Genomic DNA, 61,482 nt, shown 5'->3' with positions numbered 1-61,482 from the left:
GTGATGGGACTGAGGTTGGCTGCTTTGCTGGGCAGTTTAGGCAGATGGAACAGTGCTGGGAGCTTATTTCTCTTTGCTCTAATCCTATTTGATAAGCTCTCAGGGAGGATTGTCAGAGCCGTGCTCTCAGACTGGAGCCCGCAGAAGAGCAATGGTGCACCGTTACTTAACGGAAAACAACGTGATGTGAAACACACCAGGGAAGATGGACTCTTCAATGGACTACCAAGTCTACCATGTCTAATGGATGTTGGCGTTCATTGATGTACTTACTTGGGCACTGCAAGTTGGTTCCACGGTCACAGGCATCCCATGATTCAATGGTGCAAATGACTATTGGCTTGGCTCAGTCACAGAACAAGCAGATCTCAGGTCGGGCAGGTCATGTCTTACTAACCACAGCTACTCCACAGCGTGCTGTATTGTACGAGCAGAGCGCATCGTCAACCACTAAACGACTTATAGAAGGAGCAAAAATAACACAAATCAAAGGAGACATTTCTTACATTTAGATTCAAGGTTCAAGAGGTTTATTCGTCACATACATATACATCACATACATATACTTAGAATACCTATATTCGTCACATACATATATTTAGAATTTACATTTACAGAGTGTGAATGATGACACTGCTACATATACAGTATTTTTCACTATAAGAAATCAGACTTGAGCAATTCAACAGACAGACAGGTTTCGCCTGCTTGTGTCCGCCACACAAATTAAAAAAAAATCCAACTTGGGAGGAGTTTGGGAAAGGGAGGGCGGGATGTTGGCATGGGTGTGGCCCTGAGCGCCTGGCAAGCTATCAGCTATTGTGGCGTACCATGCCTCCTGACTGGCTCTATAGTGCATCAGCTGCCCCGTACTATCAGCCTGCGCCAGCCAGCCAACTTTTCATCACTAATTCTGCATGTGAGTGCCAATGATCAAATCAGTGCCCAGTGTCCACCAGTATCAGACTGTGGTTGTACTGGGCAGCTCCCAGTGTCCACCAGTATCAGACTGTGGTTGTACTGGGCAGCTCCCAGTGTCCACCAGTATCAGACTGTGGTTGTACTGGGCAGCTTCCAGTGTCCACCAGTATCCGACTGTGGTTGTACTGGGCAACTCCCAGTGTCCACCAGTATCAGACTGTGGTTGTACTGGGATGCTCCCTGTAAACCTAAAAGTCTCCCAACCCCGTTAAGGTGCGTGTCGTCGGCCAGCGATCTTCTCAGGAGTCCCCGCCTGGTCCAATCGCACAAGCCGTCATCCCAGGATGGAGCCAGGTGGTCTTCAGACCGATCAGCCGGGATTATCTGAACACACCGCAAGGGTAAGTTGGAATGGAAAGGTCATGTGCGGGAGCGGGGGGTGTAGGGTGGGTGAGGTGAGGGGGTGAGGTGAAGCCCCATCATTCATCCAGTAACGGGAGAGCTTTCACTCGATGACCACGATGAGATGTGACAGCTTGAGCTGTTTTCACTGATTTAGGGAAGAGTTTACAGAGCGCAAAAGAGTCACTTCTGTATCATCGCTCCAGAAAAAAATCAAAGAGGAAACAAACAAAACTAGAATTAAAGACACCTACGTCTTTTAAAGCTTGGAAATATGGAAGAAAATAGTTTCCTATTTTTGTCCCATTTTTTAATTAACCTTATTATATGTAATCCGGGCTACGTCATAATCAAAAAAATTATTAATCACAAATATTAATTTCATAATCATTTATATTTGATTATTGTTTGTTTTAGGGTTAGGGTTAGGGTTAGGGTTTTTTCTTTTAATCATTTTTTATTATTAATAACTTGTATTTTAATTATTCTAAGATATTTTATTATGTCGATGAGACACAATCTGAATGTTAGAAAATTATTTTATTTTATTATATAGAACCCTTATGTTTCCTGCATTTTTGGAGGATTTCTGAAAGAAAAGCTTCTGCACTAGAACACTTAAAATAACATTTCTGACAGTTTTGTTTCACTTATTTTGTCTAGAATTTTGTGTAAAACTATTCCAAAAGAAATCAACCTGTATTTTGACGAGATTACTACCTTCTGGTAATGCAGCGGATTATGTAACTATTACAAAAGTAATCTGAGCCAATCCTTACGACTCGAACAACAGACTCAATGCCAAGGAATTAAGACAATGTGGTTGAAACAAAGCCAGTTCAAATAGCCAATCACTCTCAACGATAAACAGGCACCGGTTGTAGCTTACTATACTTACCTCCTGTTTCCAGTCAATCCTCTATAATGAAACCCTCACCTGGGGCTTGCTGTCCGCTTGGCAACGGGACGGGACCTGTTCAGTGACGTTGCGGCATCACAGAATCAACAATGGAGGACATCTTTTATTGGATAATGTGATTAGCGAGACATTGCCTCTCAGCCTCTGTTGGGACTTCGGCCCGACCTACCGGGCCCACAACCAAGGAGACTCCGTCAAATGGGACGCTACACTTCACCGTGTGATATAAGAAAGCTGGTCCCTTCCCTCCATCAAGATGTACAGTAAGGGCCAAATAACCCCTGACATGGGGATTATTTAGCGATAATGACCAACTGGCTGCACGTTATCCCACTTATCACAAGCTTACTAAATTAAAGAACACATTGAGACGGAATACTGATTGATTCTTTTATAACTAGTATGTCTAGTTTGAGAGCCTCCTCTAGGGAGGGAAGTGGTTGCCCATGAATAACTGCCCGCCGGTGGCCACTATCAACCGATCAGAATCAAGTGTTCCACAACGCCGTGAAAATAATATTGAATAATGAGTCGCTAAGAGGAGAAACATTATAGGCTTTCTGATTTCCAGCAAGCGGCATGGCTCCCCTGCACACCCTCCACCCCCGGGCCGTCTGGACGGGTCAACAGGAATAGTTTACCAACTACAGGAATTAGAGATTCATTCGGGTGAGGGGGGTCGCGCCTGACCTCCCCGGATGCCTCAAATCCGTCTAATCCCAGTCGGATTAGCCCTTTCTGCAGCTCCTGGAGGGCAAACTTCACCTCATCCCTGTCTGATCCGACAGAACCGCCCGGAGAAGTTTGCCCGGAACAACCCGGGACTGATGGGTCCGGGGTTCTATTCCCTGTGCAGCATTATCTGGAAGGATCTGCCTGGGGAAATGAGGCCGGCTGAATCAGTGCCATCTTTAAATCTCTTTCGAAAACCCACTTCATTGTTACCGGAATGCATATCCTGACGTTATTCAAGTTGACTTCTCTCAGGTTAACCCTAACATCTATATTTGGCATTTCCCCACTACACCGTTATATACAGCTATCCACTGTAAGAGTTTTACCTTCCTCCTTGTACGTCCTTTCTCTTTATGATTCTCATGTTGGCTTTTATCTGACGCTGTGTTTGTCCTGTCCAAAGGAGAGTCTGTCCCCTAAACCCTCCTCTCTGTCCTCTGGACGGTGGCCAATCCACCCAGCACGACCTGACGGAACCACTCCCGATCGCAAAATGGATTTAACCGCAATTGGTGGTGATGCATCGACAGCGCGGAGGTACACGCAACCGCTTCCATCGCATTGTGGGCTTGATTCCGGGGACGTCTGGTTTGTTGTGTCGATTTCTTGTCTCTCTGTACATCAGAGGGCGGGGTGGGGAAAGGGGCCATAAAATATCGAAAAAACACTAACGTCTGTCTGGATGTGAGCGTGTGTGTGTGTCTGTTGATCAGGACCACCTATTCTTATCCTCATAATGACTTTAAGCCTCTTGAGGCACCACAGGGGGGGTCCTGCACTAATTACCCCAAGATTACACCGCTAGCCCACACATTCCGACCGGCAGACGTTAATTCACTCGCACAGATAAGGGGCGGGAGAACGACCCATATGTCGAGTCAAAACTCAGCTCTGAGCGACGATTTGAGGTAAAGGTCAGCCTCAGCTTTTTCCTCCCCCACCCCTGATTCTGCGGGTATCGTCTCCTGCTGATCGCAACTCCGACACTCAGACACTTTACCACAAGCCCACCCCATGTCACGCGACCAGCCCAAACGTCTCTTATGGTTACCATGGTTACGTTAATCCAGACTGCACGCCGAAGTCCTTCTATACAGACTCCAACATTGAACTTTTTAGAGCTCTACTATTTAATGAGGTTTGGTCAAATTTTTTTAGTTGGTTAATTAAAACGCACGCACACACCCACAGACACACACACACTCTTGTAGACACTGTATTCATAATAAGTTATACCTACTCATTCATTGTTATCCATCTCTGTATCATTCATCCTATACCCAAAACCACACTAGCAACAATACAACAAGTCATTTGGGCATAGGCATCCTGTACATCGAATTGCTTTTTGGTATATTCTATATATTTTTATATTATATTTGACAATTTTTATTAATTTTTTGTATATTTGCATTTTTCTTTTGTTGCTTTTTTATATATTTCGTTTTCATTTCCTATTTTCTATATTGGGCTATTCTTCCTCTGAAAAGTGAGCGAATCGAACGAGCAAGACCATTTGGAGAAAAATGGCGAAAGGTTGAAAATAATTGCGATAGGTTCCTGTTCTACCAAACAAGCCCCGCTGCTTCCCTGCAGGACGTCCCTCGAAGTTGACCCCCCGGATTAAATGGCCCGTGCAGCCAAAGCCTGTGGTTAGCCTCAAAACATACATCCCAGGGGCTCAGGACCAATTAATTGAATTATGTCTGATCAAAACACTCGGCAGCACACCAATCAACTCTACCCGCGGGGCTTAGCGACGGCTGGCCAGAAGGTTTGATGGAAAACACATCATGTCAAAATTAACTGTATTCATTCCTGAAAATAAAAGCCTTGTTTGCTTTCCATTCGGTTACCCAGGGTTGGTTCAAATTCCTGGATTCCTGGCTTGGATGGATGAAGTGCAGCGATGTCATCATCCCTCTCATGTTGGGACGGAAGATTAAAACCTATCGAGGCTTGATGACTTGCCGTCACTGGTCTTGAAATACAGACCTACCTACTCCTCTTGTTGTGGAAACATCAACAACCCATAATCTGTGTGATTCTACATGACGCTGGTTGACATTATGTCCCGTTTGTACGTAGAAAGTTCTCCCAAACAATAAATAGAAAACACTTTTTAAAACACTGTTAGAAAGAAACTACTTTATTCAAGCCAAACTTTTGTTACACAGCACAACTGTGCCCAAAGCAATATTAAAAAATAGAATAAATAATTTATTGCACTGGTCGGGGTTCCTGTGTGTTCATAGTGTCTAAGGGTTTGGTCCGTTCTGGTTCTGGTTCTGGTCCTGGTGCATCTGGAGAACCAGACGCCTGATCTCCTCACGCTTCCCCCTCACCCGTTGCCGCGGAAACCAGTGCTCCAGTCGCAGAGGCAGGTCAAAGTGCACCACGGGGTTCTGGTGGAAGCAATCGGGAGGGTTGGGTGAGGGCAACGACCAAATCAGATGAGTTCATTGGAAGGCGAAAGGATGCGCCCCGTCAGCACATGGAACTTATTAACTGATATAGGACATTCCTTCCCAAATGGATCAGTCTACAAACGTCAAATCCCATTTGTCCAACGTTTAATAATCTCAGGCTTTTACCACTGGACGCTCCTTTAGTGAGGTCATATCTGACTGTACCTGGTAGAAGATGATTCTGATTCTCAAATTGCCAAGTACCCTTCAGGTCACTTTTTTTTTTCCCCCCAAAAAAACTTTTTTCAGGATACCTTTGGGGGACAAAATCAGGACAAAATATAATATACTGTAAGTGATGATTTGCCTCTACAAATTCTAATTGTCTTTACTTTAAGTTACATTTTACTTGTGTAAATGAAATATGCTTAATTTAGGTTGCTGTGAGCAATGTGTCTGCTAAGTGGCGTAATGTAACATAATGAAGTAAATACTGCCAGGACTAAATAACGTATTAAATGTTGTGAATTATGTTTTCTGTTGTACCCCCTGTAGTACACCTATGAACCCCTAGGGGCCCTTGTGCCCCCATCTGAGAAACAGTCAGCTGTTTACTGTCGATTCCTCTCAGTCGGATTTCATCCCTGTTGAAAGCATACTACGGTTTTGGAAATACCAAAACCGTTCACATAGTAATTTGGCACACCGAATAGTATGTATTCTATTTCAGATACAGCGTGTGGACAGGGTGTGGAAAATCCTGGTTCAGAAAGCAGAATTCCACTCGGGGATTGAAAGTCAACAATGTGGATTCGCTTATTAGCGTCAACCCAGAGGTCCAAGTAAAGAGTGGAATCACCTGGATCAGTGCATGGGTGGAGCCAAAAAGTTGTTTGTTTTTTTTTAACTTGCTGAACCTGGCATTTTCCACCTCTGCTATAACGGGTAAGCCGAAGATGAGCTCCGGGGTCAGAGGTCGTACCTGCAGGAAGCTCTCTACGTACTGCAGCAGGTAGAGGCCGCAGTCGCTGCTGTTGTCCTGCAGGGGCACTCTGCAGTTGGTGTTGCGCATGGTGTCCACGGTGAAGAGGCGAGGCGTCCCGATCCTCACCTGCCACTCCACGTGGAGGTAACTGGGGGGCGTTTGGATCGGATTTAAGTTTCATACCAGTCCAAATCCATATTCATGTTAAACAATTGCACATTTCCCCCCAGAGATGACGAAAGAATAGATATCTATCGTGGCTTACTCTCTAAGCAGCCTGCAGACATTCTCGTGGTAGGAGAGTTTCAGAGAGTCCATCACCAGAATGCATGGCCTGAAAGAGAGGAGGCAGAGTAGAGGGAAAGAATTCTGACCTTTTAACAAATCACAAATCATATCGGTAGTTCCATTACAACACACATCTTTATCTTTCCCTTGATAGAGAAATTGTGTCACACCGACAAGTCTATATAAAGTACTTGACAAGTACAGTATAAGAACCTAATATCATGAACGAACTACAGTCAGTCAGTCATGGCGGACAACTGTACCTCTTCAACACTCTGTCTTTCTGGCAGCCCTTCTCGGTACAATCCTGCAAAGCGAGACGGATTACAAAGAAGAAAAACAGTATATTATGGGAGCTTCTCTGAGATGTGTGTGTGTTTGGCATATGAAATGCCATTATATTTACCGGTGCACTGTGTGATCGCAGAGTAAAGGCACTTTGTGGAGTTCCTGCTGGGAGGGAGGGAGGGAGGGACACACACACACACACACACACACACACACACACACACACACACACACACACACACACACACACACACACACACACACACACACACACACACACACACACACACACACACACACAATCATCTTAGTTAGCAAATGTGTTTGTGTTCAACTGGATTTTTTATTATTATTACTTATTATTATACTACATTCCTGTGGATAATTGGGAGTTTTAACTGGACGCATGATGGGAATTGTATTAATTACTTTGCTATGTTATGTAACCATGACCATATGAACTTGTTTGTGTAACAATATATCTACATCTATGTAATCACATATCAGTATACAGTGTTAATTCCCACAGACATTGTGCACTGTGAACTATCTCAAGAGATAAACTGTACATTCATTCACTCCTTCGACCGTCACAGAGTTTGCCTTATCTTGAACACTTACGAATCTGTGACGCCAAACTGACCATATATTCTCTGACTCCCCAAAAGCAACTGTTGATCCCAGAGAGCTGCTCTTAAGCACATCTCTGGTCCAACCCTTGCACAACCGGCTCTTGTACAAGATAATAAATTCACTTTGGGAGCAAAACATTTTTTCCTCTTCATTGTTCATTAGAAAACAGGGCGTTCGGGGAAAAAAAAAAATTTAACAATGCGTTTGTTGTTTGGACTACAACTGTGATAAAGGTTTCTCGGGTTGTGATAAAGGATGTAAAATCCCACTGGATACCACCACTTGCGTCTTTGATGAGACAGCAGATACAGTGGCGCCAAGTGGAGCGCAACTGTTATCCTCCTCAGGATCTTGTGTGAGTTCTCCCACTAGAGTTTTAATGAGAGGAGTCAATACTGTGCCAAGACACACAGAGCCAAATCCCCCTTTTTGTTGTTTTGTTTGTTTGGTTGGTGAAGTGGAGGTGTGAGCGATCACGGAGGTGATTAAACGCAGTCCAGTGAAACACAACGTGAGAGGAGCACAATACCTGGCAGCGCGTTTGCCGCTGTCCAGTGCCAACTATTGTTCTTGTTTCATAGATTGTAACAAATTTAACGCACACTCATTACCCATTGTTTTACGGTCACTATGGACCGCACGATCATATTTTTACTTTGAATCTCGTCTCCGAGACGAGACGCTGGGCCTCAGCGAAGCCTTGGACTGGAGGTTTCCTCTTACCCCCGCTCTGGTGAGCTCCGACTGGGCCGGGCCAATCCTGGCTCTGAGCCTCCTCCAGGCCTGGAAAGCAGATGACCACCAGGTACCAGTGAGCTCTGCAGGAGAGGAGAGGAGGCAGTTCGGTCAATATGTGTGACGACCTTTGTTTGTATGTTCATTCTGTGATCACTGTTTTTTCCTCCTCCTTCAAATCGTCTGGAGGAAGGCAAAGAGGAAGTGTTTCCTGTCATTTGCTGCTTTGAAGTTTTTTTCCGCTCGGCTATTGTCTCACAAAATCTGATGACTCGTCAATATTATGATCCAAGAAAGGGCTCACTCTTGATTGACAGGGACAAACAGGAAGTCCTTGGTGAAAATGTCCACGTTTCGCGTCCACGTCTTCACCCGCTGGTGCCGGACATCTCGACTCCTGGAGCAGAAAGACGCAGGAGCAGGAGGAGGTAAAGAGAAGAGCTCTCATAGGAGGTGTGAAAGGTGTCGTTAGGTTACATATAACGCCATTTTCGCCTTTTTATAAAACTCCCCTCCTCTCTTTCATGTTTGTTCGCTGCAAAGTGGCAGAAAACCTTAAAAAGTCGGCTCATGCTACGGCTTTCGTGTGCATTTGGACACCTCAATTCTGCAATTGAATAAGAAAAAAAACATGAAATAATCATATTCTGGAGTCATATCCTGGATTACAGGGGCATTTATCCTCCGTCGTTTTATTTCGTGGATTAACCAGCTCAAAGCTTATTTTCCCTTGTCCGCTGCGGGAGGGAAGTGGATGCCAGTCAAACAGGAAGGAGATCTCACAGGATGGCGGGAGCGTTGTCCTCTCCCGCGGCGCGACGTCTCGACAGCTGTTTGTAGAAGAAACTGCTGAAGACGTGACAGCGCTCCGAGACGCCGGGATCCGCCTTCTCCAGGAGGAGGTACCTGACATTTTACAAGTTAAAAACATTTAAGTCGTAACTTCGTTACGTTAAAAAATAAATAAATAAATAAGGGCTCGTTTTATTCAAGCACGTCGCTCGTAATATCGCTCTCACTTGAGGTAGAAGTCTATGATGACGTCGTTGAGGAACTCCCCCTGCTCCAGACACAACAGATCCTCCGTCGTCACGGTGATTCGGCCTTTACAGGGAGCTGCCGGATACTGGATCAGTCTGATGGGAAAGACAAAAACTCACAATGTGGGCAGCGTGTCTTTCGATTTGAAGTCAATTTGCCTATTTTGAACCTAATAACCTGCTTTTGAACATACAGTATATGACCAACGGCTTTTTTGTTTTTACACCTTAGCTTCATTTTGCCGAACAGTGTACAGTATTTAAGTGATTTACAGCTGAATTCCTAATTGAGACGCATTGAAATTCAAAGAGGTTCCTTTATGCTCTCGGAAGAGAACGTTGCGTCAGAAATTGAACGTCTGGTGATGTTGATGGGCCAGAGACATCAGAACCTACCTTCATACCAAAAACGAAATCCAACCAAATCATAAAAATAGTGCTCAATTTAAACAAAACAGTCATCTGTCCATCCAAGTACTAGGGGTAGGGGTCTGTCAATGCATGAAAGGAGTTATTTCAAAGTTATGAAACCAACATTCATGTCAATACTCTCAAACTGAGGCAGACAATCTGAACTTGAAGTTATTGTTAATTTGATGGTTAATCAAAACTTTTCAAGTCAAGAGCCAAAAAACAACAGAGAATGTCCCGGTTGAACTTCCAGGTTGAAGGGTCCTAAACATGTCTGGTGAACTAAATAATTCTTTCAATTTCTCATGTGATTTTGGACACTTTTTTCCATTTTGACATGATTCAATATCCTCTCAAAGTCATGAATTTCAGTAACAAAATTATTTTAAGTAGTATGTGTGTGTGTGTGTGTGTGGGTGTGTGTGTGTGTACCTGTTGGGCAGTCCCTGGACTCTGTCAGAATGAAGATCAGACTTCCTGGTTCTGATGCTGCTTTGCCTCTGATTGGTCCTCTCCTAAAAGTCACATTGTAATAATTTTCTTTCCGGTTGTTGCAAATGCATGGGGAAAACATCAAGTCACCGTTACTTTGTTTGGAACTGCTGTATAAAAGCATTTTGATGCAGGGGTTTACTGTATGTTTTTTAGCTTAATTTGTTAAGGTTTGTAGGCTGTGGCGACCCCTCACGGGAGCAGCTGAAAGAAAAAGAAGATAGGTGGTTTTTAGGTTTATTGTATATTGCCATTTTTTTAATATTTTTGGTTAATTTTAGGTTTATTGTAGCCTGGCATCGCCAGACCAATTTGCAAACGCGTATTAGTCTAGAATCTCTCTGTTAATTTTCGATTTCCAAGGGGCGTTACTAACAGGCGCAGACCAAAATGTCTCTGGACGCAATTGAATAGACCGAGAAACAATCATGTCAACAAAGCGTGCGATGGAGCGCTGAGCGAGTGCGTTGGTAAATTCAACTTTTATTAAATCTTGTCGGAAGTACGGCAAACACATCTTTCTTATCAACAAAAGCTTTTTAGAGTAAATATACCGTCCAGTTCGTTTAAAACTGTCACGATAACAGATTCAACAAACCGGTCCATTTCACTGGCAGCCATCTTGGTAAGGTGCCTCAACGGCAATAGCGGACTCAACGGACAGTTCCACGTCAGCCATCTTGGTAAGGTGCCTTAACGGCGCTCCTCTGCATTGTCAGCGTGTCAAACCCGCCCCATATTAGCTAAACGGTTGTGATTGACCCAACCCTGGCGAGGTCGGGTGGAAATCTGTTTGAATGGGAGGGTGGCCAGACGTACTCTGCAGGGCAAATGAAACATGAGCTGCAGATTGGTCTGGTTCCCAGGATAGGTTTATTGTATATAACCAATATATCTATTTTTATTCTATAACTTTATTATTGTTTTTTTATGAGACCTTGACGTCAGGCGCCGTAACGCTGCAATTTCCCACCGGGGACGAACAAAGTATCTATCATTCACGCGGGCGGTCTTACGGTTGTACTGTATATCAACATCATCTCCCTGTTTTACTTGAGTTTTTCCAGTTCATTTCTCCACTTCTGTGTCTGTTACTTCAACACTGTTCCCTCCTTCTTCACTCTCAAACCATCGTTTATTCTTTCGCTTTGTGAGGAAATAGGATTAAGAAGGAGATCTGGTCGATGTCTGCGGTGACACAGGGGAGAGGAAAACTCTCACTCTGGTTTGGATCTCTTCTCTCTTCTTTCCCTCTCTCCTCTCCTTTGTCACTTCATCACAACTGAGTGGGGACTCTCAGGCGGCTAAATGTCTGTGTGCATGTGTGTGTGTGTGTGTGTGTGTCTGTGTGTGTGTGTGTGTTCGCCGAGTGACTAACGGTGTCATAAAGGGCCCGAGAGAGGATTGGATATCGCTGACAGAGAGGAACGACAGAAGACTGGGAGGTTGAAAAATACAAAGAGAGGGGTGGAATGGCAGACAGAGTGAGAGAAGGAAAGCTGGGTAAAGTCGAAGCCGACGAAATCGATCCCCACTTCGAGTGACTATGAATTCATAATCAACAAAACAAAATTGTCCTTCATGGATAGGTTTGTCTTTTTTTTTTTTTTTCCAGGGTGCAGTCTAATGGGGCAAACCATTAAATCGCCTTTTCTAAAACCAGAAACAAGCATTAGTGTATTTTATTTTATTCAAATAACAGTAAAATTGCTGCAACGGGTTCCCAGCGGTGTAACTTCCTGTTTATAGTCTCTTGATGTTAGTGTGGATAAAGCCAATTTGTGAAAGTGCAAGAGTCCAGAAAACCTGATAAAATGCCGTTTGCAACCATTTATTTATTGATATTAACATATAAAGACTGTCACTACACTATGAGTTTCCGTTTTTCAAAAAAGGAGATTTACGGTTTTTTTGGGCATAAAATATTTGCCCAAACTGCATTTGAGGTTCTGCTATGAACAGTTAAAAAAGGATGAAAAATGACAAACCTATCCTATGAGTACAATTTTGCGGATCCATCCCTGCATGCGCAGCGCGATTGTATTTTATCATTCTGAGAATAACAAATAACACATTTGCAGTGACCTTCCATTCCTTTATTTTACTGAGCTTTTAAACGAACGAAAAGCGCTGATCTGGATTCTGCGTTCCTACCTGGGCGTCTCCCAGAAGGCTGAGGAGGTGTTTGTCCAGCGGAGAGGCGAGCTTCTCCAGGAGGAGCAGAGCGTGACTCCTCTCCAGAGAGGAGGAGGAGGAGGAGGAGGAGGAGGAGGAGGCGGCGGATGAAGAGGAGGAGGAGGAGGAGCGGGCCAGGCGGTATTCCTCCATATCCAAGATGGAGGAGAGGAGAGCGGCCTGCAGCTCAGACAGCCGGCAGCTCAGAGAAATCAAGAGGAAGGGACAGGAAAAATCTAAGAGACGGAAAGAGAGAGAGAGCGATACGGAGATGGAGAGACAGAGGGAAAGAGAGGGAAACATGGAGAGCAAATCTATTCATTTGTGGTGGCAATTCGCAAGTGCCCGTGTTGGGCGGATTACTCTGCAAGTCCTTAGAATTCCATTTGAAAATGCTACTTGTTTCCTCCCCCCAACATCCGGATTCAGTTCATTTTGTCCAAAGTTTGCCTTCTTCTGATGGATTGATTTGTTTTTTTTTGTTTTTTTCTTGGTTAATTGAAGTGATGCGGATATTTTTTCCATTCCGGGGCGCTGTCCTATTCTGTGAATGTTCATCCAAATCGACATTTGCCCCCCCCCACCACCAACAATGGATACAGGATACAGCACATGCGCAACACATATACATTGAACGGCTGTTTTCCAGATCTTACAAAATAATTGTTGTAATCTTCGGGTTAAAGGCTTGAATTCAGCTACTGTACCGGGTCCAAATACTGCTGTTCTGGTTGAGGGGTGGCTGCTTACCAGGCTGCGCGACCGGGTGGACGATGGACAGCTGTCTCTCCAGCAGCTTGGCCTGGCTGTCGGTCAACCACAGGAAGAGCAGGGAGGGAGGAGAGCCCCCCCACACGCCGTGACCTCTGACCTCAGACGCCATGACGACCAGCACAAACTCCTCATCCCCTTCTGCTGGGGGAGGGGGGCGGCGGAGGGCAGAATGGAGTACGTCAAATGATACTTCACATGGGGCAGGAACACATCCGAGTATTTTTTGGCTTTCCTTGGCTTTAAGTGAATTTGAGTTTGGAACAGAACGATGATGCCACAGTCTCAGCGCAAAAGACTTTGAAGAGCGTGATCAACTTTTAAACAAACTAGTTGAGTAAAGTGGAACACACAGTTGGTCATGAGCTAGATTCCTGGAGCTTTTTGATAAGGGAAATCCTGGCAGTACTAAACGACTCGGCCGTTGTTGTTTTGGGACCTTTTAGTTGAATCACAGACTGGATGAACATTTGTTTATCAAACCACACACAGTGAGCCTCTGCTGGCACGGGAACATTTTAATAACTCCCCGGCTTACGTCTCGGCCAAGTTTCCACCACGCACCGTCCTTATGTCTGTAATTAGGTGTTTTAGTCGAATTAAACAGTCTTAGCGGGGGGGTAGTTTTACCGCGAGATGCTGCACTCCACACCACAAAATAACACTGAGCCCTGCGGTGTGACGTCCCCGACACTTCCTGGAAGCTCTGATCTTAGAAACTGGGAAGTTGTTCACCCAGTTCGGCTACTGGGAGTTTCCGTGCAGGCCTTGTAAACTCAACAAACCTCAGTGCAATAAAACCTGTGGCGCTAATTTGTTGATTCTCTGTTTGTTTAGGTTCCTCTACTCGCCCCCTCAAAAAGAAAAAGAAAAATGGGTCGGCAGAGAAACCGCTTAATAGGATCAAGATGCATTTAAGGTTTACGGAAAATACTGAAGATTAAGGATCATTAGAAAAGGTCAGGAAATGTTACACCCAGCAACATTCAACACTGTTGTAATGAAGGAGGGGGTTACCTTTGAGAGGCAGAGTGATGGATCTTTCTGTGATCTGGAGAGAGAGAGAGAGAGAGAGAGAGCAAGAGAGCAGAAATAAAGTGAGAGAAAGAAAAGTTTATTGTTTTAACTTTCAGTACATTATGACTCAATGGATTGAAGATTTTTATCTCGACACACACACCCACACCCACACCCACACCCACACACACACGCACACACAGCAATGCCCTCCAGTGTTTCCATAATTTCAGCTCATATGATGACTTCAGGACCTTAAGAGTCACAAAACTCAGCAGTAACACGCCAAAGGAAAAGATTCAGAATAACTGGCCACAATTTCCCTGAACACCCTTGTCAGTATGCTAAACACAAAGTGAAATCCCCTTGATAGGGTGAAGAAATGAATCTGGAGAGAAACTTCGACTCTGCGGATCAACCTTAATGAAGCCAACAAGGTTATATTTGTAGAAATCGCAGAAAGAGCGGGGTCTGCGAACTCTATGAACTCCGTGACCTCAAAAGGCCTTCTTGTCTTGAACGTGCCGCATCGCTCGAAAAGCCCTGTTTTGTGGTGAGTTCCGTGAGCGCTTTGACATACTAACCCAAAGACTGGGGCTAATGGAGAATTTAACTTAAACAAAGAGCTTGGCTCTGGCGTCTTTCCCGGTACCGTTACTGCATAACCCGGTAAGCCTGGTGCCACAAGCACCATGTTTGTTTACCGTCACGTTTTGGTGAATGCATGACGTCCTTTGTTGGGTGAATGCATAAGGCATTTCAGAGAGACTCAGGAGATATAGATAAGCTGCCCTTAAGCAAAGCACTTCAAATCTAAAAGGGAGGAGAAATCAGGAAAAGTCATGGACTTTCCAAAAAAAAGAATACTTGAAAATGTTCCAATCTAGTCTCAAGATTCCATGTTCTTGTTGAAATATCGCCATCTGCTGGTGACCGCCGGGAATTTCACCAACGTCAGTTAATCTAGTCTCCTCTTAAAGCCAGTTATTCGGCCTTTATTGGATGAATACTTGAGATCCTTTATTAGGTGAATGCATGAGGTCCTCTGTTAGATGACTGAGGTGGATTCCATATAAGATTTACAATTTGAGAGTTTTAAGTATAAAAATAAACACACGCAATAATGTGTGCCAAACAGACGCAGACACACTGACTTAATATGGAAACTTAATGAAACAGGCGTGCATTAGTATGACACAGTACAATAACATTATGAATGAATGAAATGACCTCATTGAATTGATTTCCTCCCCTACTCACAGCAGATACAGTCTAGTTGCCCTTGAGCAAGGCACTTAAACCCCAAAAGACATTGCATCCAGGGGAAATCAGAACAAGATTTTCCAAAAAAGGAATACTTGAAAAGTTCTACAGTATATTCTTGTTGTAATATCGCCGTCTGCTGGAGACCGACCGGAATTGCACCAAGATCAATCTATCTAGTCTCATGCTGTGTGCGTCTTTACTTTTCAAAAAACGTTTGATATTTCAGAGCCACATATCTCAGAAGCAACTTAGGTAAAGGTTCAGTGTCTGCTATCTATCAACAGATACTTCAAGTCCCCTCTAGCAGGGAACATCTACAAAAACGGTCTTACGGTCATTGCTCCGTTGGACTCTGTTCTGGCCATGCCCACATGGACCGCAGTGAAGTTCAGATCCATGATGGTGGACAACGTCTGGTCCGATACGCTGGACCCTGAAGCTCCTCCCGGTTCAGAGCGAGACTGAACCAAACTGGACCGGTCGGTCTGGGAGACAACACACAAGATTACGATCAGACACAGACAGAGACAGGGGGGGGAGACAGATAGAACTCAAAGTTTTCTTAAAGATATGTGAAGGGCAATTCCAATGGGTCTCTCCTCTATCAGTAGTAAAGTTCCTTCCCTACAGAAGAAAATGAGCTCTCAACCAACTCTCTACATTTTGTAAGACTATAGATATAGCTCGGAGAGAGTGGAGGATCTAGGAGTCATTGTAGGAGGTAGGAAACAGTGTAGGAACCAGGAGACAATTTAGACCGGGTACTACGAGTATTACAGTATAGGACCATTTACTACAGCACATGACAGTTTACCACAGTACAGTGGTTTAACGACTTTGAAAGACAATTCAAAGCGTTAGCAAACAGGAACTGGTATTCCGCGTCGCCGCTTTAAACGCGCCAGGTGCTTCTCTTTCCGTCTGGTGAAATCCACAAAAAGAAGAAATGAATTACCATAGACCCCGTTTCCAGGTCATTCTGAAACGGGCTCTCTGTTTCTTTCTTATTTTGGTTAGTTTCAGTTCGGTTCAGACATTAGAGGAACAGCGTGACGGTGCATAGCGCACTCCGACACACCTGGGATGGGGGAGGGGGGTGGGGGACCAGCCCCGGGGAACAGCCGCCGCCGAAACTGAAACTGAACTGAACTAACTGAACTAACCGGTGCGTCCCAGGCTGCGTTTGCAGAGGCAGCAAATGACTTGTTTTACGTCCTTCGGTTTGCCAGTCGTGTCCGGTTTAAATTAATTCCATACAGGACTGCAGAGGGAGATGGAGACAGGGGGATCAGGGCGCCCGCGATCTGCTCCGCCTCCAAACCCCTCCCCCTACGCCCACGGCCAATATATCCACAATCTCCGATTTTTGGGCTGACGTTTGCCGGTAGGAAGATCTTGACACATCGGCCAACCCTACTCCAGTCGACAGGCGTTGGTTCCTACCTGGGTCTGGTCTCCAGGTGTGTGGTGGACTCCACCAGATTCTGACATCTTCTTCAAGCCTTCTCCTGCCTCCTCCTCACCCTCCTCTTCCTCACTGGACAACACAACTGGGAGGGAGCAGATTTACTTGTGTGATTAACCTTAACTTGCTCCCATATCTTTGATCCCACTTGTAACAGCCAGAGTAGAAATCTGAGCCATCACTTTTACCGAACAGCGCAGACTTATACCTTGAGTTAGAGCTAATTGCAACATGTTGATTTGTCCTCTATTTGAGACATCTAACTTGTCACTAATATCAGACCTAGAGATTACAGATTTCATCGGTAAGGTTAGGTTTATCGTTTCTCCCAACCAGGCAATAATCAAACGTTGGTTCCTCATCATTTCCAGTTTTTCATTGCGTAACCTACTATTGAGAAACTTACCACTCTGCTGCAGCTTCTCATTGTGCGCAAACACAGTCAAACACGGGCTGCAGTCCAAAACAGCCACGGTGGGCTGTGTGATAGTCTGGTGCCAGCTGCGGTTGGGCAGATGGGTTCGATTGCAAACGTCCCAGAGCACGGGCTGCGGTCCGGGAAGCGCTTAAAATGCCGAACAAACCGGTTCGAAGGTACAGCATGTACGGCCACGGTCATACATATATGCAGTGAAATGTCATGACACGCCTCTTAAAAAAAGTCTACTTTTTGAAAAACGGGAAACCCACATTATAGTCACGCGTTTCTTAATTTCTGCACATGTTTTGAATAACAGTAGCGGCACAACTTTATTTTTCTAGTCTTTTACATTAGCATGGATCTAGCCTAAAGAGATGATTTATGGAAAAGACTCACTTAATCCTGAAATAACCATTTTCTTTTTAGGTATAACATGTAAAGATTGTGAGGACTATGGAACATCCCATTTTTGAAACATATTTTTTTTTGCGTTTGCCCCATTGGACTGCATTTAATCACAGTGAGAAGCTGCAGCAGAGTAGTACATTTCTCAATAGCCAAGCGTTCACCGGGGTTGTGCTAGGAACAGCTAGATGATGACGGAAACCAACATTTGAATTTTAATAAGGCCTGAGTTGAAAAATGGCGAAACCCTATCCTTTAACATCTTACCAGAGAAATCAGCGCAAGCTTGAATCCCAACGCAACCTAGTTGGACTTACTGGGCTCGGAAACCGATGGCTTGTCCCTCCTGGGCCTTGGATGTAAGGAGAGAGGCCTGCAAGACGCCCTCCTCTCCCTCTTCCTCTCAATCTCTCTCTCCTCCGTCTCCCTCGCCCGTCTGGCGTTCAGCCACGACTTCCTGCACAGCGAAGGCACACTCTTGCGGGGCCCGATCAAGCTCATGAGCACGGAAGTAGGGGAGGACGAAGAGGATGAAGACGATGGCGGCGGCGAAAACGAGTGTTTCCGGGCGTCCACGGGAGGCGGTGCGCCATTGGCGGCAGTGGCGGTGGTTCTCCTCGGAGGCGGGGAAGCCGAGTCCTGGTCGGAGGTCTGTCCAGCCACATCTGGAGAAGAGGAAGAGCTTGAAGAAGAGGAACCGCCGTTGTGCTTTGCGGATGCTTCACCAGACTGACTGTTGTCTTCCTGAAATAAACAAGACAAAACAAAGCAGGACGACCAAAGTTAGTGGAGATGGGACATCTTCGAAGGGATGAAGGGAGAGGGGGAGGAGAGGAGAAAAGAGGAAAGGAGGAGAGGTGAGACAAGGAGATGAGAGAGGAAGAGAGAAGAGTTTTCAGAAAGTCCAAGGCAAATTGGTGATCTCATCACTTGCAATGTAAATAAAATGAATCTAATTTACGTTTTAGTCTTTATGACTACTTTTTATATTTCAAACTAGTGTAAAACCTTTTATTGTGGAGTTGTGAAAATGGGATGCAGGCCTCGATCAAGCCGCTGAGGGGACATTCCCTCCGTTTGAGTGCCAGATAAAAGCAGCGTTGCTATGGAGACACAATGTCAGCTCGGTTCCCGGGTGGAATGTTAATTGCTAACGCTAGGTCGTACAACGCATTAGATACAGATACCAGTTTTTTGTTTTTATTGTGTCCATCAAGTCCAGATATCTGGCTCTTACACGGTGAACTGTCAACCCCATTACCCCTTCCAATGCCCGAAAGGAAGTCAAATAATCTCAAAGCGCCCGTCCGTACCAAAATCAACACCTGTTGGAATATGCCAATATAGGTGGCGCTATCAATGCAGAAAGATCAAATAAACTCAAATTTAAATATCTGAATCTTTCTTACCAGGCCGCGGTCCGGTCCGGCGGAGGCCTTCTTGGAGCAGGTCGACATCCACATGACGCCTCCGTCAGAAGGGGGGGGGGGAGAGGGTCTCCCCCGTCCAGGGTGGTCCCCAGAGTCCAGACACTCCACTGAACTGGTTCTGATCAACAGAACTGAATCTGCCGGTACAACAATCCAGTCATGAACTGAGAAGATACATCTATCTATCTATCTATCTATCTATCTATGAAGGAGCTACACTTAAGTTTATTATTTAATTCAGTTTATTAGAAACAGTCATTTGATATATTTCTTTGCTTTATTAAGGATTTTTGTTATTTAGTATTATAAGTATTATAATCATCGAGTTTATTTGTTATACTCTCTAGTTTCTTAATTTTCTAATCATTGTTTCTTGAGGTCCAACTTCTGGCTGTGACGGTGCTCTCATGACCAAGGGCACATGAACGCCTCAGTCTCCCGGGTGTTTCCGGTTGAGACTCCACCAAGTGGAGGCGGAGGAAAGGGGGAGCAGAGGGTTGTTCTTCATTGTTCTTTTAATTTATTTTCTCCACCAGCCAAAAGTCAGATTAGCTCTAGCCTGTTTTTGTAGAGTTGTTGTACATTGAGCCTTATAAAGTAACTTATGTGGAATAACTGACTTTAAATATTATGTGCTGTTTGGCAGCACCCCTGTGAATTAGCCAGATGGTTTGGACCAGGGTATATTTAAAGCTGCTTTTTCCATTGACCTGCTGGATTGGTTTTGGGCTGCTGGGAACCCCTTCTTACTCTTAGGTCTTTCACTATCTAAATACTTACACTGGCAAACCAAAGATTCTGGTGCTCCCCACTCCACATAACTGCTGAAAATTATACTTTGTGTGTCAATGTCATGGTGTTCCCGGCTACTTAAATGTTAAATCGCCATAATAAAATCAGTCACAGAAGTATCAATCAAAACATTATTATAATATTGCAGGCTCTCACCGCTCTGATCGGCGCTGTCGCTCTTCTTCTGTGGTGGAGAGACTGCCGGAAATAGTTTGTCAGACGCCCTCTTGGGCCGCCACCTGGTCGACAGAGAAAAATTGTATAATTATTGTATAGTTATTTCTGCTATATTCTAACGGCTACACTGACTGCCAAAGTAATTTATTTTTTTACACTGCATTTGTTTCCACGTGAGTCATAAAATGTATATATTGTATTTTTGATGACTTGGCTACAATGATAATGCATGTATTATCTTTTCCAGTAGGACCCCTTTAACCACAATGCTTTTTAAAACTCACCCATTGGTGAGACCGATGTGGGTGGATTCGGGAGCCTTCGCCGTTTGCTGTTTTGGCGTCCCGGAACATGATTGGCCGATCCGTTTGTTTCCTTCTGGTTGATGTGCGTTGTCGCTGCCTCTGATTGGCGGGTTGATTTTCAGCAGTGATTTGACAGTGTCCCTGAACAGAGGCTTCAGTGACAAGCTGCAAAGGACAAATCGGCAGCCACTCCATGTTTAACGGCGTTAGTCCGGTACATTTTTTCAGTATTGCAGTGTATATTCATTGTTTTATGATTTAATTGCGTTTACTTACTTTACAAGACTCACGTGACCCAGAATTCATAGCTCTACATTTCCTCTATTCATGGTTCATTTTGGCATTACAAAATGAAATTCAAGCACTTTCAAGTACTTTTTTAAGCACTATTTTTTCTATTTTCAAGGATTTAACGCAAAACAAATATAATCAATTTTCAATGTGATCTTTATTAAAATACAATATTATCTTAATCTCATTGTCTATTATTTATATTATCGATATATCTATTATTAATCTCATTGTCATCTACTATTATTATAAATTCAATGATAAGTGTCCATTCCTAACCATGCTGGATTAAATGTACATTTCCCTGGCATCATCTGTGTGCGAACAGCGATTCTGGAATTTTGTTATCACGTTATAATTTGAATAACAAAACTTTGGGGAATATAGCAGGTTTTCAATTATCACTTTTTTTTCAGGACCTTTCAAGCAATTAAGGCAAAAAAGGGGCTCATTTACAAGGTATTAGCACTTACATTTCTGATTATAAAATTCAAGTACTTCAAGCACCTCAAGGACCTGGTAGGAACCCTGTATTTGGTCCAGATAACTTGTTTTGGTGCGGACTACGATAGAACAGTGTTCACACCTAGCTGGAAACCAGAAACGTTTCTTACCACGGTCTGTCCACTCGGGGGCTGAGTCCGTTCCCAGAATGCTCTCTGTTGGTTTTGCTCCTTTTAGTGTTGACCCAGTTGTTCTGTCGATCGGAGAAGAACATAAAATGAATAAGACCTTTTCATTCATTTATTTATTACTTCCAGAGGGGAAAATCAGGAGAAAATAAAATGTGATTGAGCACAATTAGCTAAAGTGAGAAACTTTAATGTTTCTCACTGTGTCCTGTTTGATGCTGCTAATCTCTGAGATTTCCCCTGCTCATTTGAGTGCTATGGGTTTCTGAAATTAACTTTATGATTATGTCAGGGATCTCAAAGATTTATATTTATCAGCCAGTAGCATGACACACACACGCACTCAACACACAGACACACAGACAGACACACACACACACACACACACGGTACCTGGGAGGCTTCGCTGTCGTCCTGCAGTCGAGAGAGTGGAGACTGCATTAGCACTGAGTCAGAGACTACGTCCGACGACAGTTTTCTTTTGGGGATTTTGAACGGAGAAGCCATGCTCTGTGAGGGACACCGGGAAAGAGAATGTTTACACATTTCAATGTTCACACGTATCTGCATTTTAGTCCATATCCTTATTTGTATTTATACATCTATAGATATATATATGTATGTTTTCAGTTATCTTCATTTATTTGTGTGTGTGTGTGTATATATATCTCACACACACACACACACACACACACACACACATTATAACCATTGAAAGGCGAAGTGAATAACATTGATCATCTCATTCCAATGGCTCCTGTCAAGGGGTGGGATATATTAGGCAGCAAGTGAACAGTCAGTTCTTGAAGTTGATGTGTTGGAAGCAGAAAAATGAGCAAGCGGAAGGATCCGAGCCACTTTGACAAGGACCAAATAGTGATGGCTAGACGACTGGGTGAGAGCATCTCCAAAACGGCAGGTCTTGTGGGGTGTTCCGGGTATGCAGTGGTTAATACCTACAAAAAGTGGTCCAAGGAAGGAGAACCAGTGAACCGGTGATAGGGTCAAGGGTGCGGTTGGAGTGAGTGTGTGTGCGTGCGTGCGTGCGTGTGTGTGTGTGTGTGTGTGGAAGTACAGCAATGTTTAAAAATATTTACAATTTTTATTTGAGGCTATTTTTAAATCTGCATGAATATTTTAAGCAATAATTACTTTTATCGTTTTTTTTTTTTTACTTATTCTCTCTCTCTCTCTCTCTCTCTCTCTCTCTCTCTCTCTCTCTCTATATAATATATATATATATATTTATATATGTTTACACTTCTTCTTAACTCGTTTGTAGATAACTTACTCTGATATATTAAACACGTAGAACCCCGATATAGGGATTTAAGTCATAGATGGAGATTCATTCAGAGCAACATGGGCATTTTTCCTGTTGTAATGTTTGGTTATATTTTCCACTTTTTGTTTTCCATATCCTTTGGCAAAGTAAACATATGTTTCACATGTATGCTAATAATCGAACTGCATTGAATTGAGCGGCGAGACAGCTTTAACACGAGATCAAGTAGACATACTGACAGTTTCTGCAGAGGCCGGCTAGCCAGGGAGAGCTCCTTAGTGGACCTCTTCTGAGGCCTCCATCGAAAGAAAACGTCGCTCTACCGGTGGACCCATGACCTCTGCTTACTGTCCAAACACCCATGGAATATGTATATATACACCTCTATATAAATATATAGTTATTATTTTGAATAATAATGAGCCATCGTTGCCTGTTCTCCGTCAGTCGGAGGAGCCGGAATACTCCGTGCGCCCACAACAACAACCAGTGACGTGACGTCACGACCCTGAGCGCGTCAAGAGCACTTCCTGATTACGTGGTGACGTCCGCACTGGTCTCGCGAGAGCTCGACCTTGCGCAGTGACCGTAAAGGGCTGGCGGAACCTATGGAGCGAAACGTCAATTAAAATGTATAAATATGCCTACGAAATAAACCCTGAAACGAACGAATGAGGCAATGCATATGTACGTGATTACATATATTTCAATTGATTTTTATTTTAAAAAGCTTTTCAAAATACTTTTTTATTCATGTCAGTCTTCGTATTTATTTCATAGCGCCCTATTTAATCATCTGAGGGAACTTTTATTATATAATAATGCAAAAAACTGCCATGTTTACTTGTTTATGTAAGGGAAGTTTTATTTCCTCGTGCCACATTTCCGATCCTAAAAATGCAAATGAACGGGGCGTGGTTATCTCGCAGAAGCGCGCGTTCAGAAAAAGCGCGCCCCCGAGATGCCGCGCTCGTACCACTGAGGTACTACCGAGCGCGTTGAGGGTCAAATCGAGCTTTTTACGGTTGTTGTTTTTTTCCTCTGCAGAATGTTGTATTCTAGACTTGAAAGGGACTTGTTGCGGTTTTTTTTTATGTCTTCAACTACTGTTTTTTTCTATCAATAAATAATATTGTATTTGTGAGCTTTATTTTGAGTGTTGTAGACCTTTGGATGAAACGTGTGCTCGTTCACGTAAGCGTGATTTGATAGGCTAAATATGCGATCGCTCTGAAAAGGGTCAATAGCTGGACGCATTAATCATTTTTCTCTTTCTGTTTATTTCCCCCCCCAGCTTTAGGTACAATACAGGTACTCCCCACTTAACGACCTACCTGTTTAACGACTGTTCGGACTTACGACCAGCGCGCCACCCAGTCTGTTGTGTGCGCTGCATGCAATACTGCGGCGTGCGCACTGCGGGCCCGGCGCCTCAGCGTCAAGCATCTCCTCGCGCTTCACCATTCTCAGTCTGTCTCGTTCCCACAGTCTTTCAGTATTAACACAGGTCCTCGCTTATCGACCAATTCGCTTAACGACCCGGTCCTAGGAATGAAACTCGGTCATCATGTGAGGAGTACCTGTAGTATATAAATATTTTTAAATCAACCTTTTTACTAAATAGGCTTATGAATTACTACATGTCCTTTTGCCAGTGACAGTTCCCCAGTTAACTGGATGTGGCATATTTTGGTGACCGAAATCATTCATTCAATACTAGACCAATTGTCGATGTGCTCATGCGTAGTCGTTTTTTTTAGGAATTAAAATGCGTCTATCTATGATGGTTTTCTGTCCCAACAAGTCAGCTTTCACCGCAATTTACTGGGGAAAAGGTCAAAATAAATTGTTGATAACAAAAACTCTTCACGCAAGTTTTTAGGTTTTACCTTTGTCTTGTAACCACCTCCATCATAACATGGAGAACGCATCCTGACATCTGAGAATAATGCTGTCAGATACAGGAAGCTCAACATATGTCAAATTCATACTGCTGACTTGTTTCCCCACAATAGGTAAGTCCTGTGATTTTCAGCCTGTTATCCTTACGTTTGTCCATTATAACAGGGGAATGCATTCTGAAAGCTGAGAATGTTACTGTCAGATACTGTTCGCCCTGTGTTCAATAAGAAAGGAAGCTCACACGAGTATTACACAAAAGACTTTAATAACGTTAAAAAAAACAACTATATTTCAGAATATATAGTACAGTTCACTTTAGTTGAAATCAGCATGGTACCATTTTGCCTTGCTGTCTGAAAGCTACAAGCTATGCTGTCTACAACCTGGTTGTTTTTTACACAACTTATAGATGGGGACAAAGTTATTTGTTATTTGTCACTACAAATTTTACTAAATGCAAAACTAAATGGCAAAATGTGCAATATTTAACACAATCGCACAAATATAAGGAAAAATACACTGTAAAATGTGGGAATTAAATAAATTAGAGCTAAAATATACACAAGTCTAAATAATTCCAAACGTAAACCATTTAAAATCAAGGAAAACTATAAACAACAATATTATCTTTAGCAAAATTACAAGTATGTAAAATAAAAAACGTTCAAATTGATGTAATTTGGGTATTTGAGTTATTTTTTTCATGCTGCACATACAATTTCTCCTCTGTCTTTTCCCTTCCTACACACACATGGTGGAACCACCTTCCGCAGGCATCACAGGAGGTCTGCAGTGCAAAAACATTAACAATTGTGTTATAATGTGAACATCGATGTTAATTCCTTCACCAATATTAGCTTTCGGGATAATTGTGTTTCTGAGTTGGTGCTTCAGCGCTTGCCACTTAGGGGGGATATTTTGGGTAGAAGAGTGAAGCTATCCCCAAGTTTTTTTGAAGCTCATTTGCCTTACCTATTGTGTGGAAACAAGTCAGCAGTATGAATTTGACATATGGTGAGCTTCCTTTTTTATTGAACAGAGGTGGAACAATATTTGACAGCATCATTCTCAGCTGTCAGGATGCGTTCTCCCTCTTATAATGGAGGTGGTTTCAAGACAAAGGTAAAGCCTAAAAACCTGTGTAAAGAGTTTTTGTTGTCAATAATTTCTTTTGAACTTTTCTCAGTAAATTGCAGTGAAAGTGGACTTGTTGCGACAGAAAATCATCAGATATACGTAGTTTACTCAAAACATCTGAACTAGGTTCCTCCATCAGGGTCACTTCTTTCTGTGGTAGGTCTATCACACATTCGGCAGCTATGAGAAAGTCGGGAACAAGCAGTCATGCCTCGAGAATATCAGCCACCCACACTGGATGCAGTTACGATTCGTTCCCCAACCGGATATTGACCATGCCGTGGCCCACCACAGTGGCGCAGCCGCTTGTCACTGTGATAAGGGGCAGTGTGGTGGGTGCCAGTAGCTGGTCCCTCTTTAACAGAAATCTGAGTAACTGTAGACCTGGTGTCTACAAGCACATGAAAAATAGCCCCCTCCATTTCCATCAGCAGACGGCGTCCATGAACTATTTGTGGTGGAGTTTTGGCCTCGACTCTTTGTACTCATTAAACCCTATTTGCGAAACTAAATCTCTGAAGTGAAAGTTCTGTCACAAAATTTCAATTTCTGTCGCGTTATATGGTTTATTAAACTATAAACTTATCATATTAAATGACTAATGGCAACCCTAAACCTAATAAATTTTTATTCACTATTATTTTTTTAAACCTGCGCTGTCAGCATGCTGGGCATACAACAAGGAGTATTTGTATGCCATTGCATCTAGGACAGAGTTAGTCTGCAAGTGGAGTTCAAGTTCTCAACCTGCAATGCGACTCTTTATTAATTCTTAAATCATCAAGAACTGCTGCAATAACTCTGTCCTGTGGATGACCTATAGGATGACATCAGCACAGTTTTTTGTTATACAGAACCACCACCAATCCCCTTCTTTGGAGAATGATCTGACCATGTTTGTGTCAATAAACAACTAATCACTACTCCAAGAGGGGGAGATTCACCACGGGTGAGACAATTAAACGAAAACATAGACATTGGATAACAACATGTATTGATAGACAGAGTTAATCGGGTCCAGGAAAACTGAAACAACAATTGGGCACATGGCCTCTTTCTGTCATAGTTATGACGGTAAATAAGGGAGGAAAGGAGAGGGATGCAACCAGGAGGGTGCTGGGGTACGTTCAAAGAAGGTGTTGGTGGTGTGTGCGTGTGTGTGTGTGTGATGGGACCGCCTGTGTGTGTGTGTGTGTGTGTGTGTGTGTGTGTGTGTGTGTGTGTGTGTGTGTGTGTGTGTGTGTGTGTGTGTGTGTGTGTGTATGTGTGTGTAAGTGTGTAAGGTGTCCACCAGTGAGCGTACAGGACTTATCCCAATTGGTCCAGGTGTATAAGGTTGGTATTATGTCGTGGCGCTTCCAAGCAGCAGAAAGGGCCCAGAAGCACAAAAGTAATGGTCAAATTAATGATGACGAAAATAAATCATAAAGAAAATAAGCAAATGAGTACAGGTTTTAAAAATGATGACACTAACTCCAAGGCAATAGTGAGGCAAGTTATGTGACTCTCATTAAAGTAATACAACGAGACACACGCTAAGGGCAGTTAATTCCTTCAGAGCGGAAATTAATTTAATTCAACATCAATATATAATCAATATATAATATAATATATATATATAATATAATATAATATAATATAAATATATCAAACCATATCAAGAAGCAGATTTGGAGGTCTTTCGTCTTACAGATCGTCAAGTTGTATTGGAGAGTTTCAGCGAGTCTTACCGCAGCTCGTTTTGTTCGCTAGTGATTTTTAGCCACGTTGTGTGGGAGTCAAGGGTTGGTCTTTGGGCGGTGCCAGGGAAAGAGTACCTGCTTGGGACGATGCGGCGTGCTTCGATGGCCTTGATTTCACTGTCACATAGTCGGTCCGGGCAAACTGATTTGACTCTCCAACGACATCCGGGTTGAAGAGAAGATGGCTTCGCTGTGGTTCTCTCGTTGAGGTCAACTCGTGTCAACTAAACCAACCTAGCCACAGTACACTGACGTTAATCAGTTAGGCTTCAACCGATCCATTTTTCGTGCATCGGTTGAAACAAAAATAATACAATAATGTAATGTTGCATAAACCGCGAGGTTTAGTGATACAAAATGATTGGAAGAAAATCATAAAATGCAGTTCTTCAGCTGGGCAACCAAAGCAGGCTTGCTCCGTCAAAGTTTAATTGCCAGTAAATCTCCATGTCAAAAGAAATTCCCAACAACACCAATTGTAGCCTGTTTCGGGGAAGAACCCATATACTATGTACAGTATAATACATTATCTGTTTATATTCTGTTTCAACAATTAGCCTTACATTCTAGGGAAATATCCGATTTAGTGACGGTGATTGTTGTTTTAGCCCCAAAAAAGAGGCAGAATTCCTCATGAGGGGGGAAAACACATTTCAAAGCATGGGATTTAAGTTTTCCATACATAGATACTGTAGACAGATAGGCAGATAGACAGATAGATAGATAGATAGATAGATAGATAGATAGATAGATAGATAGATAGATAGATAGATAGATAGATAGATAGATAGATAGATAGATAGATAGATAGATAGATAGATAGATAGATAGATAGATATGAATAAAATAATTGCAATATACAACAACCTAATGACAAACACAAACTCAAATACATTTGAACCTAAGAATTGACAAAAAAGCAATCAAATAAAGCAAAAGAAAAAAATATAAACAAATATTGGCAATATAAACCAAACCAAAATGTGTAAAAAATGTAATAGAAGCAAGAAACAATTTTCAATATCCAATAAACCTAATAATGAACAATAAACAATAAACAATGAGTTAAACAGCTGAAGATACAGGTAAAGTGGAGAGATTAACGGAGATTAACGGTCCACGATGGGTTGCGTATGTGGCACGCACCACATACACAGCACAGGGAGAAGACTAACTGCTATGGGATAACTGCTGAGTGAGAGAACAAATACCCCCAATGTATGTGTGTACTAAGCCTGGCATCGCCAGACTAATCCCTCCGCCCATTTTCGATTTCCAAGGGGCGTTACTAACGGGCGCGGACCAAAATGTCTCTGGACGCAACAGGACAGACCTACAACCAATCAGAGCACTGGATAGACCTACAACCAATAAGAGCACTGGATAGACCTACAACCAACCAGAGCACTGGATAGACCGACAACCAATCAGAGCACAGGCTACACCTACAACCAATCAGAGCAATGAAACGTGCGACGGAGCGCGGTAAATGCAACTTTTACCAAATCCTGTCTGAAGTACGGCAAACACACCTTTCTTATCAACAAAAGTTTTTTTTTGAGAAAATGTACCGTCCAGTTCGTTTAAAACTGTCACGATAGCGGATTCGACAGACTGGACCGCATCGGAGGCAGCCATTTTGATAGTGGATACAAAAAAACGTTCCACGTGAGCGCCAGCCATCTTGGTAAGGTGCATCAATGGCGCTCCTCTGCATTGTCAGCGTGTCAAACCCGCCCCATATTAGGTAAATGGTTGTGATTGGCCCAACCCTGGCAAGGTTGGGTGGAAATCTATTTGATTGGGAGGGTGGCCAGACGTATTCTGCAGAGCAAATGAAACATGAGCTGCAGATTGGTCTGGTTCCCAGGATAGTGTTGCAAAACTGTGGAAACGGGAGTTACAATTGTGAAATTCCTCTATTCCTCTATTCCTCCCATTGGAATCATCCGCTCATTCTGATATATTTTAGACCCATGTGGCTCAAAAACTGTGGGAGGAGTAATTATTATTTTTCTTTGGCGTTTTAACGGCAGCTTGCATCCTAAATGTTGCACTGCTGCCATCTTCTGGAGTTATTAACTCCTACAATGTTAACTATGTCACATTTTCCTCATCGGTCCTGGCCTCGTCAGGGAGCTGAGCAAGCATCTTCTGCCTTGTCTACTTCCACCACACCCCACCATAGTCTTTACTCCTGCTCCTGTTAGCAATAATCTTTCCATTTCTTCCATCGTGTCTTTTCTCTTGGCTACATAGTTCCTGCAACTAACAAGCACATGCTCTAGTTTCTGGTTCCTGACAATGATCCCAAAAAGCGGTTGGATGCTTCTCTATAATGTGAAGTGTACCGTTCAGATTACTGTGTCCTGTTCTTAACCTACTCGTAATTTTTCTCCTCTTTTCTACTTCCGCCCCTATATTTCCCAATACCAACTGTATTTTGAATGGATCGTAGATGTTTTCCTCTTATCAGTGCTGCTGCCGCTCTTTATTGATTTCCTTCAGTACAATGCCCTCTCCTTCTCATTTTGAGAAAAGAATACGTGTGGCTACGTTTCCTTTTTTAAAAGGCTTGCTCTTGCTTGTTTGTCCAGCCTTTCATTACCCAGAATACCTGTATGAGCAGGAACCCAAATGAATATGACTTCAGCGTCTTTATTTCGCAAAGTAAATCCTGACGATTCCTGGACGTACCTGACATGAGACTTAATCTTCTTGCGTTTTAAAGGTGGCTCACATCCAATTGTAATGTTGCAATACTGCCCCCTTCTGTTACTGGATGCTATATCCTGTGTGTTTGCGTGCGTGTGTGCGTGCGTCTGTCCGTGTGTCAGTGTGTCCGCCTGTGCGTGCGTCTGTGCGCACACGTGCGACGGAATTCAAATAATGCCTTTGTGACATCAGTACCGCTCTGGTGATGTCACAAAGCAGCCAACCGACAGTTCTGCCGCTTCTGTATAAAAGGCTCCGCCCTCTGCCCCGCCCCGCACTCCACGTCACACGATCGTTCCTGCACGACGGACTAGAGCTCAGCAAACAGAGACGAAAATATTACAACGAACAAGAAACAAACCAAGATGCCGTCCAGTGATTTCCCGCCAACGAACGCCGCGGCCTCCCTGTACGTCGGGGACCTGCACCACGACGTGACGGAGGACATGCTTTTCGAGAAATTCAGCCCCGTCGGTGTCGTGTGCTCCATCCGGGTGTGTCGGGACAGGATCACGGGGCGATCCCTGGGATACGCCTACGTCAACTTCCAGGTGCAAGCCGACGGTAAGACCCCATTTGATGTTGACTAATTATTGACTATTTATTGAGTATATTCGACTACTGCGAAGGGAAACCCTTCCAATTATGTGCTGCCCAACCCCCCCCCCGAAAAGGCCTGCGTCCCAATGACGTCAAAAATGTGTTATAGTATATTAGATTTGTAGAAACAATTGTCTCAAACTGCTTAACACAAATATTCCTTAGAATATTTCAAATGATGCAGTCAGTTGGCTTTGTCACAGGTATTGGGAAAGAAGAGCCAACAGTCTTTAACTGATGACACTTGGGGCGGGGTTCATGATTGTATTATGGGGGGGGGCGTTCTTAAGACCTAATTCAAATTAAGCATTTTTGCTGTGCACAAATAGCAAGTTGACCGTTAATTAGTAATTAATCCTGACTCTTGTCCGCCTCTTCCTCTTCTCCCTCCAGCCGAGCGTGCGCTGGACACCATGAACTTCGATGTGATCCATGGGCGGCCGGTTCGTATCATGTGGACCCAGCATGACCCCACGCTCAGAGACAGCGGAGTGGGGAACATCTTCATCAAGAACCTGGAGAAGTCCATCGACAGCGAGGACCTGTATCACACCTTCTCTGTGTTTGGAAACATCCTGTCGTGCAAGGTGAGGGACCGTGGGTCAATTCTTTGCCTGAAAATCAAGTATTGTAATGTTTTTAAAACGTGTATAGCACGTTCCAAAATGCAAATAATGAGACAAATTGCATAACATGAGAACACATTTTTCTAAAATCCAGTGAAAAGAAAAATTCAGGCAAAGGTTTAAGCATTTTTAAATCCCAACCGCTCAGCTTTCTGATGTCACAAAGGCATCATGTTCATGCCCTCAGGTTGCCATAGCTACGGGGGGCGGGGTCAAGTTGACCCTTAACGGAGAACTCCCTTATGTTTACATGTTTCCATGGTGACTGGATTTGCTTTGCTGGAGTATTTTCACATAGGAAGCCCATTTTGCCCCGTGACACCGCTTTGGCAAAATCTCGGCTCAGAAAGTGAAATATTTTGTGAACCATTAAACCTTCCACAAAGTGATTGCATAACTGTTTTATGGAAATTTATGGCAATAATAAAATAAGATTGGGAATACTAGTGTGTGATGAAGCAAGCAGATTTAATAAATAGCCAACACAGTCCGAGAATGAAGAAGGGTTGTTCTTTATCTTTTGGCAATTTATAGAATTATTTGTTTTAAATGCTGTCGGGGAGGGGAGCTTTTCATGAAAACTCATCAACTGATTTACTCAAGTTCCATTGCATTGGTTTGACACGAGTGTGAGGCTGATGTGTTGCTCTCATCCCCTGTCTTCCAAGGTGGCCTGTGATGAGAATGGCTCAAAAGGCTACGGCTTTGTCCACTTTGAGACGCAGGAAGCAGCAGAGCGAGCCATTAAAAGGTTGAATGGCATGCTGTTCAACGACCAAAAAGTGTAAGTGTACCAAACTGAGGGAGCCATTGGGGCCCATTTTGTGCACCTCTCTCCTTCTCCGCCGGTACAAACGATGCACGCGGCACCGATCACCCCCTCTCCATGTGTTATGCGTGCAAAATTATAGTAACGAGTCTACGAGTCGTGTGCTGTTACTCCCATTACCCATCCCCCACACTGTTTTTAGTTGTTTTATTTGGAGGAACGGGGCTGGGCTCTCCGTATTGCTGCCGTGTTCCAGCCATGACGATTCACACATAAAAAAATATATCATTTATGATTCCCCTTATTTATAATTTCACATTAAAATGTTATTCTGCCCGACTTGAAGAATCTCACTTGTCGCCTTTTCACAGTGATTGAATTTGGAGGGTGTTGTTACGAGATTATTATTTATTATCTTTTTTGCTTGTTTTTACCCAGCACCTGTTTTTTGGCTGTTTTGTAATATTGATAATCGTCCCATACACTGTAGATTCATAGGGTGCTTCAAAACGCGCAGAGAACGCGAGGCCGAGCTGGGCGCCCAGGTTCCGTACGCCATCAAGGGCTCACGAGATGAATACGTGGACGAAGAGAAACCGATGGAAGTCTCCAGCAAAAGAGGTGAGATAAACAGTTTGAAACATAATATTTGAAATACATGATATTTGTGTCAGTTTTGTGTATTTTGATGAAAGTTTCATGAACTCCACGACAGACAACACGTCGGAACACGGACAGCAGACGTCAAAAACGGCCTCCAGCGACGTCACTAACCCTGCAGCCTCGCTGTACGTCGGGGACCTGCATTACAACGTGACGGAAGACATGCTGCATGAGAAGTTCGGCCCCGTCGGAGCTGTCCGCTCCATCCGGGTGTGTCGGGACCGGATCACCGGGCGATCCCTGGGATACGCCTACGTCAACTTTCAGCAGCAAGCCGACGGTAAGACCCCATAAGATGTTGATTAAAGTCATTTTTTAAAGATGCACTTTGGCTGTCCACGTTAGTTGACCGGTAACTACTGAATAATCCTGACTCTTGTCCGCCTCTTCCTCTTCTCCCTCCAGCCGAGCGTGCGCTGGAAACCATGAACTTCGATGTGATCCATGGGCGGCCGGTTCGTATCATGTGGACCCAGCATGACCCCACGCTCAGAGACAGCGGAGTGGGGAACATCTTCATCAAGAACCTGGAGAAGTCCATCGACAGCGAGGACCTGTATCACACCTTCTCTGTGTTTGGAAACATCCTGTCGTGCAAGGTAAGGGACCGTGGGTCAATTCATTCTCTGGCTTATACAACTATCGTGGGTCTAGTCCAAGATGGGTAGGGATCTTCCAGTAGGGTCTTTTCATTCATTGGGGGCACACAAATGCCTCCATCACGTTAAAGGTACAATTCCAGGTGGGCAAGTTATTTAATGATTTGTGTTTAACTCTGATCGGGTGGCTTACGAAAGTTTCACTGCATGGGTTTTGACACGAGTGTGAGGTTGATGTTTCGCTCTCATCGCTTGTCTTCCAAGGTGGCCTGCGACGAGAATGGCTCTAAAGGCTACGGCTTTGTCCACTTTGAGACACGGGAAGCGGCAGAGCAAGCCATTAAGAGGTTGAATGGCATGCTGTTCAACGACCAAAAAGTGTAAGTGAAGCTTCGTAGTAGGATTTATTTTTTTCCATAATTCTGGCACAAACCAGAAAAATGAAAATGTTTCCATACCCTTTGGATAGTACATTTCATCCAATACCTGATTATTGTTTGTTTATCAATGCTGATAATTATCCTGTGTTACACTGTAGATTCATCGGTCACTTCAAAACTCGCAGAGAACGCTCTGCTGAGCTGGGCGCCCAGGTTCCAAATGTCATCAAGGGCTCAGGAGAAGACCTGGACGATGAGGAACCGAGGGACATCACCGGCAAACACGGTTAGTTTTAACACACAAGCCGCTTGCGGGGTCCAACGTGAACCTACGTGAAACCTGCAAGAGGGAAGTTCATACAACAAACACAACGTAGTGTTTGTTTGTATGTAAGTTATTCTAAAGAAAATATTGATTATAAAAATCCACGACAGACTCAACAAACACAACGGACAACGGGGAGCCGGCGTTGAAGATGGCCTCCAGTGACGTCATCAACCCCATGGCGTCCCTGTGCATCGGGGACCTGCACCACGACGTGACAGGGAACATGCTTTACGAGAAGTTCAGCCCCGTTGGTGCCATCAGCTCCATTCAAGTGTGTCGGGATCGGATCACCGGTCGATCCCTGGGGTACGCCTATGTCAACTTCCAGCAGCAAGCCGATGGTAAGCCCTCGCGTAGACAGTGACTAAAGTACGACTGAGGCGTCATTTAAAAAAAAAAAAGCATTATGGCTGTCCACAAACGCCAGATTGACTCGTATTTACTAAATAATCCTGTTGCCTGGCTCCTCTTCCTCTCCCTTCAGCCGAGCGAGCGATGGACACCATGAATTTTGATGTGATCAAGGGGCGGCCGGTTCGTATCATGTGGACCCAGCATGACCCCTCGCTCAGGGAGAGCAGCGTGGGGAACATCATCGTAAAGAATCTGGAGAAGTCCATCAAAAGCGAGGCCCTGTACAATATCTTCAGCGTTTTTGGAAACATCCTCTCCTGCAAGGTAGGGGGAGCCCGGGGGTCAACTCTTTCCTGGCTACTTGTGGTTCTAGGGCACAGTGGGGAATTTTTTTTCGGGGTAAACTAATGGGTACTTACAGTATACGACAGTGGGCCACAGACCATCACGGGCTTACCGAAGTTTTTACTACATTGGTTTTGTATGAGGGTGAGGCTGATGTTTTGCTCGTGTATCCTTTCTTCAAGGTGGCCTGTGATGAGAACGGCTCAAAAGGCTACGGCTTCGTGCATTTTGAGACGCAGGAAGCAGCAGAACGAGCCATCGAAAGACTGAACGGCATGCTGTTTAACAACCAAAAAGTGTAAGTGTCTGTACTCAGCTAAAACCAATACCTGCTCACCTGTTTTTTTGTTTTTTTTATTGTGTATTCATGTTTGTATTGTTTGTCCTGTATAATGTAGATTCATAGGACGCTTCAAAACGCGTAAAGAACGCAATCCTGAGTCGGGCCCCCAGTTTACAAACGTCTTCATCAAGGGCTTGGGAGAAGAGATGGACGATGAGAAGCTGAGGGAAGTCTTCAGCAAATACGGTCAGTTGAAGGCACAAGCCTCTTGCAGGGTCCAAAAGCAAGACTTTCCTGTGTTGATGTAGATGTGTTGTTTTTAACCGTTTCAAACACAAAATACAATATTTGTGCCGTTTTGATGACACTTTTAGAACAATCCGATTATTAGACTGATTTCCCTTCCCAGGAAACACCATAAGCACCCGAGTCATCACCGACAACAGTGGCAAGTTCCGTGGCTTTGGCTTTGTCAGATTCGAGAGGCATGAGGACGCGCAGAAGGTGAGGACTGAGTGAAGTGAAATGTTGTAATACTAGTTGAGTCTGCGACAGAAGACACCTGTGCGCAGGCACGATCAGACCACTTAAGAGATAGCTTTAAAGAAATTTAAATTTGCCTTTCAAGCAAAGAGCCATCTGTTTTCCCGTCCGAACCTCCCCAGTCATCCGATGTGTTTTTTGTGTTTAGGCGGTAGATGAACTGAATGGAAAGTTGTTAAATGGCAAGCAGATTTGTGTGGGCCGCGCCATGAAGAAAACAAAGCAACAGACTCAAGTGAAGCCCAAATTTGTGCCGCACTACCGCTACCAGCCCGCACCACCCTCTGGCTCTTTCATGGCGATGCCACCCCAGGCCCACCACCCGGCCACCGGGCAATGGGCCCAGCTCCGCCCCGGCTTGCGAGGAGGGGCTCCACAGGGCGTTCGGCCACAAGGTTAGTCTTTTGTTTTTACTCTGACTTTACTCTAACGTTACTAGATGAACATTAGTGTCGTGAGCGTTTTTTTCATCACTTTGCAGCCATGTTTTTATTTTTGGGTAAGATGTTGTCGTTTTGTTATTTATTTAAGTTTGCTGGAAGCACCGCACAGTCACTTTAGTTGCACATGTTTTTATCATTGCCAGATTTCCCCACGCTCTTCCTACCACAGTTTTCGATCCATACACACACACGTAATACATCAAAATGACAGGGTGAGCCATAACTTTGTGGAAGGTTTTGGCCAGCGCTTTCGGAAATATTCCACTTTTTGTGCCAAACCCTTGCCCAAGATGGGGAACTTTTGCCCTATGGGAGAAAAATAGAATGTGGCAAATAATCCATGTCGTCATGGAAAAAAGTTAAGGGAAATTACCCATGTAGACACACACGCAGGCACGCACGCACACACACGCCAGACAAAATTTAACCTGAATTTTTTTATTTTGTATTCTACCTATCCAACTGTAATCATTGTTATCTCTTTTTGATCACCATTGTTTGGTCAATTGCCTACTGTCCACCACAGCTCAGACCAGAAGTCCCTGGCCAGCCACCGTGGATGCTGCTGCAGCCGCCCGGGTACAAGGGGTCCCACAGGACCAGTACCCTGCAGGGGTCAAAAATTCCCAGCAGCATATGAGCGCAGGCAAAGTATGTAAAGTATATTTCAGATTTCTAGTCCAAAGTGGCATTACAAATGTCCATGTGTAAAGGTAGTCCAGATTTATTCATTGTTATTATTATTATTTGTAGGTAGAAAAGCTGCCCTAGTTGATGGTGGGAACCAGGTCCAACACCAGGACCAGCTCCTCTGTGTCTGGCCCTGCACAGCCAGAGAAACCCTAAAACCAGAGTCTGCTTTAAGGCTACATATTGTATATGTGCTGTATATATCTTGCTGTCTTGAATCTTGAATCTGTATATATTATTCGAGATTTTTATTGTTTTTTAATTAAAACATTTTGCTCATTTTTCTAACAAAATGTCCATATTTCCCTCCACACACCCTCCTTTCCCACAACAATTTATTTACAGTTCAAATGTAAACACAATGAGAAAGACATGTGTTTTTTGTAAATTAAGCTCCAGCAGTGTTTGCTGAATAGGTGATCCACGGAAAAAGTGAGCAAAGTTTTTCTATAGGAAAGTTAGAATATCTAATTAACTATGGTGGAATCTATGGTAGTATACTGTTAATTATCAATGGTGGAATTCATTGTTTACATCTATAATCAGCAGCAATACACAGCAAATATATTTAGTGGAATATATACAGCAAATGATATTTTAGAATATATAGTAAATTATATGATAAAATGTAGAACATATACAGTAAATGATCTTTTGTAGAATATATATATATAGTAAATGATCTATGATAAAATAACTAAAGTACAATATACTATACACAGTAAATCATCAAAAATTTACGTAGAATATATATAGTAAATTATCTATGCTATAGTAAATGATCTAAGATAAAATAACAAATGTCGAATACAGTAAATTATCTGGTAGAATATATATAGAAAATGATGTATGATAAAATAACTAATGTAGAATATATAGAGTAAATACACAAAAAAATACACAAAGTACAATACAAACAGGTGGTTTATATTCTATATTGTATTTGAGTAGTAATTGGATAATCTACAGAAGATCAGGCTTAATATCTAGTAATTTTGTTGAGAAACTCTGCTTTCTGGATATTACATGCTGCACAGTCGTTGCTTTTGGCGCTATCTAGCGGCGTAATATATAATCACACATGTCCTACTTATCAATATTCAATTATTGACACTTATTAAAACGCAGGAAGTTGACGTATTAGAAATTTGAAGAAATTTCCAAAAGCAGGGGTGCTTAGAGCATGAATTTATTATTTTTTTGGAAAATCGAAATATTTAGATCTTCCAAAATAAACCCCACTAAATTAATTCATGTGGAGGTACAGTACTTGTTCAATGATGTTTCACTATGTCAACAGTGTAGTGTAGGTTGTTTTTTTAATACATTTTGTAAACAAAAACAAATCCAAATGCTGATTGTATTGCCACCTCTCGAATATAGTTCTACTATAACTAATGGGGCTGCAACAGTACCATAACCATCAATCTGCTTTTGCCATGTGTTTATTTCAATAACTATGTAAGTGTAGCTGAGGAAAATAGTTTGTGAATACTACTTATACTGCTACTGCTCCTAGAAGACTACTGCTTATTGCTTCTACGTCTAATAATTAAACTAAAAAACAGATTATATACGGAAAAATGATACAAAATTAAACGAGTCCGGAGGTGCATTGTGGGCTTTGCTGGTCGCATCAGGGTCATCTTGAGGTTTCAGCAGGCTCATCTTGAGGTTTCAGCAGGCTCATCTTGAGGTTTCAGCAGGCTCATCTTGAGGTTTCAGCAGGCTCATCTTGAGGTTTCAGCAGGCTCATCTTGAGGTTTCAGCAGGCTCATCTTGAGGTTTCAGCAGGCTCATCTTGAAGTTTCAGCAGGCTCATCTTGAGGTTTCAGCAGGCTCATCTTGAAGTTTCAGCAGGCTCATCTTGAGGTTTCAGCAGGCTCATCTTGAAGTTTCAGCAGGCTCATCTTGAGGTTTCAGCAGGCTCATCTTGAGGTTTCAGCAGGCTCATCTTGAGGTTTCAGCAGGCTCATCTTGAGGTTTCAGCAGGCTCATCTTGAGGTTTCAGCAGGCTCATCTTGAGGTTTCAGCAGGCTCATCTTGAGGTTTCAGCAGGCTCATCTTGAGGTTTCAGCAGGCTCATCTTGAGGTTTCAGCAGGCTCATCTTGAGGTTTCAGCAGGCTCATCTTGAGGTTTCAGCAGGCTCATCTTGAGGTTTCAGCAGGCTCATCTTGAGGTTTCAGCAGGCTCATCTTGAGGTTTCAGCAAGCTCACCTTGAGGTTTCAGCAAGCTCACCTTGAGGTTTCAGCAGGCTCATCTTGAGGTTTCAGCAGGCTCATCTTGAGGTTTCAGCAGGCTCATCTTGAGGTTTCCCTGATCTGTGAGAGAAATGGTCCTTTCTGTTAATGTGTTCTAAGATTCATTTTGTATACCAGATATTCCTAGGAGGCCTTTTCAGAGCATTTTTGAACTACAGTCATTCTCACCCATCCAACTTGAATTTGGGATTCACAGCGTTTCTATTCTTTATACAAGCCGCTGGAGTAGTGTGACAGAATACACCTGAAGATATGAAAGAGTGCATTTATGGTAATAGTCCATTTCAGCTGGAGACGAACTGAACATGTGGTAGGATGGGAATTTATTTATGTGTATATATGTGTTCAATAAATATATTACATTCATATTCCCTGGTTTGTTAAACAGGAAATAGAGGATATAGGAGCTTCAAGCAGCTCCCTCCACTGCCCAAATCAAACCCACCAGCCCTCCTCTGTTACCTTACCGCTTAAGAAAGTAGTACATACATTTTGATATTCTCGAACACTGGTCCAAATTATTTGGAGCAAAGGCGACATTGCCCCGACACCTCCCACCACTTACTCGATCAAACGCTTTATTCCTGCTACTCGGGTGCTTACATCTTTAGTCTCTCAGACGAAATGCAGAAGGCACCTGAGGTTGCCAGAGGAGGTCTTCACAAAGTCTTAACAAATCGGAAAAAAGGTTGAACGAGTGTGGTTCACAGGGGAGGACAAGGAGATCTGAGTGCAGAGGTATGTCCAATAGCATTTAGTTCTCATTATGGCACAGGTAATGTAGGCTCTTTAGCAGTAGCTTGCTGCTATGGCGTTGCTAGACATGGGGGGAGTGGGATCTTGCCTTGGGCTCCAAAAAGGCCAGGACCAGCCCTGGGTCCTGGCCTTTTTGGAGCCCAAGGTCATGGTCATGAAATCCAGGTCGCACCACAACACGGTACCTGTCAAAATCCCTCTCTTCAACGGGTAAAGAAAGATGAGTGGAATTCAGAGCCTTAGAAACTCTCTGTGCGTGTGCCGACAGGATCGCGACTCAAACGAGGACCCGGGGATGGAACAGGACTTTGGGATTCCTGCGTGAGTGTTCCGCTACCACGGGCAGGGTTATGTCGAAAGGGTTTCTATATCCAGCCGAGCGAACAAGGAGGGCATGTCCTGACAACCACAATTCCATGGCACATATATTTACTCTTTGTGGGTTTCTTTTTTTTTTTTGTTTTTGGAAATCAAACCGTAGGCCGTTTACTCGCTCAATTTTTTTTCTTCAAGCTTGATGGCTCGTTTCCAACAAATCTGGGTTTTGAACTGCTTTTCCGGCAAGATTGATGTCAATTATTATTCAAGACACTTCATCCTATAGCATGAATGTATTTTTTTTTTATTTGAGTGATTTTCTTGTTGTTTTTTTTTTTTTGTTTTTTTTTGCAATTTCACTGAGTTCTGTTACAGTTGTCTATAGTAATTTACTTTTTACTTTACTTAATTTTAAAAGCTGTTAATATACGCTAAACGAATAAACTATGTCATCACAACACAGCGCCCCCTGGCGGCAAAGGCTCAACTCAACACGTTTACGTGTTTAGAGATTGTATAGTTGTATTTTATTTTTATTTTTTTTAACTGTTATCCTAACATTTGAGTCCTCGTTATCTTTTTGTGTCTCAACTGCTATATAACGGGGGGTTCAACTATAAGTGCAAATGCAGTGAACCCTGTTTGACTACAAGCAGCACCCAGCATTAGTTATCACAGGAACGCTCGCCACATTTACCGTGTGTGTGCATGTGTGTGCACGGTGGATGGGCGTCTTGTCAGCCTCACAAGCTTTTCCTTTATTAAGGAATGCAGGAATTAGGCCAGACCATCGGCAGGTGCTGCACTGTTTGTACGGCGTGTCTGAACAGGGTTAAGAGTAAGGCCGCGTGCCCTGCTTTTATCATCCAGGATTCTCTGTGCACAATGTGCGCCTGGTCATTTAAAAAGTCACTGAATAGCAGAGTTTAAGGGTGTCTTTGTTTTATTTAATAATTAAATATTTATTATTTTAATGATTGAGTTAACACAAGGTTTTTTTGTATTTGTTTGTTTTTTTGTTTGTTTATTTATTTGTTTGTTTGTTTGTTTATTTATTTGTTTGTTTGTTTATTAATTAATTAATTAATTACTTTATGTATTTGTTTGTTTATTTATTTATTTATTTATTTATTCAACCTACGCTGTCAACAGGCTGGGCATACAACACGAGGTATTTCTATATTCTGTTGATTGTTGTTTAAAAAGTGGGGGTTGTAATTCTCAACCTGCAATGCCAATCTTTAACAGTCATTATTAAAAAAACAACAACAAAGCTGCAACAGGTGGAAAATCAGTTCCCCAACAGAATGCACTGGAATAGTCCTTGACTTTATATGATCTAGGATGTTTTTTGGTGAGCTGTCATTCAGTTTTTTAAGAGGACAGGGGACAATGTCATTTTATCTCCCTCTAGGACCTCGGGGCACTTCTTCCATCAAGCTCAGTATTAGACTGTACTGTAGGATCCTGGAGCGCGTCAAGGTGTGCGCATTACGCACAGGTAGTGCAGGTGGAGCAGGTAGACCGGGGCCCTGTCTTCCCAAAATGTTGAAACGGTGAGACTGCCATGCGGAGATCTCCCGAATCAAGGATTTTTTTATTTTTGATTATTTAAAGAAAAAAAAAGTAACGTCCACTGGTCAATATCAGGATGCGTGCACTTGTCACGTGGTCGCCATGGAGACTCGCGCTCTGCTTCGTCCTCCTCTTCGTCCCGCAGATCAAATCGCAGCGTTCAGGTAAATGGCTATTTTTTTATTTTATCATTATAGTCACCATGTCAAACTGCTTTAAAGTGTGTCCCACACTGTGAAATACTATGAAAACAATATGGAAAAATAGTATAAATAAATAAATAAATAAATAAATAAATAAATAAAACAATTTAGTCCAAAATCTCAGGAAAAAGTAGATATAGGCTGATATGAAATAATATTGTAACCCCTGTGGGGGCTCGCCATTGACGTTTTTTATTGCGAATAAACGTTTAATATACAATCTTTATGAATTTACTCTTTCTCATCTTATCAAAATAAAAATAATCTAATAGATTTCAGGAAATATATATATATACATATATTGCCTCTATATGTATAAATAGGCCGCTATGAAATAGGATTTTCTCTTTTTTTTTTTTCCTCTTGTACTTTCTGTTAACTTTTTTTGATAGATAGGCTAAACCTATCTCTTATTAATTTTTTTCATATATTTCTTTCTCGACATATGCATTTACATGAAACACTGCTGCACATGATCTCAGCAGCTTGGTTTTGGAGGATCATGGAATGAGGTTGCGGTTGTCGTCTGTCTGGACTTGTTTTTTTGTAAAGTATGAAGAGCGTTGCGTCTGCTCCATCTGGGTCTGAAAACGTTGCTCAGGGACAAAGGTTGGTTTGGGGTTAACACTTTCATCAGACAGGCCTCTCATCAGTGGAGATGGAGCCTAACACCTTTTTTGCATTTTTTTTTTGTCAATTAAACTCAGTGTTCTCACAATATTTTAGGCTTACAACTATGAGTTGAGTTCAAGAATTAAACTCAGCTTAAGAATTCAACTTAAGCTCAAGAATTTGGTATATCTCCATATCCTATTGAAAAATATTATTAATCACAAAGAAATTGGTAATCCACGGCAATTGAATATTCTTGAACAAAAATATATTGTGATATGGGCCTAATGCAAAATGCATGTTAAGTCCTTCCTTATATTTAACTAGGACTTTAATTTGAGTTAATAGGCCTATATTATGTTCAAGTTCAAGTTCAAGAGATTATTTGTCACATATATTTACATATGGTCATACATAATTGCAGTGAAATGTCATGACACCCGGTTGTTCAAGAGGCCACATAGAGCTGAGTGGATCAATGTTGATGTGATGAGATGAAATCACTGATCAGATCAGAACTGGTTCCACTTTACTGTACCTGTGCAGAAAGTGATTTGCAGAGTGGGGAGATTTTCCCCTCTCTAGGGCTTGAGTTTCTCTCTCCCCAGGAAAAAACACTATCCTTAATCTTCTTCATTTGACTTTCTTTCCCTCCGCTGTTGACTGCATCCTGGGTGGGCGCGAGCACCGGTCAGAGCTGTAAATCTCAGCTGAGAGACATTTTGAAGTGAATGGACCAAGTTAAAACCCCTATATACTGTATCTATATACTGTATGTATATACAGTATACACACGCACACACACACACACACACACACACACACACACACACACACACACACACACACACACACACACACACACACACACACATCTGTTCGTACAGAGCAAATTGCCCTGGTACAAATGTTACGCACTGGGTATCTCAGCTTGAAGGGAAAATTGGCATCAATGTGGTTCTTCCAGTTCCATCCAGTTCCTCCAGAGCGACCGTCCTGCTTCCACTCTGGCCCTGCAGTGAGGGTCTCGTGCTGGGGGAGGTGACAGGATGTTTGGGCTCCTGTGCCATCTTATCACAGCGCTCATCTTGCCTGCAATACGGTGAATAGGTTGTTTACCCAGCTGTTGTGCTCAGCAGGTAGATCTGATGTGGTGCTAATGGCAAGTGTGAGTGTGTTTGTGTTTGTGTGTGCATGTGTGTGTGATGGGGTTCCTCTATGCTTAAGCAGAGTGCCTCAGACGCTACCACCATAATTCCCCCTAAACTAGCCCCAAAATGGCTTAGTGCGCTACCACAGGTGCCTGCGTAAGTAGTGTATTTTACTAAAGGGGACCCCTCCTTCACAGATGCTTAATTTAATTAGCCCCACTACACCTCCAGAATGCTCCATGGTGAGTTTTAGGGTTCCAGAACCTTCCCCCTCCGATTCAATGTACGCATTCACAGTTAAACCTTGATACTGGCACTGGCACTACACAAACCTGCCCAGCGGCTACCCTCCATCCCGAATTTCCGCCACCGATACCCAGTGGCTAACCTTACTGGCACCACTAACTCCTGCTCAGTGCCAACGGTTCCTATACAGGGCTCCTACCACTGGCTCCTGGCCACCAGCTCCTGTACAGGGCGACCATCATCCTCTAACCCTCACCATGACACCCTGGAGCCTCCTTCCAACCGATCCATTTTCCTCTCATCCCATCCACAGCCACTGACTAGACCAGACAAGCCCTTTCAGCTGTTTCGGACAAGTCCACTAGAGATGAACTCAGAGGTCAACCTTAAATGCCAAATTCTCAAAGAAGTGATGCGGTCGATTTGGCTACAAACCCTCTAACCCCTCAACCCTCTGTCTCTACTGGTCTGATGGGCGCCTGCCAACCAAAATCCCCAGCCTCAGCTTCTAAATCTGTATATCTTAACCTCTTCCCCTCAAAGGCTTCCTCCATTACATCCTCAGATGGAACTGTTAACTCAAGGAAATACCCTTTCCTGTCATGATCACACAGCCAGACTTTGTCCAAACAGAAGGAAACTCCAAAATGCCTCTGCCTATGTCTCCATAGGCAGGAACAACAGCTTTGGGTGCATCAAGTTTTTAAAAAATTGGCATATCCTTAGCATAAGAATTCTTTTTTTTATAACGATTATTTAAGAACACCACTCAATTTATCTGTGTATAAGATTTTCTGGTTCATGAAAATTTAAATTTTCAGGCTTGGTCAGTTGGTCATTGAATGAGGCGAGGAGAGATTTGCATCACAGAATTAATCAATCGCTGTGGGAGAGATATTTTGAGGTTTATTGCAAGGCAAGAAAAATGTAAAAGTACATCTAGCCTGTGTAATTTGTATTAATTGCGTAATTAGGCGTTCGACTTTTACTCAATCCTAAACATCTCATTTGGTTCAAAGTAGCTTTCGGTGTGTAAGCCAATGAAGTCCTGCTTTGGCAACGCACCGGCTTTACTGACTATCGGAACTATAATACAGTATATCAACCCCCTGGGCCAACAATCAAGCATGTGCATGGACACAAGGATGGCAAGTTTGAAACTTTGAAACGTTCCGAGGCATTTAAAACAACTGTTTTCGAAACGTTTCAAAACGACTGGCTAAACACTGCCATCTACAGCAGAAGCTGTCTTTTCAACAGTTAAATATAAGCGTATACAATTATTATGAGCGTATAAATTCCTTTCCCCAAACCCAATACCTAGATTACTAAATAGTTTTCATGCAGACACAATCAAACCGTCGTTTATTTATTGAGTTCCTGTGTGATATGATGACTATTTCCTCTAGTTCCTGTTTGACATGAGGATGACGGTCCTATGCTACTGTCCTTTGTGGCTGTATTTACAGGTCTGGCTCAGGGTCTGTGGTAGCTCACGTCAGACAGGTGACTTCCTGGAGTGCGTCATGAAGAGGTCATGAACTGCTTCCGTCCTTTCGAGCCAAAAAGCCAGCATGCCAATATCATCCAGAGGTGCTGGCACGCCATCACCCCTTTTAAATCAGCTTAGGGGCTGTGGCAGACCAAGGGGCGTAGTCAAGCACCGGCTGACAGCATGGTTCCCTTTCCCGCGGCCACCAAGCTGCCTCGGCCTTATCAGTGCCCGCGCCAACTCGTGTGCAGGGTGCTTTCTTAATGTTTGTCCGTCTCGCAGAGGGGGTCGGCACACCGGCTCGTCAGCCGACCAGGACAAAGAGCAGAGCGTCACCCCTCCTTTTCCCGAGATGATCATAATCATCATCACCATCATCATTATTACATATGATTGATACTTGTGGCCAGCGTGCATTTTTTTTTCAGGGTTACAATAACAACTCTCGCCATGTTGGCAAACCACGGTTAGAAAGACTCCTTTTCCCTCTCCCACAGGCGCGTTACAGACAAAACAGTGGATAGGAACGCTGCTTTCAGCTTTGGACTTGACAGTACGTGTTTTTTTTCTTTGTTCTGTTTCTCAATGTATGGGCATGATTCATCACTTAATTCCACGTGTCGTGAGGTAGACATTTAATTAGCCCGACCCCAACTGATGGAAATGCAGCTCATTTGCATTTTATTTGTTGGAACATTTGTGAATACATTTTTGATGAGAAACATATGATTGCAGTATGTAAAGTTTGTACAAAATGATTGCCGTCAGCTCAAACAATCGGGAGCAGAAGATCATACAATTGTCACGATTGTGACGGCTCTACCGGAGCTGAATAATCCGACATTTCACAAATAATCATCCATCTTGCCATGTTCTTTCCATTCTAAATTAATCTTGAAAAACACTCCCTAATCCAGAGGAAGCAGACTGGGGACTGTGGACCGATAACTAAGTGAGTATGCCTGGTCCATGTTGCTGGAGCCTGTCTAGTAATTGAGGGGGTGAAACAGAGGATTGTAACTTCAGAGCAATGCATTGAATTTTACACAGCCGGGGTGCGGTCTCCCAAGCAGAACTTGTTTTTCCTCGTGCTTCAGCAAATGTTTTGCTCTCTGGGTAAAAGCGTCAGCCAAACGAAGCCTTTCATCAGGGGCTCACTGACGGCTCAAAATCAAAGAAGATAACAAAGCCAACAACAATAAAAAAAGCTACATTCATCATTCGCATGTGGCGTATCGAAAAGACCAGCACACCCATTTGGTGGGGCCGGGCGAGACGGGGGGTGCGATCTCAGCTCTTAAATCCTTCCCCGATGCCTGCGTCAAGAGCCCTGGCGGGATTTACGTGCCCTTGAGCACGGTATCCGGGGGATGCCGGGCTGGAGCTCAGGATCTGCTGCCTGGCGTCGGACAAAGGGGGGCTCCAGTCATGGGGTGAGGGTTTTTCCGAGACAGAGGGTCCACTGTGCCTCCTCTTCAGCCTCCTCCTCCTCCTCAATAAATCCTCCATTGATGCTCATTGGTGGGGGGTTCGAGACCAAGTGTCTCGCACCGTCTCGTCCCAAAATGTCCTGCCACTCCTAATTGCCAAGAGCTGCACGGTTTAGCGCAGACGGGGTAAAGGTCTGGGGAGGTTTCCGAGAAGTGTGTCCGAGAAGACATCGTCCTTTTTACTCACTCACGGTACTGTAGTAGGTCATTGTGGACGCAGCAGGTGCGTTCAGGCCCATGCCTCCTCTCCACCTGCCCAGGTGTCTACATCCCCTGAAGGGAAGCTTTCATCTCTTCGGTTTGCCACCTTTCATTCCTCTGAGAGCTTTGGACTGTGTTCAGTGAACCTTCCTTCACCCCTGTGGAAATTTGGATCCTTGCAAAGCGACATATTCAAAGTAAACCAAAAAGCACAAAGTAATGACTAATATGAGACTGTAATACTCATAACATGCTGGATTTCTGGTTCTTATTCAAAAGGGGACAGTTAAGTGTAAGACTGTAAGTTTTCTTTTATTTTGACCAACCTGTTGAGCTATAGAATGTTCCTCAAGTGTTTAAAGTCACCCGCTGGCATCAGATTACATTAGATTACATTAGACATATTTTATTGACTTAGCGACCAGTGTGTTCTTTTTAAGGTATTTTATCTATCTATCTATCTATCTATCTATCTATCTATCTATCTATCTATCTATCTATCTATCTATCTATCTATCTATCTATCTATCTATCTATCTATCTATCTATCTATCTATCTATCTATCTATCTATCTATCTGTCTGTCTATCTATCTGTCTATCTATCTATCTATCTATCTATCTATCTATCTGTCGGTCTGTCTGTCTGTCTGTCTTTCTGTGGTAGATATGGAAAAGGTTTTTGTCAGTAAACTGAAAGGTGTCTGTCTAAGATAGATGAATGGATTGTAATTGCTTTGGTGAGAGAGAAGAGGAGAGACTGTCTGTGTGTGTTTGTGTGTGTGTGTGTGTGTGTGTGTGTGTGTGTGTGTGTGTGTGTGTGTGTGTGTGTGTGTGTGTGTGTGTGCGTACGTGCGTGCTTGCGGGTGTGTCAATTTGCATGTACTGTTTTGACCTGTTGAGGTTAATTATGAGCCTCAAAAGGTTTGTAAAAGTCGTACGTTCCACCACTCACCTTGACAAGACATCATTTTTCGCAAAGCGCGCTCTTATCTTGAAAGAGCTTCATTTTTAGTTAAGTTAGTTAACTTAGTTGTCCCCTCTGGTAAAATATTTTTCGGTCCACTTTGGTGGAAGTTTGGTCCAAGCGGGCTCCTGTGCATGGTTTAAATGTGTGTGTTTATTCTGATGTACAGGGGTGGAAGCTGTGTTGGAGTCCCATTTGATATGAAGAGAAAATGTTCTGACTTTGGGTTCCCGCTCACCTGCAGACACATTCCCGACTCACTGACACACTGTATCCAAAACATCATGTCATAGATCCAATCATTTCTGTACGAAATTGTTTTTATGCTTTGTTGACAAGTAATAGTCAATCGTTTAGTAAGGTCCAAAAGATGTAGTGTGTACATGTGGATTTCATGTGATAACATATGATAGCGAGCTAGGGCTCCTTCAAGCAAGGGGCAAGAGATAAGACTTCTCAACCAAGAGTGATCTTCATTCCTCAGAGTGCTCAGCATTTAACAACCCCACACTGTTAACACGGCAGGCAGCTCACGAACGGCACACACACTCTCGCCCCTGGTGCAACAATCATAACATAATCACAACACATAAAAGTTATAACAATCTATCATTACGTATGTAACATGGCTAACTAACACTAACAACGGCATAACAACTAACATCACTGCAACAGAGAACATATAAAACAATCCCCTTCCCCGACAACCCCAAAACACACAATAAACAAAGCATGGTGGGAAATCTCCGCCCTACCTCTATTCCCCGAAACTCTACAATATTATGGATTAATTTAGATTCGGGGTGGAATTAAATAATTGAGTAGTATGTATTTATTTTATATATATATATAAATGTATATATATATACTCATCTCATGTCCCATAACCCTCTGGGTTGCAGGGGCGCTGCACGATGGAGCTGGTTACTGTCCTTCCTTTTACTGTCCTACTGTCCTTCCACCAAAATGGACCGAAAAATATTTTACCAGAGGGGACAACTAAGTTAACTAACTTTTTAAAAATGAAGCATCTTATCTTTCAAGATAAGAGCGCGCTTTGCGAAAAATGATGTCATGTCAAGGTGAGTGGTGGAACGTATGACTTTTACAAACCTTTTGAGGCTCATAATTAACCTCAACAGGTCAATATATATATATAAACTGTATATATGTACACACACACACATTTATAAATTGAATTTGAACATTTGAACATTTGTGTAATATTTGAATTTTGACTGAAATGTTCAATGGATAGATAGCCGTTAGACGTTCTCGCCGCATCGTTTTTTAGATTTAGATAGAAGTGTGGACTCTGGAGCCACAAAGGGGATTTGTGCCGGCGCAAACATCTGCTTTCACTGAGACACGTCCCTTTCCTTCTGCGTGATGAGTAATGCATGTCCCTCAACAGGCTGATGATCTGACTTCCACTCAGCTGTCACATTCTGCTGTCGGCCGTCGCCGTGTGGAATCTGCCGTTAGGAATCTGTTTCTGGACATTTCTTTCTATATTCAAATGTTAAAATCCGGCTTGCGGTGATTTGCTCTGTACACTGTGTAAGTACAGACTGGACATTGTGCAATATACCTTTTTAGCAGATTATTAGTTTATTGTTAATTGCTGGGTTTATTGTGTATAGATTTTTTTCAGCCTTCTCATTAATATTTAGGTTCATTCTATAGCTTTTTGTTTATTTTTAGGTTAATATTTATTGTATATTATTTATTGTTTAGGTTATTGTGTTTGGTCTCAGATTTATTGTTTATTGTTTATTTTATCTATAGGAAGGCATATATAATATATATATATAAATTTTCAGTTTTTCCTTCAATACTCCCTATTCATGTATTTGCGGCAGTTGACAGAGATATTGGCTCCTAATGAATGGCACTTAATGTCTTATCGGGGAGTCCAAATGCCACACAGTATGGCGTGGGAGGTCCGTGTGCCGGAATGTGGAACAGAGAACAGCTGGATGTGACGGCTTGGCAGATGAGCGGGGTGAGGGTGGTTGGGGTGGGGAGGGGGGGCGTGGCAGGGGCACTCGGGGGCATGTGGAGGAGGTTCGTGCATAGAGGTCCTTCCTTATCCCCAAATCTGTGGGAACCTCGGAGCGAGTGTAATTACCAGGGTATTTCTGCGATGAGGCAATGCGCGCCCCGCCCCCCACCCCACACACCCATCATCCCTCCATCCCCCGGAGGAGTTTAATGCCTCCATCCCATCGGATCACACATGCTTTCCCACTCTCCCCTCAGCTGCTGTCTCTCACAAGTCAGCCCTTACCCCTGGATCCAGCGTCCAGAAAGCTCCGTTGTGCTCCAATCTCACCTCTCCCGATCGCGAGGGACTTTTTAGACGCGCGGTGGCTTCAAGCCGCCTGTAGGGGGCGACACCCTTAGAAGACGGTGTGTGAACGCTCCTTCTCGAAGCACAAGAGGTTTTTCGCGCGTATTGTAATGTGTCCCATACCTCTAAACAACAGGGTGTTTCGGAGTAGGAAGCTCAGTGGACAAAGCAGACTCCCTTCAGCTGTAGTCCACTGTGGAGCCGGAAGCCGGAGCTTTCTTAGTAGTTTATTCCCACGACTGTCTCCTGGGGTGTCCACTAGCTCCTAGACTGTCTCCTTGACTGTGTCCTCGCTCCTACAGTAGACTGCCTCCGAGAATATCTCTAACCTCCTATTAAACTGTTGGCTGCCGTTTGTAACTGTTGATACCACAATCTTGCTCAACGCTTTACTGCTGGGAAACGTACTTGCGTTGAAGTGGAATCCAACAGTCCAAACATTTAAGCCTGACAAAATGTTAAATCTCCCCTTTGAATGCGAGAAGCTCACAATATTGTGAGACTGTCGTTAGGTTATACAAACCTTGCATTTCATCATGTTTTTGGGGGTCGCATCGACTTGTTTGCACTTCCGCAAAACCGCTCTTTCGGACTGCATGGGTGCTGACGTAAGATACTAGAAACAGGCAGATGCGGGGCTTCTTTTTTCCGCCCCCTGATAGTGTTGACAAATGCTGTGGATATACTGCGGCTGGCATGGGACAAAACATGTTCAAAAATACTCAAGAACTCGCGACTAATGTGAGCTTCCCGTTTTGCGAAAAAGGAGATGAACGTTTTTTTGAAGGCTTGAACGTTTGCGCCGTTGGACTGCATTCAGAGAAGCGGCGGCCGAGCGGTACGCTTCTCAACAGCGAGGTGTTCGGCGAGGTTGCTCTACGAAGAGTCATTAAAGAGGGAAACCAACATTTTCGATAAGGCTCGGGTGGAAAAATTGCAAACTTGTCCTGCAAGTTGCCTTTCTTTTGAGGCCCCTGGTTATCTGCCTCTCCTCCCTGCTATCCCAGCTGTCTCGCTTCTCCCCTCCTGTCATCTGCCCCTCTCTCCTCTCTCCTCTCTCGCTGCTTTGGCTTTTTGCAGCCTTCGCTAATGGCACTGTGAAGCGGAATAAATCAAATATATAACCGGTGACCCGGCCCGGCGTCAAGTAACTCAACTCTCTCTCCCCCTTTCTGCGGTTGTTTGAAAACAGTTTGGACTGAAAGTGACCGTGGCGGAGTCCTCCCCACTCTGGCTTTCCTTGTTTCAATCTCGTCGTCGTCTCACCCTGTCCGACTCTAGAGAATGTCCTGTTAACAAAGCGCATTCGGAATGGGACGGCTGGTGGAGTCCGGCACTCCCGGGTGGGCCCCCTTACCCCCACCTCCTCTTCGCTCCTCTTTCCACATCAGTCACACGTTGCTCTGCAGCGCTGTGTAACGTTTACGACACTTCATACTTCCGAAGGTTTAACGGGTTCCTCTCTTCGGGCTTCGTTCTGGTAAACTTATGTATACTAAATCATACACGACATATTCCAATGTCTGTGACAAGGTTCTTAAGGATAGATAGATAGATAGATATATAGATAGATAGATAGATAGATAGATAGACAGACAGACAGACAGACAGACAGACAGACAGATAGACAGATAGATAGATAGATAGATAGATAGATAGATAGATAGATAGATAGATAGATAGATAGATAGATAGATAGATAGATAGATAGGTAGAAAATATGCGATAAACGTAACAATTAACTGAAAACCTGGCAAAAAACAATAAACCTCAAAGATAACTAGAAGATGAATGACAATAAAACTATACAATTGAAGTCAAATACAATAAGCTAATGAAACAAAAAGCAATACATAGATAGATAGACATGCTATATGTTCCTGATTTTACACTTCAAATTGGTGAAGCCTTCAAGACTTCAATCTATCTAAAGGCATATCTCAGCTCTTTTTTTACACATTTCAAATCTGACTTAGAATCTTACTTTTAAGTTTTGTTTTGATCATTTTCTCCTTCAGTACTCCCTATTTGAGTTCCCTCATTCCTAGGGACCTATAAATGTAATTTTTAATGACTCCGTCCATCTATCTATCTAATCTCACACGTTAGGATTAAAAAAAATAAAATCAAAATGGCAACTTATAAATCAAGCTACCAAGCATTCTCGTGGACGAAGGGATAAATTGAGCTTTGGATGGAATCGGTGAATTATTAAAATAAACAAATTAAAACAATTCTGAGGAGTCGCCTTAGGTCGCCTCAAGCATTCATGGCTGGAAAAGGTGACCACGTCGCATGCGGACAGCCACGCATGAACACACCATGACACAACACATCAACGGGTGAAGTGGAAATCACTTCATTGTCACTTGTTTGAATTTGCATTTTGTGAAGGGCTCATATTGCACGTTTTAGTCTATTTACTTCTGCGGCGAGCGGGCGTGTCAGTGTGGTCGTAACACACATGCTCTCTGCTCTGTGGGGAACCCACTCATCAGCTCGTCCAGAGTGGGGGTGGGGGGCCTCATTACCCAGCGAGCTCAGCCTTTGCCATGGCGAGCTGGAATCCCTCCGATATGCATGTGTGTGTGTGTGTGTGTGTGTGTGTGTGTGTGTGTGCATGTGTGTGTGTGTATTTGTGCGTGTGTGTGTGCGTGTGCGTATGTGTGTTTCGAGGCTCCTCTAAGAGGGAGGGTCTACGGATGTGTGTCTGCTCTGTGTTCAGTCAGCGCTTGGTTGCTCCATGGACCGGTCCACTGTGAGGATTTAGCTGCTGAACCCTCTTGGCTAACAGGTGGAGTTTTGTGGAGTTTCGGGGGAGACAGTTGTAGGCCTTCGTTCATTGCCCGTTGGGGGATCGCTGTGGTGACACACTCGGGTGCCGGTGGGTGCGGTGAGCAGCATGGTAGGGGTCCAGGTGTGGTTCTCGCTTCTCTTGCTTCTGCCTGCGGGCGGGGTGCAGGCATGGTTTTGGATCATCGATCCCAAAACCACTACCCCTCCTCCGACTGAGACCACTCCGGCGGCGTGGCAGGACGACAGGGACAAGAAGGACGACCTGGTCGGTGTCGGGGTGGAGATCCTCGACGTGGCCTCTGGAATCCGTAAGTCTATTGAGACGTGGGACGAGCCCCAGGCCAACTGGACAAATAACACGGCGCTGGAGGAGATAGCGGAGAGCGCAAAGACTAACACGACTGCGAATGCTGATGGGCCAGGAGGGGAGGGGAGGGAAGATGGAGGGTCTGTCGCTAGGGCGGGGGAGGGCTCCGGGTCAGGTTCAGGGTTCAGGGTTCAGGAGGCTGTGTCTGGATCGGGTGCAGAATGGTCAGACATCAGCTTAGTACCGGGCCTTGGGAGCAGCGTAGTGCAGCCCACCAACGTAACGCAACTTGGAGATGTTTCTAACGCCACCGGAGCCTCTGAGGTGGACGCTGGAATGAGCCCTGTGTGTCTGCCCGTGCCCCAGAATTGGCCCCTCTGCACCGGTCGACGTCCGAGGCATTTCTCCCTGCCCAACTTCCTCAACCACACATCTGTGGAAGAGGTCGAGGCGGCTGTGAGGGAGTGGGAGTGGCTGGTGAAGGCGGGGTGCCACCACAGCGCCGAGTGGTTTGTGTGCCTCCTGCTAACGCCCGCGTGCCACGACAACCGCACGGGGGGCGACGGTGGGGCGCCCGCGCCTCCGCCCGCGCGGCACCTCCTCCCCTGCTGCAGCTTCTGTCACATCCTCAGAGACAGCTGCTGGGCGTCCCTGGAAGACGGGCAGCTTCCCGTGGAGTGCCACCTCCTGCCCGACGGAGCGCAGCAGCCCGGCTGCCCTCCATGCGTGTCTGTTAGTAACCGCAAAGGTAACGCCTGCGGATGAGATGTATCCACTCCTCTGATACATTTTCAATCTCATGACACCGTGACGCCCCCTGCCGTGGGTCACAGTGGTCAAAGTCAATGTGTGTATGTGTGTATGTGTGTGTGTGTGTGTGTATGGGTGGAAATATGCCTTGAAACGCTGCTGGGAAGCTTATTCACACTCACTGGCTGTTGTTTCTGTGCGTGTGGTGTTGTTTGTTCAAGCGTCTCTACAGCACGTTAGCATGGCCGACTCAGCATCTTCGCCCTTCGGCATCCCACTGTGACAGGTTGCATGTTCCACGTGAATCACGGCCTTGCCCACTGCACGACTGTTTGCACTTGACGTGTGTGTCAACAATGATCAGCAATGTTCTTTGATGGTAGACTGCAGGAAATGCTTTGTTAAAATGTTTGTGTTCAATTTTATTACTGAAGAGCAGGCGGATTCTTCAATGCCAAATGATGATTTTTGCATTAGGATCAACAAATGAGTTACTGGAAGCACTAAAAGAGCATTGTCGATGCAAACACCATTTAAAACCAGGCATTTTACGAAGATGAACTGGAAATTAAATAAAGAAATATAATTTATGGTAATTGTCTTTCCCATAACAATTACACCCCAAGCTGCCATATGTGTACTGTATGTATGAGGATATTCCCGTGGGACAGTTAACTCACGTTCGACGACAGCGGAGGTCGAGGGAATTGTGTGAAACGTCGAGAATCTATTCCCTTTAGGAACAGCCCTGAAGACAGGCAATCTTCTGGAGACCCCCGGGTTCAGCTTAACCCGCAGCAGCTCCATAAATTATGCACGATGGAGCCTCCTTACAGGGATTAATAGTAGGAACTCCAGCACTTTAAACAAGTCGTAAAATACTTGTGGCTCTGGACGTTTGGAAAAGTCTTTCCCCGACAGAAGAAGCATGAGACTGTGGCAATACATACATTTTTTTGGCCGAGTGGGAAAAGAGTGGGAAGTCATGGCACCCTTCCCTTCAAGTTTATTTGTGTTTTCAAGGCATTATGATGGGAAGATTTTCACTTCTTTCTTCATTCCAAATCAACTCGGTACAATTTCTCCCAAAGATTACTTCACAAGATGTAACTATGTACATGTAACTAGTCATGAAAAGTTCGGCTTTTCTTTTTTTGAGATTCTAACCCTAACCCTCCCTCAGTGAATCGAAACTTAAGGAGCCTGCTGGGCCCGTCGCTGAGCTGCTTGGGGCGCAATGTGCAACTCCCGACTTTTGGCTTTTTTCCCCCCGCAAATCAAGATCGAGAGTCCGGCTGCGGTTACTGAGCAAACAAAACGACTCCATCCTCCAGAGTCACGGATTGTTCGCAAAAGAACAAATCAGTTGCGAGGCTTACATCAGTACGTGCAACTAGATCCTACCCACCTTTGCCTCAATCCACATTCTGCCCTCACTTGCCACCGGATTCCAACCTCTCCCCAATGTTGAATCTCACTGGACATTCTCGCCTTCTCGGATAGTTGTGATCAGTTTGGAAAATGCAATGGGTCAAGACATGTAGGATAGTCATGGAACTGGTGTGTAGTGTATAGTTTTGGGTGTGGTGTGGTGTGTTGTGAAGCTGTGTGTGTGTGTATGTGTGTGTGTGTGTGTGTGTGTGTGTGTGTGTGTGTGTGTGTGTGTGTGTGTGTGTGTGTGTGTGTGTGTGTGTTGTGTGTGTGTGTGCTGTGTGGGGTGCGTTGAATGCCATCCGCCACAGCCCCTTTGTGGGCGGGGAGAAGTTTGGGTCCCAAAGAAAGAGACTGAGCATTGTGAACGGGGTTTGGGAGAGAGGGCGATCAAGCCGTTAACAACGGAGCCTTGTGGCAGCGATGAGACAGAGTGGGTCAGAGTCTCCACCGGGGGTCGGAGGTCACAGTCAGTCACCCACCCCGTCATGCACGCACCAGCAGTAGAGACCAGTAAAACATGAATGGGCGGTAATTAAACGTCCATTTGTGGCATAGCGGGATGAGCAGGGGCACAGAGAGGCATTCAGTGCAAGCATGCGAGTTGTGGAATTATCGAACATTTAAAGAACCGCACGAGTCCCTCAGACGAGGTTATTGTCTTATTTAGCGGGGAGCCCACCCACAAATATGCTTCGAGTTGATCCCCCTCGGCTTAAATCATTTGTTACAGCTACCGAGATGTGAAAAAAAAAATTGGTTGACACAGGACAGAAAGTACTCAAAGAGTCGAACCGTTAAAAAGTCGCAGCTGCTGGAAAGTCGGAGCCAGAGAATGACGCGAGTGGAGATCGCCCACCCACCTCGGGGGAACCCCATCTAGCCGGTTTAGATTCATGTTCATCCTTTATTTCTGTCAAACAGGGGTTTTCAACTGACGGTGGCCTAGGGGACCACCATCCTGACTTACAGCAAACCTGGGGAGCGCTGTTGTGCAGGGCGGCGCTACAGACTGTAAACACAATATAGACATCTGGTCTCATAACTTATCCCTGCACTTATTCTTCAGGTATTCCAGTGTGGAGACTCCGCTATTCCTTTCCGAAATTTTCGAAATGTTCTCAGAATTTCGATTTTTCGAAAACAAGAAGATGATACACGGGAAGTTTGCTGATGTCGTTTTTGCCGGTAAAATTACATTATTGAATGCGCGTTCAGGGACCACCTGCAGTACTTTCAAAGAGCACCGGTGGAAAACGCCAGCTGCACGCCAACGTGTTTTTGACACTCAATTAGTGACCATCACTTATTAAAACAAAGCGAAGCAATTATATATCGAAAAAAATAAAAGAATTAAAAATGTTATAATGCAAAGCATGCAATCTAGGATGGAGTCCTGGAGGAGAGAGATTTTTCAGCAAATTAATATTGAATAATAATTCAAGCGACGCAGGTTTTTTTTTTTTTTACAGTGATGATAATTCCCTGGACTTTCTCAGGGGCCCAGCCTTTTTAAGATAAGATAAGTTATAGCAGGTTAATGATGAATGATGCATTTATCCGTAGCAACTGTAGTAACTGTACTGTAGTAACAGTAACTGCTCAATAGTAGCAAAAGCTGAGCTGCAGTAAGGGGCCCTTCAGTCTTCCAATAATTTGCACAGAATAGGTGGTCTGAGGTGGTCGACCCCCCCATCAGTCGGCTTTAATTGGCCGTGCCCTCAGTTCAACCAAACACGACCAACACGTAAGGGCTGAGCAGCCTCAGTTTGAAGTGTGCACTGGTGGAGCAGAGGTTTGGTTTGTCACAGTCACTCCCAGGAGGATTCGGTTGCGGCTCCATGTGTTTACAGCTGAACCCCTTGCTTTGGCTCTGTGGCCTGTGGTGGCACTTATTGCTTGTCTGAATGGAGGTTTTTGGGTGTTTGGTTGGGGAACACGTCACGTTCCCGCCGGAGATGTCTAATGACATTGACTCCCTGTCAGGTAAAGGGTTGCTAAATACTGACTGATAGCCCTGACAATCATCTCCCCAACCCACCCCTGCATGTGCTTTAGGGTTTCAGCTGATTTAACTGTTTTCTTTTTGGTCCATCAGAGCTAAGGGGCTATCCTCCCCCTGCTATGAACCCATGGAAAGCAGCTCAGAGCTCCACACTACGTCTACCCGTAGAGGTCGAAAAGGCAGAGAGACCGTGTGCGAGTAATAAGTGCCCGTTGAAGAGAAGGTTTACAGAGTTGATAAGGCCAACACGGCAAAGACTACACTGTTTTTGAACAGATTTGAGTCGTTTCATGACAGGTAGAAATGGCAGGTTAATCGCCTAAAATCGACATCAAATTTAAAAAAATTGATATTCGCTCATTGACCCCAATTTGTCAATGCGCTCACAGCGCTCACAAGTGCCCCTAGCGGCCATTTCCTGTCTTTGGTATGTTTTTAACTGACATGTGGGAGCAGGGCAGCATGGGCTTGTGGGACCGCTGCCCACTGTTGGCTTCAGAGAATCCCCGTTCCCACGGACATCTGACACGCATTTCCTCTCCGTCCATCTGTCTGTCTGTCCCTCTATCCTCCGCTCTCTCTATCCATCTGTCTGTCCGCCTGGCTGTCTTTCTCTCTGTCCCATCTCCCCAACGCTGCATAAAACAACATGTGTTAACGATTTCGATTGCACAAAACTGAAATAATTACTGAAGCTGAAATGATTAGCATTTGATATCATAAATGAAGGGATTTAAAAGGCAGGAGTGGGAAAATGTCGTTTTATTGGTGAGAAACAACCAAAGCCATAAAGCTTGCGTTTCAATTTTCTTGAAACATTTTAAATCTCATATCATCCAAAAAACACATACACACACACACACACACGCACGCACGCACGCAGGAAAGCACGCACGCACACACACACACACACACACACACACACACACACACACACACATAACTGCATTAGAAGTATCTTCTCACGTTGACAATGTTTCAGGAAAATGCTGGAAAACACAGATGCTCATCAGTCTGGATCAGCCGAACAGGCAAGGTTACAGTTGGTCCATGGAAAAGGCCCGCGGGGCCGTTGGACATGGCTGAGCCCCACGGAGCAAAAGAGTCGTGTAAGATGGGGAAGCAGAGGGGGCAAACAGCCACAGAAGACCATCTGGCTTCATTTGACCCTTGTAACAATCGCACTGTTCTCACATTTGCGAGTACTGCAATGCTCGTGAGGCTCTGTCCGTCGGAGCGCCGGAACCCTCGGTTGCGGTTCATTCCTTGGCACAAGGTCCAAGGCAGTTGGAAGTTCTCCCGAAGGTCGTAGAGGTAGACCCACCCCTAGTTTTAATGCAAATTAAACAAAATTCTCATCAGAGTTCCCTGGGCCAGGGCTGAATCCGCCCTGTCTTCACTGGAGATGAACTGGCAGCAGCTGCGCACAGAGGGAAGTTGTCCGGCCTGCCGGGCCCTTACCAACGCTAATTGGCTCAAATCCCTGAAGGATTTAGGCTCCACTGCAGCTGATACAGATAACATTACAATGCTGACCAATGCCCAATGGGAGTCCTCCAAGGCAAAGACTAGTGCTGCGTGTATTTTCCATGAGTTGGCCAGATGCTGATCAGTACCAGCTCCGACTGGTGGGAAGGTAGAGCCCAAGAAGATGTCTTACTCAGGCCTAAACTCTAAAAACGACTTCTTGCCGGACTTAAAAGGTTGAATGACTTCAACTTAGGGTTAGACTTTGGGATAGTGTGGAAGAAATGACATACAGTATATTATGACTAGTTTTTATTCAACTATGAGATTGTGTTATATAGTGTAATCGTTATTTCTCGCCGTTTATCTTTCTTTTCTCATCGACCAGATGTCTGAGCCTTAGAGTGTGCCATTATATCCCAACCAATGCCGGTTCCGAAATGGCATACCGGCATGCTGTTTAGCCGGCAAATCAGCAGGTGAATGTTTTCTGTATGTTCGTTACGTAGACATACTGTGGCTGGACGGCGATGTCATGATGTGGTGGTGTCCACGTCATGACAAGATGTAGACATAGACATGAAGCCTGTGTTAGAAAAGATGATGGACCTGCCCTAGGTACGAACAATTCCAAAGCATAGATGCATAGGGCGTACGCATGATCAACAAGCAGATCAATTAAACATTAGAAAACATTTGCATACATTTGAAACGTAGGTGGTTTCAATGCCCAGACAATTGCCTTAAAATCCGCGAAGGTTAAATGCATTTGGGGCTAAAGACCAACTAGTTGTGTTTAATATGTTTCCGCAATGGAAAATGTCTGTGTAAGCCCAAGAGCATTGGCTGGCTTAGGGTCAGTTGGACACACATTTGGAAAGGTTCACTTTGGATTTATCATCGGGCCAACGCGTCCCCCTGCTCACATCATTGGGAACGTTCGCGAAATCCCCAAGGCCTGTGATCTGAGCGACCCCTTTAATGGAGGAGGTTGGCGGTCCGTTGCTCCGAGCAGAGAACGCTGTCCATCAAGGAGGGTGTCCGTCCGGGGAGAGCGCACGCCCAGCCCGGCGTTCCATGTGGATTTAAAAAGTCTCACAGTCGCGGCTCCTTCCTCCTGGGGTCATTCCAGTGTATGAGAACTACAGCGTCAGCGCGGAGGGACATCTTTTGCTTCGTCCTACTCTTCTGCTCTACGAAACGATGTTGGGGCCGAAGTTTATACTTTGGTATCTTTCAACACGAGAGCAGAGGCAGAGCGATCCGCTTCATGTGGTAAAAATAGTGGTATAAGGCACAGAGTTGCAAACATAATATAATGATGACAGGGTTGACAGACTGGATCCATTGGGGTTAATGCGCAGCCAGGAGAGGTTTAGTCGGTGTTGGACGACAGTTTGACAGTTTGAGGATTTTATCTCGCAGGTCAACGAGCTTCCGCCCGTTGTCTTCCAGTTTGCTGTTCTACCGCCTTGTAACTACAGAGAGTCATAGCCGACGAAACCACACTAATATTGAGAAATACTAACGCATCTAATTTTACTAACTGTTCATGCGATAACAAATAAGTTCCTGTGACAACAACTACATCCGTTCATCCATCACTTCCATACAGCTGTTACCGTTTCCAGTGAGCTTTGAAGACCTTTATTCATTTACACCAAACTACTACATGTTTGACCTACTATCCAGTGTACATAGGGAGAGTAAAAAAGACCAATGGCTTCTCTTCTCTTGCCCTCACATTGCATTGTGGGATACCCTGCCAGCGTAGTGTGCAGCAGGGCTATTTTAAACACAGCAATCCAAATGTTTTGACTTCCTGTTTCCCCTCCCCCTAGAGCAGAGCGGTGTCTCTCTGCTCCAGCTGGTCGGGGACCCGCGACCGGATGAGATCACCAGGATCCAGGGGCCCGGCGGGGTCCAGGCCTACGTTTTCAGCCAGAAGGCGACGATTGGGCAGCCGGCCCTCGCCCACGTCCCCAACCCGTTCTACCGGCACTTCTCCCTGCTCTTCCACATCAAGCCCACCTCCCCAGCCGCCTCCGTCCTCTTCTCCATCACCGATGGCGCCCAGAAGTTCATGTATGTGGGCGTCAAGCTGAGCATGAAGCAGCCCGGGAAACAGAGGCTGCACTTCTTCTACACCGAGCCCGACTCCGAGGCCTCGTACGAGGCGGCGGGCTTCGACGTGCCCAGCCTGGTGGGCCGCTGGAGCCGCTTCTCACTGTCCGTCTTCGAGGACCAGGTGACCTTCTACCACGGCTGCGACTCTGAGCCGCAGGTGGTCAA

General features: G+C 44.2%; 3 protein-coding genes across 9 annotated transcripts in view; 2 read left to right on the top strand and 1 right to left on the bottom strand.

The window, feature by feature from the left end:
* Nucleotides 1-5,110: 5,110 nt before the first annotated feature.
* Nucleotides 5,111-23,164, bottom strand: senp7b (SUMO specific peptidase 7b). 4 transcript variants are annotated; one of them, XM_080024253.1, is made up of 22 exons: nucleotides 22,925-23,164; nucleotides 21,798-21,914; nucleotides 21,387-21,469; nucleotides 20,461-20,646; nucleotides 20,156-20,238; nucleotides 19,187-19,344; nucleotides 18,095-18,521; nucleotides 16,930-17,036; nucleotides 15,819-15,971; nucleotides 14,221-14,254; nucleotides 13,183-13,347; nucleotides 12,412-12,668; nucleotides 10,198-10,280; nucleotides 9,334-9,450; nucleotides 9,098-9,220; nucleotides 8,619-8,711; nucleotides 8,303-8,397; nucleotides 7,065-7,108; nucleotides 6,922-6,965; nucleotides 6,636-6,704; nucleotides 6,368-6,518; nucleotides 5,111-5,382 (listed from the first exon to the last, which is right to left on the bottom strand). In XM_080024253.1, exons 2-22 carry the CDS (start codon nucleotides 21,909-21,911, stop codon nucleotides 5,236-5,238), a joined length of 2,733 nt encoding a protein of 910 aa, XP_079880379.1. In that variant the 5' UTR covers nucleotides 21,912-21,914; nucleotides 22,925-23,164; the 3' UTR covers nucleotides 5,111-5,235. The 4 variants fall into 4 exon arrangements, with proteins under 4 accessions (XP_079880379.1, XP_079880378.1, XP_079880380.1 ...); XM_080024252.1 differs by having other exon boundaries at nucleotides 22,929-23,164; XM_080024254.1 differs by having other exon boundaries at nucleotides 13,183-13,344; nucleotides 22,929-23,164.
* Nucleotides 23,165-30,550: 7,386 nt separating this feature from the next.
* On the top strand, nucleotides 30,551-36,075 carry LOC307247733 (polyadenylate-binding protein 1-like; the record flags this gene model as incomplete). The annotated part of the gene is made up of 6 exons (XM_080023856.1): nucleotides 30,551-30,749; nucleotides 31,179-31,372; nucleotides 35,032-35,147; nucleotides 35,248-35,378; nucleotides 35,542-35,636; nucleotides 35,824-36,075. 6 exons carry the CDS (start codon nucleotides 30,551-30,553, stop codon nucleotides 36,073-36,075), a joined length of 987 nt encoding a protein of 328 aa, XP_079879982.1.
* A 5,600-nt stretch (nucleotides 36,076-41,675) lies between these two features.
* Nucleotides 41,676-61,482, top strand: part of col18a1b (collagen type XVIII alpha 1 chain b) — a 44,995-nt gene continuing 25,188 nt past the window's right edge. For 2 of the 4 annotated variants that reach the window (XM_080024248.1, XM_080024247.1), the window contains exons 1-2: nucleotides 53,182-54,285; nucleotides 61,032-61,482. The exon at nucleotides 61,032-61,482 is cut by the window's right edge and continues 91 nt beyond it. In XM_080024248.1, the coding sequence (XP_079880374.1) occupies nucleotides 53,337-54,285; nucleotides 61,032-61,482 (1,400 nt within the window). In that variant the 5' untranslated portion in view covers nucleotides 53,182-53,336. Of the gene's footprint in view, nucleotides 41,885-53,181; nucleotides 54,286-61,031 lie in introns of those variants that run through there. The other 2 variants (XM_080024250.1, XM_080024249.1) reach the window with 2 other exon arrangements.

Source organism: Zeus faber (assembly GCF_960531495.2).
Source record: "Zeus faber genome assembly, chromosome: 2".
Taxonomy (NCBI): Eukaryota; Metazoa; Chordata; class Actinopteri; order Zeiformes; family Zeidae; genus Zeus; species Zeus faber.
The sequence above is the reverse complement of the archived record's forward strand: the minus strand, read 5'-3'. Positions and strand labels throughout refer to the sequence as shown.

What these genes read in the sequence shown, in the direction of transcription:
- senp7b (XM_080024253.1), bottom strand. Translation starts at nt 21,911, where the DNA reads ATGGCTTCTCCGTTCAAAATCCCCAAAAGAAAACTGTCGTCGGACGTA. An exon ending in GCCATCGGTTTCCGAGCCCA is followed by an intron (nt 17,037 to 18,094) that starts GTAAGTCCAACT and finishes GCTCCCTCCCAG; the next exon opens with TTGTGTTGTCCAGTGAGGAA. An exon ending in TGCGATCACACAGTGCACCG is followed by an intron (nt 6,966 to 7,064) that starts GTAAATATAATG and finishes CTCGCTTTGCAG; the next exon opens with GATTGTACCGAGAAGGGCTG.